The 68,933-nt window shown below is 43.8% G+C and overlaps 1 protein-coding gene across 1 annotated transcript; it reads left to right on the top strand.

Moving 5' to 3' along the window:
- The first annotated feature begins 10,942 nt into the window (after positions 1–10,942).
- Positions 10,943–58,267, top strand: LOC134949329 (cytochrome P450 2H2-like). Its single transcript, XM_063937825.1, has 9 exons — positions 10,943–11,241; positions 24,678–24,840; positions 32,942–33,091; positions 47,893–48,053; positions 49,263–49,436; positions 49,545–49,686; positions 50,744–50,931; positions 51,062–51,203; positions 57,095–58,267. Exons 1-9 carry the CDS (start codon positions 11,062–11,064, stop codon positions 57,274–57,276), a joined length of 1,482 nt encoding a protein of 493 aa, XP_063793895.1. The 5' UTR covers positions 10,943–11,061; the 3' UTR covers positions 57,277–58,267.
- The last annotated feature ends 10,666 nt before the right edge of the window (positions 58,268–68,933 follow it).

Here is a 68,933-nt window from a genome sequence, read left to right as displayed (position 1 = left end):
CAAACGGTGTACAAAGTACGTAGGTTGCGTACAGAGTATAGCGGCTCAGCGGCTTTCTCTTACGCTTCCTGGACGCTCCCCAGGGCTCTGAAAGGTTACATCATCTTTTCAGAGCCCAAGAAAGCTCCAATTCGAGGCCTTTTAACAGTCCCGGGATAGTGAATCCTGGGACGGGCCTTTCACACTACACAGGTTCCCGGGACGGTCCCGGGACCAACCCTGGACGAGACCTGGGTTGAAATCCCGGGATGCTCGTCCCAGGAAATTGACCCTGTACCCTTTCACACTGAGAAAAATCCTGGGATGATGCGCGTTCACGTGCAAAATCCCGGGATTTTAATGCGAGTGTAAAATGGGTTGCTGATGGCTGCAGCGATGCAGTCTGAATTACCCCCTAAATTCCCCCAACTGACCATTATTTCTAGATTTTCTTGCTCATGCAAAAGTAAATAAATCTATTTAATTGAACCAGTTATACTTTCAAATATTCCTAGAGGGGGGCTCCAAACTTGAAATATTTAGCATACATTAGGACAGTGATTCCCAAACACGGCCCTCAAGGCACTCCAACAGTCCAGGTTTTAGGGATATCCTTGCTTGTGCACAGATGATATAATCAAACTGACTGAGGTACTGTACTAATTAAGTCACCTGTGACTAAGCATGTATATCCTTAAAACCTAGACTATTGGGGTGCTTGAGGACTGCATTTGGGAATGACTGCTTTAGATCCAAAGCCTGTTCTAGAGTAACTGACCATCAGAACAAGTGCCTACCTTGCAAAAAAACAAAAAAGGGGAGTAGATTTACTAGCCTGTGGTCTGTCATAGCCACAAATGATTGGTGGCTGTGTCCAAAAGATTTTAAAATGGCAATAGAAATAAATGCTAAACCAGCATGGGTTATAAATAAGTAACAGTCCTAATAACTTCTGTTGCAGAGTGAGCACAAAGCCAGCTGGTGTAGAGTCAGTGGCGGAACTTGTGAGTGGTGGGCCGAGGTGCAGAAATATAATTTTTGCCCCATTCCTCAACCCCAATCCAAGTGCCACACAGCAGTTGGTGACAGCGTTAGGCAAGGGGAAGCAGAGAGTGACAGGGGAGCCTGTGGGTGACAGGGAAAGGCAGTGGATGACAAGGGTACAAGCACAATTTCCATGCAGAGGGGGATGTACCTTGGTGAGGTAGAAACAGCAGCCTCTGCTCTGTCCCTGACAGAGGCCTCCACCCCTTGTGCTTCCCTAATTTTGGCACTCGATTAGACTCGTTCAGACTCCGGTTGTGGCTGCTTTTAATTCACAGCAGTGACTCAGAAAAAAAATGTACAGTTTTCTGTTAATTAAAGGCAGTAAGTGGCTGTGACCATCATCACTGATAGGTGGCAGGACTCTATCAATCCAGCACACACAGGGTTAGATAACTCAGGATAATTGCTGGCCTGGGCAGCAGTGGGCCCCTTAGTCTTCATTGTTGGTCTAGGCAGCAGTGGGCCCCTTTGTCCTGAGGGGCCCCGGTGCAATGCACCTGCTGCACCAATGGTAGTTCTGCCTCTGTGTAGAGTATCTTGCATGTACTTTTCCACTTACACCTTTTTGCACCTGGATAGGCAGGATGGAGGTATTTATATTCCAGGCTAAGTACAGTAGGGATGAGTTTATACATTTGAACTTATATAGACCTGAGCAAAGAAAGCTTTATTATTTGCAGACTATTTGCAGTAATAGTAATGTGATTGTTTTTACAAATGCAGTAGTATCATTTATAGGAGATTTATTCATTGTTGATTCATAAATTATATTTTTATGTTTATTAAATAAGCAATAGGAGAACGAATTGACAGAATAGGAGAGGAGTGGGTTAAACCTCAGCTAGTCTGGGGGCAGGACGGTAAGGCATTATGGGAGTTTCTTGAAGCCTATGGGAATGAACGTTGGGTGTAGGTGGAAAAGGTTTTTAAGCCTGGTAAAGGGGCTGTGTCAGCCTCTTTTGCTGTAATCGTTGTAAGGGTGAGTGCTCTCTCTCCCTTTTTCTCCTTGCTGTGCTGATTGCCCCTTCTTTTGGATTACCAGGTGTGCTGCTTCTGTTAGTGGTGCATCTTATATTGTGCCCCCTGGGTGTACCCTTCTCTTTCCCCGTTTACCTGGGATCGCTGTTTGGCCGCCATGCCCCGTCCCCGCCGCTCCTCTGGTGCCCCTGCACGTTATAATGATGCTGCCCCCTCTCCGTCCGGTGCCACGGGCCTGAGCGCTGTGCTAACGGCCGAGGATGAGTCTCCTGGCGCTGCTGCGGGTGCCCGTCCCCGGGCGCGTGCAGTGGCGCGTGCGTCCGCTCCTTTGCTGGCTATGCCGCGGGCGCCGGGGGATTCCTCTGGCGCAGCGGTGGCTGGTGAGGGGCTGGGTGACGGCCGGCGGCGGACCAGATCGGGCGGTCGGCGGGGGGAGCCAGTGGGGGTGCCCGCTGGCAGGAATCCTCCTCCGGCTGCTGAGGCGCCCTCCCCGCGCCCTCCACCGCTGAGAGTCACTGGCGGCTCCCCGGATGATGAGGGGATTTTGTGGAGGGATGGTGCCAGTGGCTCTTCCACTGGCCTCCCCTTCCAGGCTGCTACTGTTTCGCGTGCGCACCCGCGTGCTCGTTTGGATGCTGTACTCCCTGGGCGCTCTTCCCGCTCCAGCGGGAGGGGCTCCCAGGATTCTACGGTTATTCCGGTGCGGGACCAGAGGGGGTGGGTATGGTCTGGAAGCGGGGGTCATTCGGTGCTCCCGGTGGGCGGGGCCAAGAGAGGGTCCGGGCGGTGCTGGGGCTAGTGGTTCACCGTGGGAGAGAGTGGGTGTGCTGAGGGCGGCTAGCGCCGGTCCCTATCGGGGCCGGCCGGGGCGGCGTGGCGACACTGTTGGGGCCGTCCCTGCTTCAGACCCGGGGAACGGGGGGACCATTGGGGCTGCAGCTCCCGATCCCTCCACCGTTGCGGCGGCAATGTCGGCCATGACGGCGGCGTTTGCGCCGTTTTTGTCGGCTTTGTCCCCGGGTGGCGTATCCATGGTTCCTGCTTCGGTAGACGCGGCCGTTCTACCAGGTGCTTCTTGCCCTGCCGTGGCGCAGTTTCTCCAGGCGTGTCGCAGTCTGGGCTCCGCTGCTGCGTTGCTGGGTGGCGCTGCCCTGTGGCACCCGTGGCGGCTTTCCCTTCTTTTTCAGATTCTGATGCGGGTGGCGATCGGGAGGAGGAGCCGGTTGTGGAGGACGTTTCGCCTTCTGGAAGCGGGCCCACAGGTGAGTGGGGTGACGATACAGTTGATGTGTCTCGTGGGTCTTCTTCTTCCTCTTCCGGCAGTAGGTCCCGTAGGTCTTCTTCCTCTTCTTCTTCGTTGCAGTCGGCAGCTAGTAGCGCCACGAAGGCTAAAAAAAGGGCTTGCAAATACGCGTGGCGTGAGGCGTGGCATCGGGATAAGCGGTATAAGATAAGTAGTGGTAGTTCCCGTAGGAACAGGAGTCGGCGTAATTTGCCGGGCGTGGTTCGCTTCGATTACACGGCAGTGTTGTGGGGTCTGCGAGAGAGTTGCAGGAAAAAGATTCGGCGGGGGGAATACGTCGACCTTTTCACTTTGACGGAGGATACCAAAAGGGAAGGTAAGGAAGCACTTGCGAAGGGCGGTGTTGAGGCGGAGGCTTTTCGCTTGTATGACAATTGGTTGGCGGGTTTCTGCGTGTTCGCGGCGTGCTACTTGGAGGATCGCCCTGATGAGCACATCAACATCATCAGGTACATTCACCTCGTGCATGATATGCAGCGCCAGTCTAAGGACGATACGTGGCTGCATTATGATAAGCAGTTCCGTCAGAAGCACGATTGCCTGCACATCATTGACTTGGTGCAAGGATGTGGAGGTATGGCTTCAGGTCACACGGGTGCAGGATATGAAACAGGCTGCTAAAGGTGGGTACGTTGCTCAGACGACGGTGGTGAATCAGTCGCGGCCCGCGTTTGAGTCTGCGCCGTGCCGCGCCGCCCTTGGGGCGTGGCCCATTCTGCGCAGCAGGCGCCGGCGAAGGGGAAGTGCTTCGCATTCAACAATTCTGCGTACCCCCTTGGTCAACGTTGTCGTTTTCGACACCTTTGCTTGTTATGTAATGGATCCCACCCCGCTTCCAATTGCTTTCGGGCTGGGCGACGGGGAGCTAAGGCGGCTGGGGGCGTGGCCGGCAAGACAGCAGGGGGGGTTGCCGCTAGTTAGGGCGCCGACCCCGGTTCGTTTGGAGGCCATGCTCAAATGGTTGGGGTTGTATCCGAACAGAGACGACGCAAAATTTTGCTTGATGGTTTTGCGTCGGGTTTTCGATTGCCGGTGGAGGGGGAGGTTTTAGTTCGGGCCGCCAGGAACCTGCAGTCTGCTTGGGATTTCACAGAGGTACTTCGGGAAAGGAGGTTCTCCTGGGTAGGATGGCGGGCCTATGCGGTGTTCCATTTCGTGTGCCTTTTTTGAGAAGTTCAGCACCTTTTTACATTGGTGTTTGGAGTTTTCTTGCGGAGGTGGCGGGATCGCGCATTACCTTGACAACTTTTTGTGTATGGGGCTCACGCTTTCCCCTCGCTGTGGTTTCCTGTTGTTTTCGCTGCGTGCCTTGTTGAGGCATTTTGGCGTACCTGTGGCCAAGGACAAGACGGAGGGGCCTCTCTCCTGTTTGTCCTTTTTGGGTATCAAGAGCGATACTGTCGCGGGTGCTTGCCGGCTGCCGCAGGACAAGGTTGCTAAGCTTCGGGAGTCCATAGCGCGGTGCTTGGAGCGGTGAAAGGTGACGTTGTGGGAGGCTCAATCCCTCCTGGGACTGTTGAACTTTGCCTGTAGGGTGATTCCCATGGGCAGGGTTTTTTGTCGGAAGTTGGAACAGTCCACGTCTGGGGTTTCCAGGCCGCAACATTTTGTCCATTTATCGGTTGAGATTAGGAGAGACCTCTCTGTGTGGGTTTCGTTCCTGGCGGACTTCAATGGTGTGCTGATCTGGATGGCCTCGCTCGTTGACAATTTTGACCTGCAGTTGTTCACGGACGCGGCGGGCTCGTCGGGGTTCGGTTGTTATTTTGACGGGGCTTGGTGTGCAACTTTGTGGCCCGAGGCTTGGTCGCGGGAGGGGCTGACCAGCGACCTGTTGTTGCTGGAGCTCTTCCCCATCATGGTTGCCTTGGAAGTTTCGGGGTGCGTCTTCGCGATCGCAGTATTCTTTTTCGCTGCGATAACTTAGGGGTCGTGCACGCTGTTAACAACCAAAGGGCTAAAGCCCTGCGGGTATTGTCGCAGTTCGTGCTGACTTGCATGCGCAGCAATATTCTGTTTCGTGCTCAGCACGTCCCCGGGGTTGATAATGGGATCGCCGATGCATTGTCCAGGGAGCAGTGGGATAGGTTCCGTTTATTGGCCCCGGAGGCTGATTCAGCGGGTTTGCCCTGCCCTTCTTATGTTTGGCAGGTCATCAAGGCGGATTGGAAGGGCTAGCCGAGCTATCTTTGGCTCCATCCACTCTCAAGGGATTCCGGAACCTTCCATTTTTACTCTTTTCATTGCTCCATGCTGGGAGCTCGACACGGTACGGTTCCAATTTTATTATAGAGTGAAGTTGTCACTTTTAATTGGATAAGAACACTTTTATGTATTTTATAATTGAATAAATTCGCCTTTGTTTAAAATACTACACTATATGCGCTATTTTTCTTTTTATGAACAACATCTCCATATAAGGAAACCTTTAAATATTTTGAAATTGGAGAAGAATCAACATCTAGAAGGAGGAATACTGCAAGGGAGACATAAGATTCACTTTGGGACTATTGATCAAGAATACAATGTGACTTTTGTTTAGAAGGTGGTAGCGCCTACAGTGTATTCAACACCAGTTGTTTCTCAAGGGATAACGTCAGGCCTGGAAGGAATGGGAAGACTTTTCCCTTGACCAAGGGCCTAGAGGTAAGAGGGGTCAGAGGTTGTTTCTGGACTTCGTTTGGCAACTTTTTGTAATGGGTAGATCGAGAGCCGTGGTGTCTCGGTGCCTCGCTGGTATATCCTTTTTTCTAAGTTGAATGGTGTTCCGGATTTTACGAAGAGTTTCCTGCTGACGAAGGCACTTAAAGGTTGGGCGCGCTCGGTGCCGGTGCCTCCTGATCGTCGGCGCCCTATTGATGCGTCCCTGCTTCCTTCCCTCATGGGGGCAGTGGCAGCGGTGGCGGACACCCATTTTGAAGCACTTTTATTTCAGTTGGCTTTTCCATGGCTTTCCATGGTGCGTTTAGGGTCTCTGAGTTGGTTGCGGCTTCTAAAAAGTCGGATGCCATTACGCGGCGCGCAGATGTTGTCGTGGGTGTGGGGTCCGTGCTGTGCAGGCTGCGCCACTCCAAAACTGATCAGATGGGTAAAGGTCATTGGATCACTTTGGCACCATCATGTAATGGGGACTGTTGTCCGGTGGCATTGGCTAATTGGTATGCGGCGGTCAGGCCCATTCATTTAGAATTGGGGCCGCCACTTCTGCAGCATCTGCAGGGCATGCCGTTGACAAAATGAAGGCTTTGGGCCGCTGGAAGTTACATTCGGCCCGTTGCTGCCTAACCGAGTTGTTGTTTCTACTAACATATTGTTTGTTTGCTGTTTATACGTTTCAGTTCAGTTTGTTCATTCTGTCTTGTTTGTCTCCCCTGTCCTCCCTACTCGGATGGCTAGCTACTCGCCACTGCTGGCAGTGGGGGTCTGGAGTGCTTTGCGATTTTTTGCCTGAACTGACGAACTGATTTGTCTTATTTAATTCAATTCGGCTAATTGACATCTAATTACAAGTTCCTCAGCAGGTTTTTACGTTTCACCTTCAGCCGAATTATTCTGTGTGACCCCCCCCCCCCTCCATTCCCTAACACCACCCCCCATTCCCCTTTTCTTGTTTTGATTTTTCCTTCTGTTTCTTTCTGTTGCTTCGATTGGCCTGAAGCTTGTTCGAGAGGAAATTCATAGTCCTCTATTCAATTTTTCTTTTTGGCAGATCCTCGTTCTAGTAGTTGGTTCCTGTTCTGGTCTGGGTTTTTTGTTTTACTTTGCATATTCACATTTGTTTGTTTGTCTTTTCCTTTATAGGTTGGTGAGAGGATGAGTTTGATGTTTGGGTGATTGGTCACTCCAATGTTTTTTGGGCAGCCGAGTTGGTGGCTTCGGAGAGGGCTCCTTGCTTTGCAGGGGCCGATTACGTGCAGTGGATAGGAGTTAGGGGGATGCTGTGGCAAGATCTGAAAGCTAACCTTTTGGAGCAGGTTAGGCGCTTTGGGCTGCCCAAATTGTTGGTGATTCACTTAGGTGGGAACGACCTTGGTAAGAGGAAGGCAGTGAATCTAAGATTGGCCATTGTTCATGACTTACAGGTGATTGCGGGTGCTTGGCCGGGCTGTAGACTTATCTGGTCCTGTATAGTGCCGCAGTTATGTTGGCGTGGAGTGGCGGATTGTAAGGCGATCGATGCCTCTCGGCGGAAGGTCAATTCCGTGGTTGCTAAGTTTGTGGTGGCTCTTGGCGGTGCTGTGGTGTGGCACCAGCGGATCAAGTTCCGGTGCTTCTACTTGTTTAGACCGGATGGGGTTCATTTGACTAGGCAGGGACTATATATTTTCCTTAAGGATCTGTTTTCGGTGGTTGGTTCTTTGGGTTAGGGGTATGGTGGCGGAGCGTAGTTGCTGTTGAGACGAACTTCGCTGTTGGCGGGAAAGAACAGCAAGTTAACTTTTGTTGTATTAAAGAAGTTGATTGAAGGTCGTTTGGTGATTGGTTTTTAGGTGCGCTCACCTTCGTTGACTGGTATACATTTGCTGGACCACCTTCATGGGGGCAGCCTCATCACCTTCACGGGTGGGTAGTCAAGATGGAGGTTGAGCGGATACCTATTGTTTGTACTTACTTTACAGACTTTAGTTTAATTATTCATCAGTTAATAGTTCATTTAAATAAATAGCTAACATTTTCTGCCAAATTCAAGTCTCTGTGTCTTTATTTATTGTAGTTAAGTGTTAAAATGTTATGGTTTAAGGTTATGGACAATCCTCAGACTATATGAGGTTTAGGAGAACGAATTGACAGAATAGGAGAGGAGTGGGTTAAACATCAGCTAGTCTGGGGGCAGGACGGTGAGGCATTATGGGAGTTTCTTGTAGCCTATGGGAATGAACGTTGGGGATAGGTGGAAAGGGTTTATAAGCCTGGTAAAGGGGCTGGGTCAGCCTCTTTTGCTGTAATCGTCCCACCCTCCCTCCCTGCTGGTGGTGTTTGTTTTCTTGAGCTGTTTGCGTTGGCTATTTCCGTGGTGTGGGTTGTCACGGTTTTTGTTGTGGCGGGAAAGAACGGCAAGTTAACTTTTGTTGTATTAAAGAAGTTGATTGGAGGTTGTTTGGTGGTTGGTTTTTAGGTGCGCTCACCTTCGTTGACTGGTATGCAGCTGCTGGACCACCTTCACGGTGGCAGCCTCATCACCTTCACGGGTGGGTAGTCAAGATGGAAGTTGAGCGGATACCTATTGTTTGTTGGAAGGTTTACTTCATTTTTTATAAGATAGGTTTTTTGTTCATGGGATAGGGTTGTTTTTAGCCGTTCTTTCTGGCCACCATACTTTAGTTTCATTATTCATCAGTTAATGGTTCATTTAAATAAATAGCTAACATTTTCTGCCAAATTCAAGTCTCTGTGTCTTTATTTATTATAGTTAAGTGTTAAGATGTTATGGTTTTAGCTTACGGACAATCCTCAGACTATATGAGGTTTATGTATTTTTAGATATGAGATGTGGAGTTGTTTCTACTGTAATTACTGAGGCTTTACCAACTTTATTGATGCCAAATAGAGAATGTCTTTGCCATGGGACAGCAATGCTTCTCCCATGGCTCTGCGCCCTGTGCGATGGCATCGCTCACACACCCTTATACCCCTTTTCCACTAGCTTTAAAAACAAGGGTAAATGCGCGGGGGTGCGCATTTATCCGTGTTTTTTCCTTGTGGAAACGGTCCCCCCCTGCAAATTACCAAATCAAGTGATCCGGGAATCCTACCTGGGTATCTTGCCGGGTTGAACACGTGTTCAACCCAGTAAGCTGTGTAGTGTGAATGGAAGCTGTGTCCATGCGACATGGCTCCCTTTCACAGTAATGGAAGGGCGGCGCTGAGAAATCATGTGATCTCCCAGCGCCGCCCCTGCCACGTCACCATGTCAGGCTCCCGGCTGCGACCCGTGCTACAGGTGGAAAAGGGGTGTAAGTTACGGCCCTGGTATCAGCAATAGCTGCTTCCCCCTACACTTTGATGTTGTGTAGTTGGCTTCATTCCTTAAATCCATAAAATCAGCCTCTGCTAATCTCAGATTTCTCCTCATCAGGTCCCTCATCGATCTCTGTCTTTATAGCATTGAAAAGACTTACAAGCATATTTATTAACCATTTTTTTTAACAAAAATAATGTGAAAAGGGTCTTTTCTCACAATTTTCACATTATTTTCGTATCACCATTAAAGGGTTTTTGTAGCAGTTATTTGTGGAAAAAATTGCTCCAAACCCTTTAATGCTATTTTCTTTTTAGTTTCTAGATCGCATTTCCCATAGTTATAATGGGAAATGCGATCTGGACGAATTTAATAAAAAATAAAAATTGTAAAAAAATACCGCAGTGAGCCCTTTGATAATTACACCAGCTTCAGCTGGCATAATCACAGGCCTCACTGCGAATTCTGTACCCCTACACAGCTTTCTCTGACCATAGGCTGACAAAGCTGTGCCGTGACCGGGCCAGTGTGATCAGCTAAGCTAATCACAGTTAAGAAAAAAAAAAAGATTAATACCCACCCAGGGACCGGTGATCAGTGGTCCGGTGCGAGCTGCCGGTCATCGAGCTCCCTGCTGATCTTGTGACCCCTGGTGCAGTAAAGTGATGCTGCAAAGCAGCAGCTCACTTTACAGCACCGGAGGTCACAGCAGCAGGGAGCCCCGCACCATGGCAGCCCTTCAGGATCTCCGATCACCTAATTACCTATACCCGGGTGTTGGTGAGTATGATCATGGCCGGGTTGGGGGTGTAAAGAAATTTGTGGTTAGGACCGCGCATTGTGGTACATGGTGTGGCGGGGAGTGCTGCTTGTGTATATTTTCATGAAAAATAGCCCGATTTGGCTGTAGAGTGGCATCGCAGGGACAGAGCTTTAAAAGCTTTAGCTTACGCAGGCTGGCCAGTGCCTAAAACCATAGTCAATCGCGAACGATGGTCATGTCTCGATGGTGATTCCGATACGTTGTCTTCAGATGCCGCACTTTCATCCTCGCTAATGCAAACAGGAAGCATCTATCTTCTACAGACGCCTTCTGCTGCATTAGAATTTCAATGACATGCAATTGCACAGCTGCTTCCTTGCGGCTGAGCTATTCCTTACAAACATGAATCAGGCCCAATGTTAATATTCGTAATTCGAATATTACTAAATATTAATTACTCAAATTACAAACATCAATAGGAACCTTTGGGAGCCTTAATTAACGTTATTGCAACCTACGAGAAAATATTAATTACTCAATATTAATTACTCAAATTACAAACATCAATAGGAACCTTTGGGAGCCTTAATTAACGTTATTGCAACCTATGAGAAAAAAATCTGACAATTGCTTTTAATTCCTAAACTGTGCTAGAACAATATAAGAATGATAGTTGCTTATAGCACCTGTTTCTGTTTAGAATATATTTAAAAACTCTCATCAAATATAATAGTAGCTCCTGAAAAGAAACCACAATATCTAAACCAACCAAACGTCCAAGAAAGAACTGTATTATTTTGTTTTTTCTTGCATCAAATTGTAGAACTATTTTCCCTCTTGGTAAAAAAGGCCCCTCTGTATTACGTAACACGGCTGTCTTCAGTGCTGTGTACTTTTATTGCAATAGAGAAACTCTATACTGAGTCAGCACAATGGGGAAACTGTCCTCTCACACTGCTTCCTCTGGGCATAATTACACAAGCTGGGACACAGAGCAGACATAGGTGCCTCCGTGAACTTGCTATTCTCACGATGGCGCTGGGTATAGGGCTGACACTTCTTATAGCTACTGCTGTAACGCTACTGATTTATATCATTACATGGTGGAAAAAGATCAGACAGAAGAACCTTCCCCCCGGGCCCACACCTCTGCCCCTACTGGGGAATATGCTGCAGGTCAACCCAACAGAACTGCATAGAGATCTGGTTAAGGTAAGGCGGAAACTGATTTGTAATAAGATTTGTTTTAAATGGGGATAAGACACAGTAAGCCTCTGTTCCTGTGAAAGACATTAGAGAGATGGCTGTTTTCTGTACATACAAAATAGTGTTCATTTGGTTTGAAAGTTCAAAAAGATTCAGTTTTAAAACAACAATTACCTTTTCTGTGGACATTATGCTGAACTGGTAACTTTGCAGTAACAGACAGAAATAGTTATCAGAGCATTATAAATCAGACTGGGAATTATGGGGGTCATTCTGAGTTGATCGCTCGCTAGCAGTTTTTAGCAGCTGTGCAAACGCATAGTCGCCGCCCACGGGGGAATGTATTTTTGCTTTGCAGGAGTGCGAACGCCTGTGCAGCAGAGTGCCTGCAAACACATTTTGTGCAAAACAAGACCAGCTCTGTAGTTACTTATCCTGTACGATGATTACTGCGACGAGTGATACGGTAATGATGTGTACCCGCCCAGCAAACGTCCAGCAACGCCTGCGTTTTTCCAAACACTCCCAGAAAATGGTCAGTTGACACCCACAAATGCCCTCTTTCTGTCAATCTCCTTGCGTTCGGCTGTGCGATTGGAATCGTCGCTAGAACCAGTGCAAAACCACAATGGACTTCGTGCCCGCACGACGCACGTGCGCATTGCAGTGCATGCGCATGCGCAGATTAGCCGTTTTTTTCACTGACCGCTACGCAGTGAACAACGGCAGCTAGCGATCAACTCGGAATGACCCCCTATGTTCTTCAATTGGTGTAGCTGTCTCCACAAATATATGCAATCATTCTAGTTCTTAGGGCCTAATTCAGACTTGATCATAGATGTGCGAGAAAATGCACGTCTACGATCAATTTATTTGACATGCGGTGGGACGCCCAGCAGAGGGCAAGTCCGCCTCGCATGCCGGATCCTCCCCCCACACACACACGCGAAAGCATTGCACGTCGGCAATGCTTTTGCATGTTTCGAGTAGCCCTCTGTCTGCGCAGCCTAGCTGCGAAGGCAGACGGCTACCCACCATGTTAAGAGTCGCAGTGACCAGAGGCAGAACTCTGGGAGGCAACGGAGTCATCTGCCGCCGGGCTCCTGCTCTGAAGGGGGGCACCTCTCCTCCCATTCAATTAAGTTAACTGATAGCTACCGCTGTCTTTTCAGTGGCCGACTTCCTCACTGGTCCCTGCACCCTACAAATCACACCCTCTTTAGTATACTGAATATACTCATTTTACAAGTGTCATAGCCAGGAATAGAACCCACAACCTATTACACTGGAAGCAGACACCTTACTGATGAAGCTATTTGCTCCTGTATCGAAAATATGGGAATTCTAACTATATGAAGATACTTCTCTGACAATTACACATAACTTCATATAGTTAGAATTCTCATGCTTCCTCTACAGGAGCAAATAACTCCATCAATAAAGTGTCTGCTGTCAGTGTAACAGGTCATGGGTCCTAATCCTGGATTATAACTGCTAAGAAATGTGTGATTTAAAATAAAAGACAATTAAATGTATAAATACAGTATATACATTTTTTTCAGAACACTCCACACACACACACACACACACACACACACACACACACACACACACACACACACACACACGCACACATGCATACATACATATATTTATCTTAATATAGGAAATAGGGAGGCAGGCACCAATATTTATCTTGCCTCCGGGCAACTGGGACGAACTTACACCACTGGCAGCGACTGCATGTGATATCACGCATCCGACGCGGCACGCCCCGCAAACGGTCCGGACACGACTGCATTGTCCGGACCATGCCCCTAAAACGGTGCATTGATGCCCATAAAATGCGGTTTAGGACCTTGCACATGCGCGTACTGGCGTAGCACACTAGCAGATATGCAGAAATTGCTTCATAGCGATTTTAGCACATCTGCGACAGGGTCTGAATCGGCTCCTTAGTTCTTGCAGAAGTTTTGTGCTCTGGAGTAATGTTCCAGATTTTGACGTTCTGTAATACTTAATAAATAGCATACCATTCATTACTTACAAAGTGGATAAAGAAAAAGAGTTTGTACTAGATCCTGAGCTTGTACAAACAGCTGACTATAATCTAATGTTACTGTATGTAACTTTGTTTCTGCAATGATTTCAGGGGGTAGGGAGGGGAGGATTGAGCTTGAATGGAAATTGTGTCAGAGTGACATGGTCTCATAAGTATAAACAATGTAGACTTGACTGCAAACTCACGCAGGCGGGTCCATCACCACATTATTCCCACCATGCACAATCCTTATTGAGCTCCTTTCCAGGTCCCTGGGTCCCTGAGCGCAGCTACACACTGCTGTCAGTTACTTACTGGTTTTTCCCCCACTTGCATTGTCTGTTTAATTATACTGAACTAGTTAAAAGCCTGTCAAAATGACGGACACCAGGGCTGGATTGTAGGGGGACGGTCGCTACTGTATGTGTGCGTGCTGTTAGCCTTCTATGTACAGTATATAGACAGGGACGGATCTTGGCCTTGTGGCGCCCAGGGTGAAAAAATAGGGGCGTGGCTTTGGAAAAGGAGCGTGGTCAGTTATGCCCCCTGTAGCTGTGCCCTCAGCAGTTGTGCCCCCAGTAATGTGCCCCCTGTACTGTGCCCCCAGTACTGTGATCCCCTGTACTGTGCCCCCTGTACTGTGCTCCCAGTAGTGCCGATCACCCCAAAAATATATAAATAAATAAATAAATAAATACTCACCATCCTCGCTCCTATTTCCCGACCACTGCTATCCTCCGTCTCTGGCCGCCGGCGCCGCTCCTCCGATCTATGGGAGAGACATCATGACATCTCTCCCATAGCACAGCATAGACATTAGAGGTCAATTATGACCCCTAGCATCTATGTGCTGGTCCCACAATGCCATGCGGTGCGCGATGCCGTCATCGCGCACCACACAGCACAGCACCGCATAGCTCCGAGGGGCACCACCAGTAGCGGATCTTGCCATGGCGGCGGCACCCTCTGGAAGGCGGCGCCCTGGGCAAAAATCCTGCGTGCCTGTAACAAGATCCGCTACTGTATATAGATGCTGTATATCTGTAATGTGCAGGCTATAATGATGCTGCAGTACTGTATATAAACCAGACAGTACTCGCACATGTATGCTCACCACTCCACACACAGCTCCCACCAGTCTGGGGGTAGAGGACACCAGTAGCTGCTAGCAGGTGGCCCGAGGGGTCTGGACATGGCTTGTGCGGGGTGTGGGAGCAGGGCCAGTTCTAGACCTTGTGGTGCCCTGGACCCGCTATATATATATATATATATATATATATATATACAAAGTATATATACTGTATATATTTGCTATAGAAACCGGCACTCAGCAACTGTCCAAACATATGTTTGCCCAGGTGCCCTCCACTCCGGCAACGTATATTAATAGTAAACCCAATGTTGCAGCACTCACAGGATTACATCAACAAAGATTCACGGGAAAACTCTGTTCTTGAAAAAAGTCAATAAGACTGAAACCTTGGACTTGATGTGACACAGTTGTCCCGTGAATCTTTATCTCTTGATAGAGTCCTGTGAGTGCCGCCGACATTGGGTTTACTATGTCATTAGCACATGCAGGGGTGGTTTCCGTGTACCTAGAAACCCCCCCCCCCCACCACCGAACGATTGTTTTTTTTTAATGTAGTTACCTGTTGCTGTATATAGCGCTCCCAGTCCCGTGGCTCCGCCCCCAGCATGTCCCGATCACTGCATCCCCAACACATGCACACACGGCGACTAGACTGCAACCACGGGCTGGCGTGGAGAGTCGCCATCCTGGCACTGCTGCAACAGCCATCGTGTGCACCACAGACACAGAGTCTAGTTCTGCACTGCATCTCCAGGCAGCGGGATGAGCAGCGCCTGTGGAAAAGCCTCAAGGCTGTTTCTAGCCAATTTGGCTCCCAGTGTGAGATTTAAAAATGCGCCCCCCATGACATAAAAATGTGCCCCCCACACCTAGATAAAAAAAAAACTTGCGCGCGTACCCGGTAAGGGGGCGTGGCCTCATCTAAATGGGTGTGGCCTCATCTGAAAAGACTACCTCACAATCCAGTTTTTGACCCTGCTCCAACAGATCACGACCACCACAGGAAAAAAAAATTCTACCATATTAAGCCCCACACAGTAATGCCCCCTGCACCATATTATGCAACACACCGCAATGCCCTTGATACATTAAATCCCCACACTACGGCAGGCAAGAGTTCCCATTTCACACATTACGGCAGGTGTCCCCATTTTACACATTGAGAGAGAGAGAGAATACTTACAGAGGCGATTACCGCTCTTCGGCCCGCCTCACCAGTCGCTCCTCGCGCCGGCCTTTCCCTCTTCCTAACTTGGATCCCCCTCTGTACTCCGCTCGGGGGGGGGGGGAGTTTCGCGGAGTGACGGGCTTGCGTCGTGATGTAACGACACAACCGCGTCATTCCGTGAAACACTGCCCCCCGAGCGGGTTACTCGGGGAGAAATAGGAGGGGGAAGCAGGGAGCCACAGTTAGTGCCGCGGTGGGCGCCCAGTGCGGTTGCACTGCTCGCCTGCCCCAAGAAACGGCCCTGAAAAGCCTGCTTCCTGCAGTTGACCTGTGCTCCTCCGAAACCAGCTCAGGCAGCATAACACACGCTGCTGCAGACTAAAGAGGGCTGCTGATCCCTGTACAATATGTCAGTGGCAGGTGAGTTGAAGGTTATGGAGGGGATTATCCCCCCTCCTCCTGACCGCCTTCTGATTGCCCCTGTACTTCCTGATTGCCCCCTACAGATATAGCCATGCTCATCAATCCTGAGATGCATGAATGGCACGACTAGTGTGTCCACGTCTGTGGCGTCCGTACACACTATAAGACTTACGCTGCACTTTATTGTGGTGCGATTGCAGCATGTTGCGATGTGTATGCATATTAGAGATGTGCACCGGACATTTTTCGGGTTTTGTGTTTTGGTTTTGGATTCGGTTCCGCGGCCGTGTTTTGGATTCGGACGCGTTTTGGTAAAAACCTCCCTGAAATTTTTTTTGTCGGATTCGGGTGTGTTTTGGATTCGGGTGTTTTTTTTTCAAAAACCCCTCAAAAACAGCTTAAATCATAGAATTTAGGGGTAATTATGATCCTATAGTATTATTAACCTCAATAACCATAATTTACACTCATTTCCAGTCTATTCTGAACATCTCACACCTCACAATATTATTTTTAGTCCTAAAATTTGCATCAAGGTCGCTGGATGACTAAGCTAAGCGACCCAAGAGGCCGGCACAAACACCTGGCCCATCTAGGAGTGGCACTGCAGTGTCAGACAGGATGACACTTAAAAAAATTGGCCCCAAACATCACATGATGCAAAGATAAAAAAAAAAAAAAAAAAAAAAGGTGCAAAATGGAATTGTCCTTGGGCCCTCCCACCCACCCTTATGTTGTATAAACAGGACATGCACAGTTTAACAAACCCATAATTTCAGCGACAGGGTCTGCCACACGATTGTGACGGAAATGACTGGTTGGTTTGGGCCCCCACCAAAAAAAGAAGCAACAAATCTCTCCTTGCACAAACTGGCTCTACAGAGGCAAGATGTCCACCTCATCATTATCCTCCGATTCCTCACCCCTTTTACTGTGTACATCCCCCTCCTCACAGAGTATTAATTCGTCCCCACTGGAATCCACCATTTCAGGTCCCTGTGTACTTTCTGGAGGCAATTGCTGGTGAATGTCTCCCCGGAGGAATTGATTATAATTCATTTTGATGAACATCATCTTCTCCACATTTTGTGGAAGTAACCTCGTACGCCGATCGCTGACAAGGTGACCGGCTGCACTAAACACTCTTTCGGAGTACACACTGGAAGGGGGGAAACTTAGGTAAAATAAAGCCAGTTTGTGTAAGGGCCTCCAAATCGCCTCTTTTTCCTGCCAGTATATGTACGGACTGTCTGACGTGCCTACTTGGATGTGGTCACTCATATAATCCTCCACCATTCTTTCAATGGTGACAGAATCATATGCAGTGACAGTAGACGACATGTCAGTAATCGTTGGCAGGTCCTTCAGGCCGGACCAGATGTTGCATCACTGCCAGCGGGTGGGATTGGAATTCTTAGCCTTTTCCTCGCAGCCCCAGTTGCGGGAGAATGTGAAGGAGTAGCTGTTGATGAGTCACGTTCCGCTTGACTTGACAATTTTCTCACCAGCAGCTCTTTGAACCTCTGCAGACTTGTGTCTGCCGGAAAGAGAGATACAATGTAGGCTTTAAATCTAGGATCGAGCATGGTGGCCAAAATGTAGTGCTCTGATTTCAACAGATTGACCACCCGTGAATCCTGTTTAAGCAAATTAAGGGCTCCATCCACAAGTCCCACATGCCTAGCGGAATCACTTCGTTTTAGCTCCTCCTTCAATCTCTCCAGCTGCTTCTGCAAAAGCCTGATGAGGGGAATGACCTGACTCAGGCTGGCAGTGTCTGAACTGACTTCACGTGTGGCAAGTTCAAAGGGTTGTAGAACCTTGCACAACGTTGAAATCATTCTCCACTGTGCTTTATTCAGGTGCATTCCCCCTCCTTTGCCTATATCATAGGCAGATGTATAGGCTTGAATGGCCTTTTGCTGCTCCTCCATCCTCTAAAGCATATAGAGGGTTGAATTCCACCTCGTTACCACCTCTTCCTTCAGCTGATGGAGGGGCAGGTTCAGAAGTGTTTGCTGGTGCTCCAGTCTTCGGCACGCGGTGGATGAATGCCGAAAGTGGCCCGCAATTCTTCGGGCCACCAACAGCATCTCTTGCACGCCCCTGACATTTTTTTTATAATTCTGCACCACCAAATTCAATGTATGTGCAAAACATGGGAAGTGCTGGAATTTGCCCACATGTAACGCACGCACAATATTGGTGGCATTGTCTGATGTCACAAATCCCCATTAGAGTCCAATTGGGGTAAGCCATTCTGCGATAATGTTCCTCAGTTTCCGTAAGAGGTTGTCAGCTGTGTGCCTCTTATGGAAAGCGGTGATACAAAGCGTAGCCTGCCTAGGAACGAGTTGGCATTTGCGAGATGCTGTTACTGGTGCCGCCGCTGCTGTTCTTGCTGCGGGAGGCAATACATCTACCCAGTGGGCTCTCACAGTCATATAGTCCTGAGTCTGCCCTGCTCCACTTGTCCACATGTCCGTGGTTAAATGGACAATGGGTACAACTGCATTTTTTAGGACACTGGTGCGTCTTTTTCTGACGTTTGTGTACATTCTTGGTATCGCCTGCCTAGAGAAGTGGAACCTAGATGGTATTTGGTACCGGGGACACACTACCTCAAGAAATTCTCTAAGTCCCTGTGAATTAACGGTGGATACCGGACACACGTTTAGCACCAACACAGCTGCCAAGGCCTGAGTTATCCGCTTTGCAACAGGATGACTGCTGGGATATTTCATCTTCCTCACAAAGGACTGTTGGACAGTCATTTGCTTACTGGAAGTAGTACAAGTGGTCTTCCGACTTCCCCTCTGGGATGACGATCAACTCCCAGCAGCAACAACAGCAGTGCCAGCAGCAGTAGGTGTTACACTCAAGGATCCATCGGAGGAATCCCAGGTAGGAGAGGACTCGTCAGACTTGCCAGTGACATGGCCTGCAGGACTATTGGCGTTCCTGTCTAAGAAGGAAATTAACACTGAGGGAGTTCGTGGTGTGGTTTGCAGGAGCAGGAGCTTGGGTACAAGAGGAAGGGATTTAGTTGTCAGTGGACTGCTTCCGCTGTCACCCAAAGTTTTTGAACTTGTCAATGACTTCTGATGAATGCGCTCCAGGTGACGGCTAAGGGAGGATGTTCCTAGGTGCTTAACGTCCTTACCCCTACTTATTACAGCTTGACAAAGGCAACACACGGCTTGACACCTGTTGTTCGCATTTCTGTTAAAATAATTCCACACCGAAGAGGTGATTTTTTTTGTAATTTGACCAGGCATGTCAATGGCCATATTCATCCCACGGACAACAGGTGTCTCCCCGGGTGCCTGACTTAAACAAACCACCTCACCATCAGAATCCTCCTTGTCAATTTCCTCCTCAGCGCCAGCAACACCCATATCCTCATCCTGGTGTACTTCAACAGTAACATCTTCAATTTGACTATCAGGAACTGACTGTGGGTGCTCCTTCCAGCACTTGCAGGGGGCGTGCAAATGGTGGAAGGCGCCACCTCTTCCCGTCCAGTGTTGGGAAGGTCAGGCATCGCAACCGACACAATTGGACTCTCATTGGGGATTTGTGATTTAGAAGAATGCAGAGTTCTTTGCTGTGCTTTTGCCAGCTTAAGTCTTTTAATTTTTCTAGCGGGAGGATGAGTGCTTCCATCCTCATGTGAAGCTGAACCACTAGCCATGAACATAGGCCAGGGCCTCAGCCGTTCCTTGCCACTCCATGTCGTAAATGGCATATTGGCAAGGGAACGCTTCTCCTCAGTTGCTTTTAATTTTGATTTTTGTGTCATTTTACTGAACGTTAGTTTTTTTGATTTTACATGCTCTCTACTATGACATTGGGCATCGGCCTTGGCATACGACGTTGATGGCATTTCATTGTCTCGGCCATGACTAGTGGCAGCAGCTTCAGCACGAGGTGGAAGTGGATGTTGTTCTTTCCCTATTTTACCCTTCACATTTTTGTTCTCCATTTTTTAAAGTGTGGAATTATATGCCAGTAATATATCAATAGCAATGGCCTACTGTACTGTCTGTACTACTACTGCTGGTCACCAAAATGCTGCACTGTCCTACTATATACTGCTCACAACAACACAGCACAGATATGGATACTTGAAGTGATACGGAGCTGCAAGATACAGCAATGGCCTACTGTACTGTACTACTGTATATGTATACTCGTGGTCACCACAATGCTTCACTGTCTTACTATATACTGCTCACAACAACAATGCAGCACAGATATGGATAGTATATTTGACACAGAGCTGTAAGATACAGCAATGGACTACTGTACTGTACAACTGTATACTGTTGGTCACCAAAATGCTGCACTGTCCTACTTTATACTGCTCACAACAACAATGCAGCACAGATATGGATAGTATACTTGACACAGAGCTGCAAGATACAGCAATGGCCTACTGTACTACTGTATATGTATACTGATGGTTACCACAATGCTGCACTGTCTTACTATATACTGCTCACAACAACAATGCAGCACAGATATGGATAGTATACTTGACACAGAGCTGCAAGATACAGCAATGGACTTCTGTACTGTACAACTGTATACTGTTGGTCACCAAAATGCTGCACTGTCCTACTATATACTGCTCACAACAACAATGCAGCACAGATATGGATAGTATACTTGACACAGAGCTGCAAGATACAGCAATGGACTACTGTACTGTTCTACTGTATATGTATATTGGTGGTCACCACCATGCTGCACTGTCTTACTATATACTGCTCACAACAACAATGCAGCACAGATATGAATATTATACTTGACACAGAGCTGCAAGATACAACAATGGACTACTGTACTGTACAACTATATACTGTTGGTCACCAAAATGCTGCACTGTCCTACTATATACTGCTCACAACAACAATGCAGCACAGATATGGATAGTATACTTGACACAGAGCTGCAAGATACAGCAATGCCCTACTGTACTGTACAACTATATACTGTTGGTCACCAAAATGCTGCACTGTACTACTATATATACTGCTCACAAAAATGCAGCACAGATATGGAATGGATACTTGCAGTGACACAGAGCTGCAAGATACAGCAATGGCCTACTGTACAACTATATACTGTTGGTCACCAAAATACTGCACTGTACTACTATATATACTGCTCACAAAAATGCAGCACAGATATGGAATGGATACTTGCAGTGACACAGAGCTGCAAGATACAGCAATGGCCTACTGTACTGTACAACTATACTGTTGGTCACCAAAATGCAGCACACTGAGCACAGATATTTGCAGCACACTGAGCACAGATATGGAGCTTTTCAGGCAGAGAACGTAGATATTTGCAGCACACTGAGCACAGATATTTGCAGCACACTGAGCACAGATATTTGCAGCACACTGAGCACAGATATGGAGCTTTTCAGGGAGAGAACGTAGCCACGTCCTATCCGTTCAATCTCAAATGCGCGGCTCTTTATATAGAATACGAATCTCGCGAGAATCCGACAACGGGATGATGACGTTCTGCCACGTTCGGGTTAACCGAGCAAGGCAGTAAGATCCGAGGCTGCCTCGGAACCTTGTAAATTAGGTGAAGTTCGGGGGGTTTCTGATCTCGGAGAACCGAACCCGCTCATCTCTAATGCATATGCATCGTGGCAACAACAAGCATGGCTGCATCTGTACCTCCTGATAGCTCCCTCTGTGCAGTGTGTGTCACCACCTATGTATGTAACCCTATGCAGTGTAACCTATGCCCCCCTACACAATGCAGTATAACCCTATGTGTGTGCTGGAGCAGTGCATTGTAACCGTGTGTGTGTGTGTGTGTGTGTATGTATGTATGTGCTGGAGCATTGCAGTGTAACCCAGTGTGTGTGTGTGTGTGTGTGTGTGTGTGTGTGTGTGTGTGTGTGTGTGTGTGTGTACGCTAGAGCAGTGCAGTGTAATCCAGTGTGTATGTGCTGGAGCAGTGCAGTATAACCCACAGTATGTGTGTTAGGGGCACTACTATGGTGGGCATTGTGTATAAGTGACACTGGGGTAGATTTAATATCATTCTTTATGGGGAAAAGCACTATCTGCACACATTATGTGCCGCAGATAGCGCTTCCCCTGATGTATGATGCAGGCGATGCGCTGTTGTTAGCAGGGGCGGTATGCGCCCGCTGCCTTATCGACGCCTCTATTGTTAGATAGAGCACTGATGAGCTTGCTTACTTATGAACTTTCAGTGTGACCGAACGTTCGTCTCTTCCACCTTCTCCCTCTTCGTTGGCCGGACCCGGCGCTGCGCTGTCTTTGCAGTTGCTCCCTTTTTGTTTTTTTTGTTCCTTAAGTCTAAAAAACTTTATTGTCTACTGCGGCCACAACAACAATCTGCGCATGCACCAGCCAAACTCCCGAAGTGCACGCTGGCAGTTACTAGACGGTGCAGGAGAAGTGACTGCAGCCGTAGCGGACTCCCGTTATGGGAGGACGTTTATCACCAGAGGGGTGTGATAGCAAGCTCCAATAATGTACATGGCAGGGTTAGCAAATTCACTGGAAAAGAGGTCCCACTTCACCACGATAATGTGGTGAAGCGGGACCATGCTTATAACGAACCTAATGGCCATTTTAATAAGTCTACCAACTGCTATAGTGGGCATAATGTGTATAAGGGGCACTGCTACAATTGGCATTATATGTATAAGGGGCACTGCTACAGTGGGCATTATTTGTATAAGGGACACTACCCAATTCTCAGCAACTGTCCCTCTTCTACTGTAGGTCTGTCCGATGTCCATCACAATGGAAGCAGCTAGATCGTGCGCCTAGGCTTCATCTGTGTACGAATTGAGGAAATGGGACTCTCTGTCACCCACTGTCTCTCTGTCTCCCAGTATTTCTCCCTGTCACCCACTGCCTCTCCCCTGCATCACTATCTCCCCATAACCCTCAATCTCTCATGTCACCCGCTGCCTCTTCAAGGCATCACCCTCTGCTTTTCTCTATTACCCACTTCCTTACCCTGTCACCCACTGCCTTTCCCTGTAACCCTTTCCTGTCACCCACTGCCTCTCCATCTCCATTGTCTGTCCTCATCACTTCTCTCTTCAGTCACCTTTTCCCTGTAACCGACTGCCTCTTCCCATCATCCTCTATTTCATCCACTGCCTCCCCATGTCACCTATTCTCTGGTGTCACCCACTGCCTTTCCCTGTCACCCATTCCCTGGTGTCACCCACTGCCTCACCCTATCACACATTCCCTGGCGTCACCCATTGCCTCCCCCTGTCACCCATTCCCTGGTGTCACCCACTGACCCCCCCTGTCACCAGTCCCTGGCATCACCCACTGCCTCTCACTGTCATACTCTGCCTCTCACTGTCACCCACTGCCTCTCCATCTCCCACTATCTCTCCTCATCACCCACTGCTTCAACCTCTGTCCCTCCTCTGCATCACTATGTCCCCATCACCCTCTCTTTCCGGTCACTCTTGCCTCTCCAAGGCATCACCCTCTTCACATCATATGGATATGGCATTCCCTTTGAAGCCACATACCTTGTTGAAAGGCAACACTTTACCAGGACCGTGCGCACCTTAGGCACACAAAAATAGCTCCCCCTCTCCCATGTCATGGCCCGCCCCCCTGTCATTTTGTTCGGGATCCGCCTCTGGGCTTAAGGATCTCACTGTGACTATAAATTGAATATATATAGATTTACACATAACATGTCAAAGTTGCAGCACTCAGCATAATAAAGACAAAACACAGGTAGATTCTGTGTTGTCAGGGCGATAGTGGCAACACTGAAACATTGACAGAAACTACCTGTGTTGGGCACCAGTTATAGCTGTTCTAATTATTGGAGTTCCGGACTGGTGTGAGAGTGTGTGTGTGTGTGTGTGTGTGTGTGTGTGTGTATATATATATATATATATATATATATATATATATATATATATACATATATATACATATATATATGTATACAGTATAGAAATGGTGGCACTCACGGACTCTTTGTCAACTAGAAATGAAGGCACACAGACAACCGCAGGCTACTCTGACATTTCCTACATACTAACATTTGTCGGGGATACCCTGACAAAGGTTATTATAAAGTAAAATGTTGGAGTAGCCTGCGGGTGTCTGTGAGCCCTCATTACTGGTTGACAAGGAATCCGTGAGTGCCACCATTTCTATACTGCATATTACATTACTGTCGGAAGGCACCACAGCAGGTTACAGAGTGCATACTACCTCCGTCTCCGCCCCCTTATGCTTGGCTCCAATCCCTCTTTAGAAACTACCTTTCACAAATCTTGCGTTTGCCCCTGTATGTGTATATATATATATATATATATAAAAGGAATCCAAGTCCCGCGAGAAGCCGACACCAGAAGATGATGTTCGGCCTTGACGTGGGATCGGAGTCTTGTGGGAACACACTTAGCGAGGCTTTGATGGACTCGGATCCCCAGTGTTCCTAGAAATCCGGACCACTCGTCTCTAGTGTTCATCTCTAGCACTATTGCAGTTTTTGTGGACAGATAATCATTGAGGTGTCTTCTACCTTTACACCTTCTGGTATACTAGCATTTTCTGCGATCAGGTAGCACTAATAATTATTTATTGGCATTACACTATTTTGTTTTGCATTTTCCTATGGCAAACATCACCTTTCATTTCCAAGTGTTGTGTCCTCTGCAGCTTAGTGAAAAGTATGGTCCTGTATACATGTTTCATGTGGCTAATATCCAAGGAGTCATGATCGTTGGATACGAGACTGTTAAGGAGGCCCTGATTGACTTCGGAGATATATTCGCTGACAGAGGGAATCTTGAAATTATTAGACTACTGTTCAAAGGATATGGTAAGTTTGAGAATTTGGATTACGTACCTTCAGTTAATCATTGTAATGCAATGCAAAGTAATATTTAAGTAAGGGGTAGATGTACAGTATGAAGGTTTGCTATGGGGGAGAAGCGGTATCAGCTCCGTTATGTCTGCTGATACTGCTTCTACCCAAGTACAGTATGAATGCAGGGAAATGTGCTCTGCGACAAGGGTGCTCCTGTCTATATTGGTGCTGCTATCTACAAGATAGCACACCGATATGTGGGCAATGTATGACGGTCAGTGACACTGACTGTTCCAACATCTGCAGCTATCTATTTAGACAGCTGCAGATGTTGTTGCCCATTCACCACAGCAGGGACAGCGCTGGCTGCTGCAGATGCCGGTTCCAAGTTGCATAGGTGATCTTGTGATAATAGCGAGATCTCGCGCATGCCCAGTGAGCCGGCCAGTGGTGAGACACAGCGCATCAGCACTAGGCGATGCTGGGGGGTGGGGGTGGGTGGGAGATGGCAGCGATCGCCGGAGGGGGCAGCTTTTACTCCCCCACTTCGGAATCCGAGAAGGTAACACATCTCGGCGCTGCTGCTTCCTGTTTGTCTTGGTAAGTAGGAAGCGTTATGCCCACACGATACGTGCAGGTTTAACACATTGAGTTTTCAATAGGAAGTCAAATTCCTACACAATTAATTCTAGTTCAATAGTAATGTGATGTTAACCACTTATGAGACTTAAACGCTACCAATCCATTTTTTTTAAGTTCATGTTGGCAAAATTACAGTAATATATGTTTCAAGTTATTCTTACTTTATCTTTCATCATATATGGGCAATACTGCTACCTTTGGAGATGTAGAGGGTGCATTCCTGGATCAGAGACACATCTTCAAACTCAAATTGCTTGTAGTGTTGGCTCCTCCCTCTACATCCCTACAGCCTGTTCTCTCCCTTCAACTCTCAGTTTAAACTTAATTAAGCCCAGAGAAATAAAGAACCAGCAGTCAACCAAGAATAATCAATCAAACAAACAAAATTAACTCTAAGTTGCTACGATGGCAACTTATGTTTTTAATTTTTTTATTCCTATTTTTATTTTTTGTTCATTCTTATTTTTTGCTACATTTAACATGTCTACATTTTCAGTTCTACTGAAAACTCTGCGTTGGTGGCATCAAGGGGCGCATTGAACGTCCTTTAGCCATGGTTTCCTCTAGGGTCTGCTTGCATAGAGGTCCAGTTTTGACTTTTAAATATACAAGTAACCGGGGCTCATTCCATGTTCCACCAAAGGTCATAACCCACAGCTGGGCCTGCAGGACTACCTGCCTGTGGTTACTGTAATTCATGTCCTCATCTCTCTCACTGAGACTGAGATGGGGTTAGCCCCCAGCTACAGTACCATAAGGGCTTTCAAACTATCTCATTTGACGCCATTGTATAACAAATGCAGCACCATGTTAGGGAAGGGGGGGGGGCGTATCAGTCTTTTCCTAACTTAGTATTTAGTTTAGAATTATATGGCTGGAGCTGAGTGTTTGTAGCGTCCTTTTTTACACCCCAAAAAAAAAAAAAAAAAGCTCAGGGTCATACCATTTATATATCAAGTTATGACCATTCAACCAAAGCAGACTGTGTCCGTGTGGTTATTTCTAGTGATCAGATAGTTAAATTAGTTGTACATATGGGTTGATTGCAAATAAGTTATGGACACCTAAATAAAGTTTACTTTAAAAAAAAAATAGACACTGCTAATATTTTCTTAATACCTGTTTTCTCCAGTTAATGATGACAGAAATGGGGAGTTCTTCCAAAGCTAAAGCTAGTTTAGCTACTTTATACCTGCTCCAATTGTCAATAAAATTAGCTCAGGGGTGTTCAGAGACGGGTGTCAGCTGTGATGCCGGGATCCAGGAGAGGTGATTAATCTGAGATGGCATAACCAGTTTGGTTTGAGGCACTGATGCATTCTCTCACAGAAATAAGTGTAGGGATGACCTGACTGTCAAAGGGAGGTGTGTGAGCCTTTATGTGTTCACACTTGTTCACATACGTCACAGTCAATAATGTGGATGCAGCACAACCCTTATCCTCTGACACCAGTGTTCCACCTATGGTTCAACATTCATCTGATCCTCAGAGGGTTTCTTCTATGCAAAAAATTTTGCTTTAAAGACATCATCTGTTGATTGTTTAGGTCATAGGTTCTCAAACTCGGTCCTCAGGACCCCACACAGTGCATGTTTTGCAGGTAACCCAGCAAGTGCACAGGTGTATTAATTACTCACTGACACAGTTTAAAAGGTCCACAGGTGGAGCTAATTATCTCACTTGTGATTCTGTGAGGAGACCTGCAAAACATGTACCGTGTGGGGTCCTGAGGACTGAGTTTGAGAACCTGTGGTTTAGGTGAAGCTTCCACATTGTCAATATCATGTAAGCATTCAAGTATTTCTAGAGTACACTTTCCAGATAAATCAGATTGGGAATTGTCTCCAGAGGAAGATGAATATACTGTTCTCAGAATGATACTGAGGCTGAGGATATTTCAGCCTGGGGGAATGTATGCTCTTCTAGACAGAGCATTGAGGAATTAGTAATGACTATTCCCCCAGTACATTATTTTGAAGACTTATTTAAACCAGAAGTTCAGATGAAGTTTGTTCTTGAGGAGAAAAAAACCCAGATTGCTCAATTTCTTTCAATTTCACATGTAACTGAATTTTTGAAGGAAGCTTTGCAAAATCCGGATAGGCGTTTCTGATTCCTTGATGTTTTCTTTTTCTTTATCCATTTTCTATGGAAGTGTTACAAAAACTGGAGATATCACCTCATGTTTATGCTTTCATTGCATTATTATTTAATTCTATTATAATAATTTTACCTAATGCTCCTGATAGGAGATGGACAGCTTTTCTAAAGTAAATGTCTTTGCTGGCACTGTATTACATCCAATTTTGGGATATCTGCCCAAATGTTTCTTTACCATACCAATTCTTGAAGATCATTTGAAACACATAGGTATCTTTGTTACATTCAGGCTTTTTGGACAGGTGACCAAGCCAAATCTAAATAAAATGTGTGACCTTTAAGGGCCCGGATCTGTGCCCCTCTCATCACTCTTGGTATTTATATTTTATGTATTACCTAGGTTTTTTTACTCCACCGATGCATATTTTAATATTTCTTCATATATACTTTTGATGGTGGATAACTAATGTTTATCTTCTATATCTATGATCAAGCCTCATAATTTAAGACAATGTATGGGTTATTAGACTCTAAAATATTACACCACAATATGATTAAAAAAATGTTTTTACTGTAACAAAATGGTTTTCCTTAAACCATTTGTTACAGTTCCTTAGACTAATCCATGACAAATAGTAATTTTGTAGTGTTTTTTCTAAATGTGACTTACAGTACCATTTCGGTACTTACTGTGATTCACACCATGTGGCCTATGAGTGACCAAATCCTCAAACTTTATACGACTTCATCTCTGACTTGACCAGCAGTACATTATATGTCAAAAAGGTCCTTTCTGGAATATGACAGCACAGGTTGCTGAGTTATGACTCATACAGTATAAATGTATTTTGTTCATTTCTGAATTCATTGGTGGAACACTATCTGTTTTGTTTAACAATTCTGTAACATGTTTGATTATAGAATATTATATGAACAGTCTGATTATAAGAAAACTGTGCTGCTGACTCATTCTACTGATATCTAATATTGGTCTCATGTTATGGAGCAGGTCTGACTATACCCTTGCGTTGGTAACTGCTATCAAGGAGATCACAGACACAGTTTCATAATAGCAGACTGAAACTCTTTTCTGACTTAATCAGAAGGGACCATTATCTGGCACACTCTCACCTGACTATCTACTGCTTAACACAGCTAACCGAAAGGATGCTGAAGCGTGGGCATGTATCTGATTTTATACTTCTGTCTGTGGACCTCCACACAAAATATAATTGGATTCTCATTGTGAGACCACTCCTTTGCTCATCTGCTTTGGTCATTACTATCAGGGGAGGCATTAGTGACTGATAACAAAAGCAGATCCAATCTGTATCCTTCATCAGAGTTTTGGGGATATGCTCCCTCACCCATCTGTTCACTGCTTAATTAGCACACTGGTGGGAAGCAGAAGCATGAGACCTCACAAACTTTGATCTTTTATTCTCCACTTCTTATCTGATACAGATGTGTACAGTTCTGTACCAAAACCTACTATATACTGTGGACTACTAATTAGATATTCATCCGCTTTGACCAATAGACACCTTCATTCTGATATTCCAAGGGTGTCAAAGGGAGGAAATGAGGGATGAACTCAATAAGGAGGTGCTTATTTATATACAATAGGTCCTTGAGTTCCCTCTAAGATTCCTACCATATTATTTGCCGATTCATTGAATCTCCAATAACAGGTATATACCTAAAAGGAGACCACTTTGTGAATTTTATATTTTATGTTTATGTTTGTATAGATTTACGAGGTTGTTGTATATATATTTAATAAAAGTTACATTTTAATAAGACACATACAGTTAGTAAGAGTGCCCAAACAAAAAGATTCTTCCTTTTTTCTCTTGTTGCATTCAGTTGACCTGTTGATTCAGTTGATTCAGGGAGCACCACCAACCAAGTAACACCACCCTTATACCAGGACCTAATTAAGCTACAGTATGTTGGATATACCTATCATATTCTTCTTTTTGTTTCAGTTTCTGTGTGGAATGTACCCTATAATTTCTGGATTCAGACTTTGCAAGACTCAGGAGCAGTAGTTGCTATTTCAAGAGTATAGGAAGGCTTAGACTTCTATTACAATCTCTTTTTAGTTCTGAAACTGGATCTTTCAGTCTGTCCCATCTTCAACTTGAAAGCTCTAAATCTTAACTTAAATATAAAAAGATTCAAAATTGAGTCTCTTCATTCTGTAATAAATGGAATGGGAAAAAGAGGATTTATTGCATTTCTGGACATAAAAGATGCATCCCCATGTGGAAGGGGTGTCAGTGCCTTCTTAGATTTGCTGTCTAAAATGCTCATTTCCAGTTACAAACTCTTCCTTTTGGACTGGCTACTGCTCCCAGCATTTTTACAAAAATAATGATAGCAATGACAAAGATTCTGAGGCAAAGAGCAATTAAAATCTTTCCTTACCTTCTTATAAAAGCCAAAACAGAAATCTTCTAAAGTGTCAATTACAAGAGGTAATAGAGAGTCTTTAATATCATGGTTGGTTAATAGACTTTCATATCCAAGATGGTTCCATCACAAAGACTCATACTTTTCGGTCTGTTGTTTTTATATAGTCTTTTACGGAATTTTTCTTATGAAAGGGAAGACAAAGGCTACAAGAAAGCAAATGACAGTTGGAGAGACATTCCAGGTTGTATGGCTGTAAAGGGGAGGAACCAACACCTCTAACGCTCTGAGCTTGAAGATGTGTGTCTGCTCTAGAAATCCAACCTCTACACCCTAAGGTATCAGTGTCCCCAAGGTGGATTCAGAGAAGGAGATTTAATGGTAATTAACAAAAACACCTATTTTTCCATTGTCTAGTGGAAGTTTAATGAGATGCATTTGCAAAGGATACTAGGCAGTTCATTCATACCCACCTGCCCTCTTGTATTCATTATTGTAGACCTTGGCTGTTACTACAGCCTCAGAATTTTTGATCATTGAAGCAGTTTAATAACTTCCAGTCTATTTCTATTTAATTATTTTATGTCAGGCGAGACTTATGTCTAACCTAAGCAAAACAGGGAAATATAATTTAAGGTTTAATCCTTCAAATTATAGGTAAGAATTCTATTGTGGTACAATATTATTTAATTTTCATTGTGAAATAGAATAGCAATCTGCATTTCTGTAATTTCCAGAATCTAATGGAGAATGGAAAATGACAGTGTAATATGATTTTTAGTATGTATTAATATAATTCCATTGGCAGACCCCCACCAACATACAGCACTTGAAAATTGTAAAATATATTTTGTTGATTGTCAAGACTGGCCAGCCGATTCTCCAGCTATATCAACCTGAAAGTCACCACCAGTGACTTATGGTTACTTCTGCACGTGTGGTTAATCAGACATGGTAACTGCCACCAGCAAGGGGAAAGATTTAAGTGATATGGTACTAGGTAATAGGTAGCCTTTCATTTCTACCTACATACACAATTATTAATTTCAACAAAACAAGTAGCATGAGTCACATAGGCACATGAGTTCAATAAGAATCACAGAGAATATGCTAGAGTAAGGTGTATTTAATCCAGAAAATGATTCTGAAGTTTATAGTTATTGAAACACTTAATAAGAATGACATACAGGTTATGGATTGCAGTAGTTTCAGAAACAAGAATAGGAATAAGTTTAGAAATCAAGGTTGCTTACGTATGAGGCCCAGTCTTCTGTCATCTGCCCTCATTCCGAGTTGTTCGCTCGCTAGCTGCTTTTAGCAGCATTGCACACGCTAAGCCGCTGCCCTCTGAGAGTGTATCTTAGCATAGCTGAATTGCGAACGAAAAATTAGCAGAATTGCGAATAGACATTTCTTAGCAGTTTCTGAGTAGCTCGAGACTTACTCCTACACTGCAATTAGTTCAGTCAGTTTCGTTCCTGGTTTGACGTCACAAACACACCCAGCGTTCGCCCAGATACTCCCCCGTTTCATCAGACACTCCCGCGTTTTTCCCAGAAACGCCAGTGTTTTTTCGCATACACCCATAAACGGCCAGTTTCCGCCCAGAAACACCCACTTCCTGTCAATCACACTCCGATCACCAGAACGATGAAAAATCTTCGTTATGCCGTGAGTAAAATACCAAACTTTTGTGCTAATTTACTTGGCGCAGGCGCACTGCGAACATTGCGCATGCGCAGTTTGCGACTAATCGCTCCGTAGCTAAAAAAACTAACGAGCGAACAACTCGGAATCACCCCCATAGTGGAGATCACAGAAAATAGACTGGTGCATCATACTGTAGCTGACTTCTCCTCAGGTAATCAATACATTGTCCTGTTTGCATCCCGTTCTTATCACCCCCGGAAACTACTTAAAAAGTCCCCCACACTTGTGGATTGTAACTTTTTCAATACCAAAATTGATTGATTGTAGCCTGTGTGTGTAAAGGGGTCCTTTGTTCCTATAACACAGGGTTTCTCTGCCAAACTAACAGGGTCCCTTATTTATGTATTATTACCAGTTATTTATATAGAACACACATATTACACAGCGCTTTACAGAAAATATTTGCCCATTCACATCAGTCTTGTTTCATTCTGTTTGAAGGATAAGGTCTGTGACTTGTCCATATTACTTGCAGTTTTATAGACTTTGTCCGGAAAGAGTTTCACCTGATCAAGTGCCCTTACACAGAAAATTCTGTAACCTTCCTTCAAAATAATTTGACACCTCTGTGGAAGTCATGTCTCCTGAATGGGGAGGATCAGCAAGACAGGGGCAGCCACACGTGACCTCCTGCTGTGTATAGTAAACATACACTTTTTACAACCAAATCACTTGGCCTGTTAGTTACATAATGGCAATTTGACATACATGCCCTTATTTATCAATGAGTGATAAATTTCACTGTGAGTGATAAATTGCACCAGCCAACCAGCTCCTAACTGTCATTTTTCAAACACAGCCTATGACATGGAAGTTAGGAGCTGATTGGCTGGTGCAATGTATCACTTACAGTGAATTTTTTCACTCATTGATAAATAAGGGCATATGTCTGAAAGTAACATTTTCCATACAGAATGTACATTGATACAATTTGAACAATGCCATATTTTGGGATCAGATAACATGATGGATCACAAAAATGTAAAATATATTTGTTGGTACAGAAAACAGAGTATACAGTATATGGCTGTTTATTGGATATATTAAAATGGAACCCTGCCATGAGATTCCCTCACATATTTCTCTATGTTAACAAAATCAATTTGATTTGTAAAAAAAAAAGTAATTGAACAACATATGGGAAAAAACACGAATTATTTGGCATGCACGTAACAAAGATGTCTGGTTTTCTCGCTCTGTGGCATGAAATGAGATGGACATAACTACTCCTCTGCAATGTTACAGGGGTTATTATGACCAATGGAGAGAGGTGGAAAACATTACGTCGATTCTCTCTCATGACCTTGAGAAATTTTGGAATGGGGAAAAGGAGTATTGAGGAAAGAATCCAAGAAGAGGCCAGGTGTCTTGGTGAAAAAATAATGCAAATCCAAGGTAAGTGGAAAGTTACCTCTTGTTAGTTGTAATATACTGTAAGTTTTTCTGAAGCTGTATGACTAGATTGGAATAGGTTATAAAATCAATAAGACTATTTGATTTCTTCATAACATTTATGAGTCACAGTGAAGCAAATACATTTTATATGTTTAAATGGCAAACAGTTTGTCTGGCAGCAGGGAGGAGAGTGTGGCAGATGTTATGAGAGGCAGCAGGGAAAAGAAATATATGAGATGTATCTGGCAAAAGGTATGGTGAGTGTGGCAGATGTGGTATCTGGCAAAAGGTTAGATGATTGTGGCAGATGTGGTATCTGGCAGAATGTAAGGTGAGTGTGGCCATGGCTGGTGCTAGGGTGTTCAGTGCCCCCCTGCAAACGATAAATCTGTGTCCTTCCACTCATATGTAATAAAGGGACAGTGGCACTGTAAAAAAGGTCTGTGGTCTCACAAGGAAGGGGCCTGGCCACAAAAATAGTACCCCCAATTCAAATTATGCCACAGAGTAATGCAATCTTATTCACATTACACCATTGCCCCTGATTCATATTACACCACACAGTAGTGCCCCTTAGTCATATCACACTACACAGTAGTATCCATTATACACATTATACCACACAGTAGTAGTTCCCCTTATACACAATGCTCACAGTAGTGACCCTTACACTATATAGTCCACAGTAGTAGTCCCCCTTCAACATAACACCCACAGTAGTAGTACCCCCTACACTATGCCCACAGTAGAAGTGCCCCTTTCACATACAGTAGCCCACAGTAGTAGTGCCACACGTAATGCCCACAGTAGTAGTGCCCTTTACACTTAATGCCCACAGTAATATTGCACACATAATGTCCACAGTAGTAGTGTCATACATAACACCCACAGTAGTAGTGGCCCTTACATATAATACCACATAGTCACTGTACTGCATTTACCTGAAACCCTGCTCTTGCTCCAACAGCGGTCAGACAGCTCCTCTCACTCAGCATCACACACAGCAGCAGCAGCCCAGCACATAGAAGACTTTCCCCACAGTAGCCTCTCTCTCCACTGCCCCCCATCATAGCTGTGGTCATCTCTCCCCAATCACAGCCGCAGCTATTTCTCTCCATCCCTCCTAGGCTTCACGTAAGTCATTCCTTCTGCCACACATAAAAGTGGTCATACTCATGATCTTGTCTCTCAGATTGGATTATTAGACTCTGTCCTCAAAAAAAAAACAGTTATGTGGTCAGACCACTACTCACTTTGGTTCTCAGTTGCAACCCCTCAGATTAGGTCTTTGCCCATAAAGTTGACCAGGAATCATCCAAGAAGGGTTATGACTCCCCAGGCTCTTGCAGAAAATCTTGGTGCCTGTGAAGATCCCTGTTCCCTAGTCCATTACTATAGTAGGGATGTGATGGCTGCAATTGATATTATCACCCCTGTGCATATACAACCTTCGTAAACCACACTGTCAAGCTCCCTGGTTTGACAACAGTGTTAATGAGCTCAATAAATAGACTGGAAAGATGAGCGAGGCAGACTAACCTGGTAAAGGATAAGATAAACTAATAAAGCATATTGAAAAATTGTAATCCACAATAACCAATAAGAAATCAAAGTTCCTCTCAAACGACAGCACTCTGATGAAACCTTCTCCCAAGCATGATGCAATGAGTTCACAAACTTCATTGCAGATAAAGTAGCCACCATTTGGACTGGAATTTCCACAGTACCATCCATGGAGTTCCAAACTGCCAAGCCTGCCAATTTAAGACACCTGTCTTCATGGACCAGCTTTGACCCAACAGATACAAAAGCCATTGCTGAAATTGCCCGAATATTGTATCCCACTTTCTGTGATCTTGACCTTGCTTTAACCAAGCTTCTAATAGGGTGTATGGACATAACTGGCCCTGTATTTGCAAAAATAGTTCAATGCTCTTTGCAGATGGGCATTTTTCCTGGACCAGTAAAGGAATCTCTCTTCTTAAAATAAACTAATTTAGATCCTGACTGCATGACCAACTATAGACCGGTAACAAACCCACCTTTTCGAGGAAAAAGGTTATTGAGAAAGTGGTTGCAACTCAACTGGAAACCTGCCTGACAACCCATGATGTTTATCATCCTTTCCAGTCAGGATTCAAGAGAAGACAAAGCAGTAAAACAGCCCTTGTGTGTGTATTAAATGATCTTCTGATGGCAAGAGACAGAGGTGACTGTTCAATCTTAATCCTTCTGGATCTCTCTGCAGCATTTGATACTGTGGACCATGGGATTCTGTTAGAGCACTTGAAAAATTTCTGTGGACTGGATGGCACAGTCCTTTGCTGGTTCAAATTATTTCTCACCGACAGGTCACAGAGAGTTTTATCTGGAGTATACTCATCATCAGCAGAGCCAGTGATTTGGTTTTTCATAGGGTTCACCGCACATCATTTTTTTTTTTACATTTCAAACTATCTGTTAACTTTTCTCATTGGTCTGAGCATGGTTCTGTCAAAACTCGCACCTTGTAATGAAAGTCGCATTACAAGGTGCACTAAAAATCACCCTACATCGTACATTGTAATAACCTCAAGTTTACAGGCTCACAGGCTATTACATCATGCGAGTTGTGGGACAATCATAAAAAGGTGATCATTCCGCACATGGTGTCTGGTAGCAGTGAGGTTGAGTGCCTAGAGAGGGGATGTCTGACAGCAGGGAAGGGGAATGTGTCAAACTGGATGTCCGGCAGTACGGAATGTTGCAGATACATTGCCTGGCAGCAGGGAGGGAGCGTGTTTATAGTTGGGATGTCTGGCAGCAGTCAAGGAGAAAGGGGCAGATGGGATGCATGTTAACAGAACTTGTGGTTCGGGCAGATAAATTGTCTAGAAGCATGGTGTTAGAGCGTGGCAGATGAGGGGTCTAGTAACATGAAACGTGAAAGGTGCAGATGGAATGCCTGTCAGCAGGAATGTTGCGTGTGGCAGATGGGTGTCTTGCAGCAGGAAATGGGTGTCTGGAGATGAGGTATCTGGGACAAGGGAGTGTGAGTGTAGCAGACAGTGTATCTGGCAAAAGGGAGTGCGACAGATGGTATGTCTGGAAGCAGGGAAAGCAAATGTGTTAAACTGTGTGTCTGACACTAAGGAGTGTTGCAGGTTTGCATACCCTTCAACATTTTACACAGAAAAATCGGTACAAATTAGGAAAGTGGGAGTGGCCACAGGTAAAGGGGGCATGGTCATGCCTCTTTTCCTATACTTTCAATGGAAGTTTGGAGAGTTAAAAATTAGTACAGACCATAAAAAAAGATACTGTACCTGGCAAAAAGGTACTGTTGGAGGGTATGGGTTTGGTGCCTGGCAGCAGGGAGGTTTAGTATCTGGCGGTTGGCAGTGAGAGATAGGCACAGGGGTATCTAGCAGCAGGGGGGGTGGATTTTGGCAGATCGGGTGTCTCGCAGCAGTGAAAGGGATTGTAGCAGATGTAGTGAGTGGTAATGTGGTAGAAGGGGTAACTGGCTGTATGGAATGTAGTGTCGAAAATGGAAAAGCTGATTGCTGCATGTGGCGGCAGGCAGTGAGAGTGTGACACTGGCATATCTATAATGAGTGCAGTGTGCGCGGTGCACATGGGCCCCTTGGTCCAGGGGGGCCCACACCCCACCCATTTAATATACTTACCATTCCAGAGTCCGCGGCGACGGCCCTCTAGTGCGGTCATAAATCACTCGGAAAATGGCCGCCGTGGCCATTTCCGAGTGATTTGCGCATGCGCACTGGAGATGTCCCCGGGAACAAAGCGCGGAGCACCATGTTCCTGGAGATCTGCACATTTGCAGTAGACTCTGGCAGTATGTGTTTTGTTCATACGTTTGTAAATCCAGTCATCAGGACACAGAGACATGTGAGTTCACTGCTGTGCTGTTTATTCCATCACCAACTCCAGGCACACTGCACACTGGACCACCCACTTCCCAGCATCCCCCTGGTCCTAGGGACCATCACTGAAGATTCAGGCTGACACATATTTGCAAGGGAGTTTCTACAAATATTAAGCATTCTAATACACTAACATCACATCCTCTTTTCTTTAAAGATAAGCCCTGTACGCTTCAATGCAACAATTAACAACGTCATATTAAGAACATCATCTAACACGTTTCAATGAGTCTCTCAGGTCTGCGTATTTCCCTTTTGGGTCTTTCATACACAGTCTTTGTTTCATCGACCATGTTGGACCTTTCTAGAATCGTGGTTTGTTCACCATTATTAGGATCATCATAAATGTCAGATGAAGGGTATTCTTCAGTCATGTTGTCTTCATTATGGTTAGGTTGAGATCTTAAATCCACCCAATTTCTTCTTACCTCCGTTCCACGCTCTGTACGTATAGTATAAGATCTTGGTGCTACTTGTGCTTGCACAATACCTTTCTGCACCCAAATACCTTTCTCATGATCTCTGAGATGGACTTGGTCACCCGATTTTAGATCAGATAAGTTTTGTGCTCGCCTGTCATGGAATAGTTTCTGTTTCGCCTGTTGACGTTCCTTATTCAGTCTGACCAATGCTGAGTTATGTGTATTAAGCAGTTCATCGTGTATCGGGATATTTGCTCTAATCCTCCTTCCCATCAGCATTTGTGCAGGAGAAAGTCCATTCTGTAAAGGTGTACTGCGGTAGATTAAAAGACTTTTGTAGAAATCTTCTTTACCTTCTTGAGCTTTTTTCATGAGACTCTACAGTTTTTACTGAACTTTCTACCAACCCATTTGAGCGTGGATAGTGGGGACTTGACGTAGCATGGACAAATTCCCACTCATCAGCAAATTGTCTAAATTCAGCACTGGAAAACTGAGGACCACTGTCAGTGAACACTTCCATAGGAACACCATGCCTTGCAAAGATTGACTTCATGCAATTGATTACGGCTTTACTAGTAGTTGTATGTAGTGTCTTCACCTCAGGGTAGTTAGAGTAATAATCAGTCACGACAATGTACGTTTTCCCATTACAATCAAACAAATCTGCGCCAACTTTCTGGTACGGTCTCTCTAGCACTGCGTGAGGACTCAGTGGCTCGACTTGTTGTTTCGGTCTATAATTAAGACATAATTCACATGTAGCTGTAGTCAGTGCTATGTCTTGGTTCATTCTTGGCCAATACATAACTTCACGTGCTCTCCGCTTACATTTTTCTTCTCCTAAGTGGCCTTCATGTATCTTGCACAGCATAGTTTTTCTTAGTCGTGCAGGTATCACAAACCTATTGCCTTTGTAAATAATACCATCAACTACTGTAAGGTCACTGCGGTACATTCAATAATCATGGATAGACAGCGGGCACGCATGTTTTTCTGCTGGGCAACCTTTCAGAATGATATCTTTCAACACTTTCATTGTGTCATCTGTCTCAGTTTCTTTCCTAATCTGTTCTTGTCTTGCAAGAGACACTGGTAGAGAAGCTATGATCAAATTAACATAGGCTTCTATCTCTTCATCCATCAGACTTTTGGAACCTTCACTTTTGTCCACAGCACGAGAAAGTGTATCAGCAATGTACATGTATTTGCCGGGACAGTACAGCAAGTGTACATCATATTTCTGTAGTCTGATAAGCAGTCGTTGAATTCTCATGGGACAGTCATGTAATGATTTAGTCATGATAGCTACCAATAGCTTGTGGTCAGTTTCCACTGTAAATGTTTGACCATACACAAACTGATGAAATCGCTCACATGCATATGTGATCGCTAGAAGTTCTTTTTCTATCTGAGCATACCTTGTTTCAGCACTTGTCAGTGCTCTTGATGCATAGATTACTGGTTGCCATGTATCCTCATGTTCTTGTAACAGCACTGAGCCTAGGTCAAATTGCGAAGCATCTGCAGAAATTCTTATTCTTTTCGCAGGATCAAAAATTTTTAGCACTGGTTGCTCTGTAATGATCTGTTTCAAGTTTTGCCAACTTTCTTCTTGTTCATGTGACCACATCCACTCGTTATCTTTGTCCAACAACCATCTAAGAGAGGCTGTTCGTTCAGAGAGTTGAGAAATAAACTTTCCTAAGTAAGTAATCATTCCTAGGAATCTTCTGACGTCGTCTTTGTTGTTAGGACGTTCCATGTTCACTATGGCTGATATTTTCCTTGGGTCTGGTTTACACATTGATCCGAGATCACGTCGCCCATAAAGGTTAGTGTATTCACGCCAAATTCACATTTGTCCTTGTTTAGCTTTAGATTCACTTTCTTGACAAGTTCCATTACTTGTCTCAATCTAGAATCATGTTCTTCCTTTGTAGATCCCCAGACAATAATGTCATCCATCATTGTTTTAACACCTGGAATATGTTCAAAAATCATGTGTATCTTTTTGTGATATACTTCTGGAGCAGACAATGGGGCAGATGTATTAACCTGGAGAAGGCATAAGGAAGTGAGAAACCAGAGATATGTGCAAGGTGATAAAGGCACCAGCCAATCAGATCCAATATGTAAATTAACAGTTAGGATCTGATTGGCTGGTGCCTTTATCACCTTGCACATATCACTGGTTTCTCACTTCCTTATGCCTTCTACAGGTTAATACATCTGCCCCAATATTCCATATGGTAGTCGAAAAAATCTGTATCTACTTTCTGGTGTATTAAATGTACAAAGCTTTGAGCTGGCCTCATCTAGCTTCATTTGCCAGAATCCTGAAGATGCGTCCAATTTACTGAGCCATTTTGCTACCGCAAATTGCGACATGATTTCATTTCTGGTTGGTAGTTTGAAATGTTCTCGTTTAATAGCTTTGTTTAAATCTCTGGGGTCTAGACATATTCTAAGTCAGGCATTCCCAACCACGGTCCTCAAGGCACACCAACAGTGCAGGTTTTAGTGATATCCAGGCTGCAGCACAGATGGTTAAATCAAAATAACTGAGCTACTAATTAAGTCACCTGTGCTGCAGCCTGGATATCACTAAAACCTGCACTGTTGGTGTGCCTTGAGGACCGTGGTTGGGAATGCCTGTTCTAAGTTGTCCATTTTTCTTTTCAACAATTACTAAGGAGCTCACCCATTCAGTAGGCTCATCAACTTTCTGTATCACACCAAGGCTTCCATGCGATTTAACTATTGTTTCAGTTTTTCTCTCAGCGCAAACGGCACTTTTCTACAGGGGTGTATCACTGAAGAAACTTGCGTGTCTATATTTAATTTATGCTCTCCAGGCAAACAACCTAGACCTTCAAACAAGTCTCTGTATTCTGTAAACATCGATTTGCAGTCATCTTGGGATGTCACCATAAAAACTTTCTTTAGCAAGCTTAGTTTCTCACAGGAACTTAATCCTAGAATCGGTTGCACATTTTTATCCACAATCAGTAGAGATGTTTTAAACTGTTGTCCCTTATATTTCAGTGTCACTAAGCATGTACCTTTCACAGGAATTTCCTCCCCATTGTACCCTGTAACTTTCACTTTGGCTGGATGAATTTTAGGTTTTACTCTAAAAGTCTTATAGTCTTGAAATGATATTAAATTCACCTGCGTGCCAGTATCAATCTTAAAGGGAATGTCAATCTCGTTCACAGTTAAAGGGACAATCCATTCTTTCTTATCTGCACTGCAAAGTTCAATGCAATCCACAAAGAATTCATCTGTTTGTTTAACAGCATGCACTTTGGTTGTTTTACTTTTACAAGAAAAAAAGGAGAGAAAGGCTCGAAATGCCCGAAGGTGGTGCACACAAATATATATTAAAATATAACTTTTATTGTAATGTACTAAAACCAGCGAATATTAAAAGAAAATAGAATAGTGTATATAAGAAAGAAATAGTGATTAAAATAAGAATGCTGCGCACTAGATGTCACTGGATTGACTCGTATAATATTAGTTATCTGTGGTCAAGAGTGTGCTAGAGGTGTGTGTTTCATTAAGTACATCCAAAATTTTGTACTCTCATTCCCACTTTTTTATTATTTTTTTCTATGTTTGGATGGAATTCCTAAGTTATTATTTTTGATCCCTCTCAGGATTCAAAGTATGACACCACTATAAGAAGCAGGATTCCAGACACCGTTCCATACAATATGTCGTTACCCCAAAGATATCACTTAATGTGTGTAATACTCACAGCAATAAATGGATCAAATAAATGATGTGTGTATTATTGTTCTATTCCACTAAGGCTCACAATTTGTTTCCAGATTATATTATAAGGTCTTATTATTACATGTATTCACTCATAAGCTTCATGAGTAGTGTTGTAACCACTGAGAAAGAGACATTAGAACACTTAAATGTAACTGTATCTTTTGCAAGAGAGACAGCACCTGTCAGTTCAAGGATCAAATTCCTAACAGTATCAATTCTGTCCAATGTAGCAAGTGGTAGAGACACTTATTCCCAGTCTCACTATCACATTAAATAAGCTCTTCCAGAGCTGCAATGGTTACTGACGGTGAGTAATCTCTTATCAAGATAGTATTATGTGTCACATATGTAAACTTATCTATGGATCACACACTATTCCTTTCTGTCTTCTGATATGCCCTGAGAGTATGTATAGAGCAAAGGTAACACCTTCCACCACTATTATTATGATTCCTTAGTATATTAGGCACTTAATGACTTTTTATTTTTTCACAATCTCTGTGGCCATATATCATGTGCTATAAGTAGGTCCGTGATTGCTATGAGATCATTATATTGGTGGATCGCATCATTCATATCCTGACACACACTTAATTCAATAATGTCTGATATCCTATAGATTGTAAGCTTGCGAGCAGGGCCTTCCTACCTCTATGTCTGTCTGTTTTTACCCAGTTTTGTTCTATTACTGTTGTTCTAATTGTAAAGCGCAACGGAATATGCTGCGCTATATAAGAAACTGTTAATAAATAAATAAAATAAATAAATATATGCACGTGCATACATTAAACAACTGGTGATATTTGTAATGATACTTTATTGAGGGAGCCAGGGCCGGCGCTATCACTTGGCAGCTTTAGGCAGCTGCCTATGAGCGCCGGCCACTGGAGGGCGGCAGAACACACTGATGAGAAAATGCTGTCTCTACAAATCTGTCGCCCCCCACCTCCGTGATAGCGCCTCACATATTCACTTGAGGGCTCAGGCATGTTGCCTGCACCCTTACCACCCCCCCACCCCCAGGGCACTTTTATTTTCCCTTTGCAGCCACATGCTGCAGTGTGCTCATACAGAAGCCGACGCTCTGCTGAGTTTGCTTCCTGCATGGACAGGAACAGGAAGTCACGTGGTGCACATGTGACTGTGAGAGAGGAGAGGAGAGGAGCCTTCAGACGTGAGGAGCAGCAGCCCAGCAGGTCTATCAGAAAGCCATACCATACGGGGGAGCACAGACTCAGGTACATTCTGCTGCTAATGAGGGAAACTGGTAATTTTAGTGTGTGCAGGGGAGGGGGGGTATATTAGTGTGTGCAGGGGAGGGGGGTGGTATATTAGTGTGTGCAGGGGAGGTGGGGTGGTATATTAGTGTGTGCAGGGGGGGGTATATTAGTGTGTGCAGGGGAGGTGGGGTGGTATATTAGTGTGTGCAGGGGGGGTATATTAGTGTGTGCAGGGGAGGGGGTGGTATATTAGTGTGTGCAGGGGAGGTGGGGTGGTATATTAGTGTGTGCAGGGGGGGTATATTAGTGTGTGCAGGGGAGGTGGGGTGGTATATTAGTGTGTGCAGGGGGGGTATATTAGTGTGTGCAGGGGAGGGGGTGGTATATTAGTGTGTGCAGGGGAGGTGGGGTGGTATATTAGTGTATGCAGGGGAGGTGGGGTGGTATATTAGTGTATGCAGGGGGGTATATTAATGTGTGCAGGGGAAGGGTGGTATATTAGTGTGTGCAGGGGGGTATATTAATGTGTGCAGGGGAGGGGGGGTATATTAATGTGTGCAGGGGAGGGGGGTGGTATGGTGGTATATTAGTGTAAGCAGGGGAGGGGGTGGTGGTATATTAATGTGTGCAGGGGAGGGGGGGACGGTATATTAAAAATTTGTATGGGGGAGTGGCATATTAATGTGTTTTTGTTTTTTAATTAATGCAGTTTCCCACTGCCTATCACCCACTGCCTCTCCCCGCCCGTCACCTCTCTCCTGAGACCCTCTCCCTATCACTCACTGACTCTTATACCGCTTTTAGACCAACAGCGCGGGTCGCAGCCGCGAGCCTGACACGGGTGCTACCCGGCTGCGCCCTGCATCAGCTCCCTTTCCCACTTCACTCGCCAACCCGGCATATTGCCAGTGACGCGGCGGGGGTGGCACTTGGAGATCACATGATCTCCAAGCGCCGCCCGCACATTCACTGTACACTGCAAAGTTTGCCGAGTTGAACACGTGTTCAACCCTGCAAACCACCCGAGTTGGAATACCGGGTCACTCGACCCGGATTATTCCAACTCGAACCTTTTACACCAGCCAGCAACACGGGTTATGTACCTTCAAGTGCAATAATCCGTGTTATATGCTGGCGGTGTAAAAGGGTATTACCCTCACTCCGTCACCTCTCTTCTATTACACTCTTCCTGTTGTTCACCATTTCCCCATCACCTCTCTCGCTTGTTACCCAGTGACTCTCACCCTCTCAATGTCACCCTCTGTTTTCACCCTCTGCTTGTCACCTTCCTCCACTCACTGGTCACTTAAGACACACTTAACTAGAACATATACAGAATCCTCCCTAATTGCTGCCTCTGATGAAGCAAACAGCGAAGCGTGCGTCAGGCTAGCTGCGCACCTTAGATAGTCACTGGATGATGCAAATATGAAGATAGATTAGGGAGGATTCTGTATATGTTCTAGTTAAGTGTGTCTTACTCCCTGCACACTGCAGGGATCATAGACGATCTGTAGGAAGCAGCTAAATTACATGATTATGACATACCCCAATGCTCACTATGTAAAAACACACTGTGTACTGTGAATCAATCTGAGCTATTGCCCACGAGATTGTATAGAAGTGTGCAACCATACTCACACCCACATGTGTGTGCTCATTTAACTTAATATTTATGGAACCCTAACAAAGGGAAGGAGATAGTTTATTATGAAGGAATTACACCATGCTTGATTTTTTCCTGTACACCTGAGAAGATATTTATAGGGCTCCCTCAATAAAGTATCATTACAAATATCACCAGTTGTTTAATGTATGCACGTGCATATATCAGACATTATTGAATTAAGTGTGTGTCAGGATATGAATGATGCGATCCACCAATATAATGATCTCATAGCAATCACAGACCTACTTATAGCATATGATATATGGCCACAGAGATTGTGAAAAAATAAAAAGTCATTAGGTGCCTAATATACAGTGGCAGACCTTGCCACGGGCAAGCGGTACTTTTGCCCGGGGCGCCGCCTTCCGGAGGGCGCCGGCACCATCCGGAGGGTGCCGCACCAGGGCAGGATCAGCTACTGTGTCCCTCGTAGTGCCCCGCTGTGCCCCCCCCCCCGCTTTGAAGGGAACCAGACGCGTAGCATCTAGTTTCCCTTCATTGAGAGGACCTTAGTTGTGCGGTGCGCGATGACGTCATTGCGCACCGCACAGCAAAGGTCCTCTCCATGAAGGGGAACTAGACGCTACGGTCTAGTTTCCCTTCATGTAGAGGACCTTTGCTGTGCGGTGCGCGATGACGTCATCGCGCACCGCACAGCATAGTGGCACAGACACTAGGGGTCATAAGCGACCTCTAGTGTCTATGCTGTTCTATGGGAGAGACGTAATAACATCTCTCCCATAGATCGAGGAGAGGAGAAGAGCGGCGCCGCCGGCGGAGGAGGTCTGCAGCGGTTTGGGTCAGGAACGGGGATGGTAAGTATACTTTTTTTAATTTATTTTTTTCTTTCAGCGTTGCTACAGGGAGCATAAATGGGGGCGTAACTGACCATGCCCCCATTTGAAGCAACGCCCCTATACTTTGCCCGGGGCGCCACAAGGCCAAGAACTATACTAAGGAATCATAATAATAGTGGTGGAAGGTGTTACCTTTGCTCTATACATACTCTCAGGGCATATCAGAAAACAGAAAGGAATAGTGTGTGATCCATAGATAAGTTTACATATGTGACACATAATACTATCTTGATAAGAGATTACTCACCGTCAGTAACCATTGCATCTCTGGAAGAGCTTATTTAATGTGATAGTGAGACTGGGGATAAGTGTCTCTACCACTTGCTACATTGGACAGAATTGATACTGTTAGGAATTTGATCCTTGAACTGACAGGTGCTGTCTCTCTTGCAAAAGATAGTTACATTTAAGTGTTCTAATGTCTCTTTCTCAGTGGTTACAACACTACTCATGAAGCTTATGAGTGCATACATGTGATAATAAGACCTTATAATATAATCTGGAAAGAAATTGTGAGCCTTAGCGGAATAGAACAGTAACACACACATCATTTATTTGATCCATTTATTGCTGTGAGTATTACACACATTAAGTCAGTGGTTCCCAAACTTTTTTGAATCACGGCACACTAGAATAACAGATTTTTTTTCACGGCACCCCTAGGCCAAACGTTTCTTATTGAGAAATTTAGAAAGAAATATTAAATTAAGTAAATTATGTTTAGATGTCATCCTTAGGTTCAGTTCTGTGGCAAGGGACAGGATTCACTTCTGTTTGTTCACATATTTTATGATTGGCAGCCACAAGCACTAGTTTTGCCTATTACATTGACAATAAATAGTTTGAATTGGTCCTGGAGCACCAACCTGAGGCACCCCTGCAACTGTCCCGCGGCACCCCAGGGTGCCACGGCACACAGTTTGGGAACCACTGCATTAAGTGATATCTTTGGGGTAACGACATATTGTATGGAACGGTGTCTGGAATCCTGCTTCTTATAGTGGTGTCATACTTTGAATCCTGAGAGGGATCAAAAATAATAACTAAGGAATTCCATCCAAATATAGAAAAAATAATAAAAAAGTGGGAATGAGAGTTCAAAATTTTGGATGTACTTAATGAACACACACCACTAGCACACTCTTGACCACAGATAACTAATATTATACGAGTCAATCCAGTGACATCTAGTGCGCAGCATTCTTATTTTAATCATTATTTCTTTCTTATATACACTATTCTATTTTCTTTTAATATTCGCTGGTTTTAGTACATTACAATAAAAGTTATATTTTAATATATATTTGTGTGCACCACCTTAGGGCATTTCGAGCCTTTCTCTCCTTTTTTACTTGTTGACATATTTTGCCTGTGGTAGCACCCCCCGAATATTCTTACGTATCATAAATATGTTATAATAACAATATATGGGGGTTTATCTATTTGATGTGACTTAACCTGTGCGACTAGTATCTATATAGCAACTTGTTTTACTTTTAATTTTACAGCATTTGGCAAAGTGATTAAGTCTAACACATTTCATGCAGGTTTTACCATAAGCAGGGCACATTTTAGGATTGTGAGCATTTCCACATCTACTACACATTTCCTTATTAGACTGTGGCTTAGACTGCTTCATTCTTGAGAATGGAGGTTTGCTTTGCTCTGTTTTCTGCACTACATATACTGCAGCATCAGCGTCCTTGTGTAGTGTTTTGACTTGAAATCTAGTTATTTCTGCAGATCTACACATAGTCACTGCCTTTTCTAGTGTTAGGTCGTGCTCTCTCAGCAATTTGTCTCTGAGTCCATTATCAGGTATTCCACAGACAATACGATCTCTTATCAGTGAATCTTTTAAATCACCAAACTCACAGTTTTTACTGAGTGATTGCAGCTCTGTAACATACTGATCGAATCCATCTACAGACTTCTGATCACATGTGAAAAACTTCTAACTTTCATATGTCACATTTTTCCTTGCCACAAAGTAATCTTCAAACTTTTGCATTATAGAAGATAGCACCATATTCTGCCCCTCATCAAACTGAAAACTATTATAGATGTCCAGCACATCCTCTCCCATCACATGGAGGAAAATGGATGCCTTTGTTTTGTCAGCCTCTGAATCAGCTCCACATGCAGCAAGATATATATTAAACCTTTGCTTAAATCTTTTCCAGTTTTCAGACAAGTTACCAGACATCAGCATGCCGGTTGGAGGAGCTAATTTATCCATGGTTACTCACTGTTTGAAAATAGGAGCACACGGCAGGCTTTGCAGTCACAGAGTATCACAGCCACAGACTGCTGCAGGATTCTTTTACACTCTGAGAGCACTAGCAGTCCAAGTTAAACTTCTTCTGACACCATGTTTTGTTCATACGTTTGTAAATCCAGTCATCAGGACACAGAGACATGTGAGTTCACTGCTGTGCTGTTTATTCCATCACCAACTCCAGGCACACTGCACACTGGACCACCCACTTCCTAGCATCCCCCTGGTCCTAAGGACCATTACTGAAGATTCAGGCTTACACATATTTGCAAGGGAGTGTCTACAAATATTAAGCATTCTAATACGCTAACATCACAGTATGCCAGAGTCTACTTGCTGCTGGAGAGGAGGGGGCTCAGGACGGGGGCTGCACACAGGTCGCCTCCTCTCTTAAAACGCCCCTGGGCACAGGGATGTCATGCAACAGAGAAGTGGAAATTGACAAGTGGGAGTCTGTTAATACTTTGTGTTTTTCTCCAAAAATCTGTATACAGTAAATGCATCACACAGGTAAATCTGTGCCACTTACTGTACATACAGTATTTCAGCCTGATGCATTATATATACAATTAGTTGAATGATTTTAGGTAAACGTCACTAGACTGATCAAATCTATATTTGTTCTTTATATCATCAATTACAGATACCCCATTTGACCCAACACACCTGCTGGGATTGGCTGTTTCTAATGTTATTTGTTCTGTTGTGTTTGGTGAGAGGTTTGACTATGAAGACAATAAGTTCATGACCCTCTTATCTTATCTCAGAGAAATGTTCAAGCAACTGAATTCTCTCTCTGGTCAGGTAATTTTTTTTTTTAAACGAATGTAGTATTTTCAGTGTGGAATCCTGACGTTTATAGTACAAAACAAACACACAATGCTGTCCTATTAATCACTATGAGGTTACAGTACTAGCACTGGTAACATTTTACAGCTCCACCAAGTTGGATCTTCAGCAAGCATGAGTGCTCAAGATATATATTGGTCCTGGCTGCTCTTGTGCATTTTGGCCCCATTTGCTGTAGCTGAGGGGACAATCATCTAGCTGTAGATGATTTTTAAATCATAGTGCCAAAATATTTATTTGCAAGGGCATTGAAATGTGTTAGAAACAAGATAATTTTGCACTAAAGTTGAGGCTAAAATACAACAGAGTAGCATTATTGAGGAGGGATGCAGTCATAATGTAAGCATTCACAGTGTCGACACCACAATGTCTGTATCATGTCGTCATCTACACAAGGATTCAAATTGTTTAAATACAGTATAACAACAGCATTAAGAAATGAATAACTGACAGCTGGGCGGGGTAAATATTGAAATAGATATTTAGAAGTGGCTAGACAGTGCTAGTGGTACCATCATCTCTAGCTCCTCTTCTCCAGCCTCTAAATATACACTAAAACCCCCAAATATATGACCCCTAAGCTGTGACATAACAAGGGTGAGGCAACCAGGACATATGCCCTAGGTGCCAGTCTCAGGGGGGTGCCACTAGTTAGGCACAGAACTCTTGTTCAGAATTGGACCAGACTTGGCACTGCAGCATGAGGACCCACACCATAATCCTGCCTAACAGCACCAATCACCTTTCTACAGTTCTCTACAGTTGCTCCTGGCTCCTTGGAGCGTCATACTCATGATGTGAAGGTGATGTGACATAGTGTACTGGAGCCGGGACCAGAAGTTCAGGGTCTCCCAGAGGAGGACACTTAGAAACTGGCAGAGAGGAGAGGAAACAGCAAACATGTCAGAAGGATGTCCAGCTACCCAGGAACTTTCATTTGCTGAAGCAGTATAGGCAGTATAGAGGACAGCAGTGACAGCGCAGCTTCATGTTCACCAGGCCCACACTGAGCAACCGTAACCCTGCCAGCGACCAAACAGTAGGACCGCTGGCAGCTGAATGGGAAAGAGCCCCAGTGCTGTCATACAATTCTGAATGGTGCTTTTAGAGATTTTTTTCCCCTGTATTAACAGACAATGATAATTCATGTAATTTATACTTCAGCTTCTTAATATGTTCCCAAGCTTGCATCGCATTCCGGGCCCACACCAGAAAATCTTTACAAATAATAATAAGCTGAGAGAGTTTGTGAGGGACATGATAAAATCCCACCAGGACACACTGGATGAGAACTGCCCACGGGACTTCATTGACTGTTTTCTTGTGAAGATGGAGGAGGTAGGTTTGTCCAGTGGACTTTTGGAACTATCCTGCTAGATTGCGGGAGCTGGGGGTCAGAAGAATAATTACAAATAATGTTTCTAAATACTATACAAAATCTTCCAGGAAAAAAATAATCCAGACACTGAATTCCATGAGGAGAATTTAGAAGGGACAGTGATTGACCTGTTCTTTGCTGGGACAGAGACATCAAGCTTGACATTGAGATATGGCTTTCTTATACTGCTCAAATACCCAGAGGTACAAGGTAAACCTAATGCTCAGACTAGGCGGTGGGATTTACAGCTAAAACTGTACACTTGTAACAATTCACCCACATTAAACTTCATACTTTCTATGTTTTCATATCTCAATAAAATTAGTTAGGACTCTAATAAGAAACAATTTCTGCCAATCCTTGAACAACTCATATACTGTATTAATTATCCTATGTCCTCCTTGGATAGGAAATCTCTCTGTGTTGACTAGTTATTGCTTTCTTTTGTCCAAATAGGCCTCAAAAATTTTTACTCTAAAGTGAAGGAGAAGATTTGGGGGTTTAGTTATCAGTTACTATTGATGTGTAATTCCATATCATCTAAATCCTCACTGTGACCGCCATCGCTAAACGAACTTGTGGCATGGGCAGTGAAACTCTAAAGCATACTCAGTACAAAAACTTTTCACTCAAATCCGCAAACATCAGCATTGAGTCCACCTCTGAATCAAGCCCATTGAGTGTATTTAATTCAGTGGTGCAAGTAGATTTTTTTTCTTAGTGGTACTGATAGTAAAAATGGGCGTGGTCATGTGTCATGAGGGGGCGTGGTCACACAAATTAGGGGACTGTCTACATGACAATAGGGGCATGGCCACATTATGCCAAACACTGCAATTCCCATTACACATTATACCACACACCGTAATGCTTATTACACATTATGCCACACACCGCAATGCCCATTACACATTATGCCAGACACCATAACACCTATTACACATTATGCCACACCATAATGCCCATAACACATTATGCCACTCACCGTAATGCCTATTACATAGTATACCACACACTGTAATGCATATTACATATTATGCCACACACAATTATGCCACTGACACCATTTTACAAAAATGCCCCTTATAAATTATGCCCCAGCGGTGGGCTGGTGGTACTGTGTACCACCACCATATTTTTTTATGGTACTCCGTACCACCCTACTTTCAGCACTGATTTAAGTTTTGAAAATTATTGCAAGCACAGGTAATTACAGTGCATAAAAGTGTTTGTTATATAATGTCCTAATTTTTTTTTAATATAACAGAGAAGATACATGAAGAGATTGACCATGTAGTTGGCCAGGATCGATATCCATCAGTGGAGGATCGGAGTAAAATGCCATACACAGATGCCGTGATCCATGAAATTCAGAGAATTGCAGATATTTTTCCTATAGGACTGGCACGTTCAGCAAGAGAAGACACAGTCTTCAAGGGATATCACATTCCAAAGGTACAGTAAAATGGTTAATGACAAAATGTCCTCAGACTTTTTTCCACCTGGTAGCAAGTCAACTTAGCTTTCAATATATCTATAGAACATGATTATAAATTGCTGAAAATATATTCATGATTCTCTTCAGGGCATGTTGGTGGTTCCAATCCTAACCTCAGTCTTGAAGGACCCAAAGCACTTTAAGAACCCAGAACACTTTGATCCTGGGCACTTTCTTGATGAGAATGGTGACTTTAAGAAGAATGAAGCCTTTATGCCTTTTTCTACAGGTACTAACATTACAAAATTAGTATCTTAATTCTAAACAGTACTTACTATGTTCAAGCAGCCAGGTATGCCCCTGTCCCCTACCCTCTTGTATACCGTAATGATAACCTACTGTAGATTAAGGCTGGAATGGATGCCGTTGGGCAGACATTATACTATATATATATATATATATAAATATATATATACTCTTATACAATGGCGGCACTCCAGGATCTCGATCTAAAATCAACAGGTGATTTTAGCCACCGTCAAACATTTCAGTTTTAATTCAAAATTTCCGCAGGGTAAAGTTTGAGGAAACTTTGAATTAAAATGGGAACATTCAGTTTGGAGCTTCTTATTGTGGAAGGCAAGTACCCACATATATGTATAGTGGAGTGAATATTTAATGTTTGTGAATATATACAGATGTAGGCATGCTCATTGTGGCTGTAACTAGACACACGGAGGTGACTCGTTTGCCGTGATGCATGTACACGCTGGTGTTCACATGCATCTTAGTTGCGCCCAGACCAATTGACATTGTATTGAGCTGCAAAAGCCGCAGTCTAGTGTGGGTGCAACTAGGTGCACCAGAAGTGCCATGCGGCCACTTCATAGCCACATTGAGCATTGCTACATCTGTGTACACACACAGATGTGTCCAGGTCAGTATGTGTCGCAGCATGGATGAGCGTGGCTACATCTGTATATAGATCCTTTGTGCATGGGCGTTTCTACAGAGGAGGGGGCCCGTGTGCACCTCTGGGTGGGCCACCTCCTGTGAACGGCGCTGTAGACTCCGGCATTATGCCAGAGTCTACTGAGCATGCGCAGGTCTCCAGAAACATGGCGCCAACCATGATCCGGAGACCAATTTGGATGCCGCGCATGCGCGGCGGCCATTTTGGTGGCGATTTCTGCTGCAAATGCTGCGCCCGCTGCTGGACTCCGGTAAGGTAAGTATTTAAATGGGTGCAATGTGTGCGGTGTGGTCCCCCCTGGACCAATTATAGAAACGCCAATGCCTTTTTGCCAATCTTCATTTTAACTTTTCTCCCCAGTAAGGACCCTTATATCTCCTCTGGTAATACACTTACTTGAGATCTTGGGAAATAGAGATCTTATGTTCTGTGTGTCCAATAGCACTTGTATGGTCTGGACAAATCCTCCGTTATCTGCCCTTCTTTCAAGCAGCTTCAGGTGCTCACAGATATGTATGGGGGGAAAAAATTTGCACCGCACCTTGTACATTAAACTTTTAGATCTTAAGAAACATACCTGCTCAACATACATCGGCACATTAAGCCTTTTAAAATAATAGTCAAAAAATCTCTCCCCCAACATACATAAAAACAATCCTCTTTTGCAAATCCGCCTACATTAACTTATGGCATAATAACAGTTTTGAGTATGAGCGCCAATTAGATATTAAAATCCCAGTTCAGGCTTCTCAATGCCTGTGCTGTGCAGCTAGTCTGCTGGGTGGTATCTTTGCGTAAAGCTCGGTTCACTCTCACCGGCCAGCTAACACTTTTCTACCTGTACATTTTATTTGTTGAATAATACATTGTTCCATTAATGAAAATCTTTTTCTTACTTGACAAACTGAGCTGCTTTTCATATATTAGTTGTGTATATATATATATATATATATATATATATATATATAAACAATAAATACAGAGTGCGCTAAGGCAGTGCAACTGGTCGATAATTAGTCACTTCCAGATTCAAGGAAAAGACTTCTCTTGAGTTCTTTATTCTCTTAGACAGCTCCTGATTGAAGCCTAAAGAGAAACCCTCTCACCAGAGAAAATCACCCGACAAAAATATACAGTTTAGTAAAAGAAGATGCTTTGTGTAAAATAATCTTTAATCCATACTCAAAAAGGATTTTTTGACAATATAAAACATATTAAAATACAATGTTTGGTACACACACCGAAAATGCTTATGATGTTATAATGACAGTCCTCCTCACCTTACGGTGTGAGCTCTTGGAGGAATAGTCACAGCAAAGGGATAGTGTACAACAATTGATAAACCCTACGCGTTTCGTCCAATCGGACTTCTTCAGGGGTATAATTTGTCTGGGTGAAAAATGAAAATGACTCTGGAAATGATGAGGATATAAAAGTACCGAATGAGGGAAATATAGCTTATAGTGGGTACCTACCTAAAACTATATGATGTATTCCATTCCACTAGAGATATCTCTATCTTGGAAACTTTCTTTTTCAGGATGACTTAGAGTCCAATATATCACCAGCAGAATGGGAACTAATTAAGAAATAGTGCATTTAGATACTTAGTTTGTGAAGGACCGTAGCTGGAAATCTATATTAACTGATACTGACCCGAAAACCCGCCTAGAGGCAATATGTAGGTTGATTAAATGGAAGCCTTAAAGAATAATCGAAACCATAAGGACGGTGAAAACGATTTGCCACCTGTAATAGGTTAAAAAAGGGGGGGAAAATGCTCCTTAGTTATGGAACATCTATGTAAGGGAAGAAAGAAGAAATTTGAAATGTAATCATACCGTTTATGGAAATCTTTAATGGTTGGCGACAACCGCTATTAATATCTCTATTTTGATCTTCCTCTGTTACAAGATGGTTTGATTGAAATTCAATATATCACAGGTAGAGTGGGATCTAATCAGGAAATCATGCATTAGATACTTAATTTCTAAAGAAAATGGTGCAATAGGCACTTGGTTCATAAAGGACCATATCTAAGAACTTTTTATTAATACTGACCTAAAAAGCAGCATTAGAGTAATATGAAGGTTGGCAAACAGGAAGCCATAAATAAGATGGAAACCATAAAGAGCAATAAACACAGGTTGCCACCTATAGTGGGTTACAAGAAGGAAAATGATCCTTACATTATAGGACACGTATGTATAAAAAAGGAGGAACGGGGGGAAATTGGAATTAACCATAGCGTTTATGGGAATGGATCTCTACTGGTTAGTGACGACCAAACAATAAAAATCTGGGGCCTCTTCCTGACTGTAACAAAGGAATGATTGTGTGAGGTTTATCAATATATTATAGACTGATGTAAATACAACACAAAAATGTGTACATACCACGGTTTAATAAGCCAATTTGCACACAGGATCAGTGGTATACGGTACAATGCAAACAGGACCAATGGTGTATAGTAACACTCCAATGGTTAGCACCTTAAATAAAGAAATTGTTCATATATCTATCAAATACATCATATTGACAAGAAGTACCAAAACATAATATCCATATGGCTTAAGGAAATTACTGCTTGTTGTCAGCTCATGAAACGGCACATTAATAAATGTATATAACATAAAATTGTATACAAGCCACGGTCTGATAAATTGATTTGCATACAAAGTTATTAGTATACAGTGTAGTGCATCCAAGACCAATGGTGTATAATAGCAATCCAGTAGTAGACACCTTAATTGTGTCTATCAGAAACATCATAATGACAAAAAGTTACCAAAAAATTACCAAATGTAATGTACATATGCATAGTATTAAGATACAATCGTATAATGAAATATATATAATAACCAATTTAGTTAAACCATATAATTACATAGAGTCAGCCCATTTGGACAATAACTAATGTGTTGTTTTATAAACTGCCAATGTGCAGTGAGCATATATATTTCATTATACGATTGTATCTTAATACTATGCATATGTACATTACATTTGGTAACTTTTTGTCATTATGATGTATCTGATAGACACAATTAAGGTGTCTACTACTGGATTGCTATTATACACCATTGGTCTTGGATGCACTACACTGTATACTAATAACTTTGTATGCAAATCAATTTATCAGACCGTGGCTTGTATACAATTTTATGTTATATACATTTATTAATGTGCTGTTTCATGAGCTGACAACAAGCAGTAATATCCTTAAGCCATATGGATATTTTGTTTTGGTACTTCTTGTCAATATGATGTATTTGATAGATATATGAACAATTTCTTTATTTAAGGTGCTAACCATTGGAGTGTTACCATACACCATTGGTCCTCTTTGCATTGTATCGTATACCACTGATCCTGTGTGCAAATTGGCTTATTACACCGTGGTATGTACACATTTTTGTGTTGTATTTACATCAGTCTATAATATATTGATAAACCTCACACAATCATTCCTTTGTTACAGTCAGGAAGAGGCCCCAGATTTTTATTGTTTGGTCGTGACTAACCATTAGAGATCCATTCCCATAAACGGTATGGTTAATTCCAATTTCCCCCCGTTCCTCCTTTTTTATACATACATGTCCTATAATGTAAGGATCATTTTCCTTCTTGTAACCCACTATAGGTGGCAACCTGTGTTTATTGCTCTTTATGGTTTCCATCTTATTTATGGCTTCCTGTTTGCCAACCTTCATATTACTCTAATTCTGCTTTTTAGGTCAGTATTAATAAAAAGTTCTTAGATATGGTCCTTTATGAATCAAGTGCCTATTGCACCATTTTCTTTAGAAATTAAGTATCTAATGCATGATTTTCTGATTAGATCCCACTCTACCTGTGATATATTGAATTTCAATCAAACCATCTTGTAACAGAGGAAGATCAAAATAGAGATATTTCTAGCGGTTGTCGCCAACCATTAAAGATTTCCATAAACGGTAGGATTAAATTTCAAATTTATTTTTTCTTCCCTTACATAGATGTTCCATAACTAACGAGCATTTCCCCCCCCCCTTTTTAACCTATTACAGGTGGCAAATCGTTTTCACCGTCCTTATGGTTTCGATTATTCTTTAAGGCTTCCATTTAATCAACCTACATATTGCCACTAGGCGGGTTTTCGGGTCAGTATCAGTTAATATAGATTTCCAGCTACGGTCCTTCACAAACTAAGTATCTAAATGCACTATTTCTTAATTAGTTCCCATTCTGCTGGTGATATATTGGACTCTAAGTCATCCTGAAAAAGAAAGTTTCCAAGATAGAAATATCTCTAGTGGAATGGAATACATCATATAGTTTTAGGTAGGTACCGACTATAAGCTATATTTCCCTCATTCTGTACTTTTATATCCTCATCATTACCTGAGTCATTTTCATTTTTCACCCAGACAAATTATACCCCTGAAGAAGTCCGATTGGACGAAACGCGTAGGGTTTATCAATTATTGTACACTATCCCTTTGCTGTGACTATTCCTCCAAGAGCTCACCCCGTAAGGTGAGGAGGACTGTCATTAAAACATCATAAGCATTTTCGGTGTGTGTGCCAAACATTGTATTTTAATATGTTTTATATTGTCAAAAAATCCTTTTTGAGTATGGATTAAAGATTATTTTACACAAAGTATCTTCTTTTACTAAACTGTATATTTTTGTCGGGTGATTTTCTCTGGTGAGAGGGTTTCTCTTTAGGCTTCAATCAGGAGCTGTCTAAGAGAATAAAGAACTCAAGAGAAGTCTATTCTTGAATCTGGAAGTGACTAATTATCGGCCAGTTGCACTGCCTTAGCGCACTCTGTATTTATTGTTTGTATCTATTTCCAAGATCCCACTAACAGGGGACCTTTCAGGGGTGCTGCTCAGCCTCAGCGCAGGAAGGGTATTTTTGTTTCTGTCATATATATATATATATATATATATATATACACATACACACACACACACACACACACACAGTATATATATATATATATTTATAAAAAAAAAAAAAATATATATATATATATACCATATTGTGTCCGCGTGCAATAACTTTAGAAGACAGACTTGCATAGATCACCAGCTTATGGGTCAAAACTCTAAATAACAATATGCAATGTTAAGAGACAATTTTGTAGAGACAATCAGAAGTGATTTCAGCCATGAGAAAATATGGGATTGTTTATTCTTCTCTTCCATCCTTTCCAGGAAAACGCATTTGTTTGGGGGAGGGTCTGGCTCGCATGGAGATCTTCCTTTTCTTCACTACTATACTGCAAAAATTTTATTTGAAGCCTACAGTGGACAAGAATGACCTAGACATTACACCAGAACCCAAGACCAATGGATCTCGACCTCGAACGTATGAAATGTTTGCTGTTCCTCGTTGAAGAATTATTCATTATATTCCATTGTGACTAATAACAAATATAAATGTGAGACACACAGACACTGTGTACATAACTTTTCTTTTTACACATAGAGAAATCTATCATAACTTCTGGAATGATAAATATTCCAAGTTTCTCTTCAGCCCATAAACAGCTGTGTACCCAACCCAATACATTGCTGTTGAGAGGTCTAGATCTAGGATCTATGAGACAGGCATTTAGAGATTAATCTAATTTTGTTTGGAACAAAAAGAATGACAGAGCTGATTAGCATGAAACTTGTGCCTGGTCAATTACACCCCTTCCTACCACTATGGTGTGTATGTGAATGTGTTGTGTCTGGGTGGGCTTTAGTTGCTGTGTACAGTACACTATGTAACAAGGGCTATGTCATCCCGTTTGCCTCATATATGCATGTTCTAGCTGTAAGTGATTTTGTTTTCCATGTTGTACACCTTACCAAGGCCCATTCAATAACCTCTAAAAATCAGGAATGTCTTGCAGAAATCAAAGTAATTGTAAGCAGCTTTGCAATAGCAATCCTTTCTGAAATAGGCCTTTTGTGAGGAGTATATTCAATAGCCACACAGTAAATTGAATCGGATATGCAGTATGATCTGATAATGATTGATTCTAACCTTTTCCATTATGAATTAGGCAATGACCCCTGACAGAACTATTGAGTAAACAGCCATTGGGCAGCCACCTATGATGGTGTGTACACACTCATCTCCTGAAATACTGTAGGAAGTTCATTTTAAAAAGGATGTTCAAAACTTAAAGGTAACTAACACCTCAAACTGGTCCCAGGTGTTCTTTACCAGTCCCTATAATACTCGTGCAATTTATATACAGTACATAGTGTTGTCTTTATATTGTCTATATATGCTTGTGTCTAACAACAAGAATTGTCTTTTCTATTCACTTTGTAAACAGATATAAATATTTTATTTCACCTTATATAGTTTATGTGCAATTGTTTACACAATAAATGTATTTTATATTGTTGTACGGAGCGATCCATATTGTGATTTAAATTTTTATTTTAGGACTCATCACACAGGGCTGGTTCATTTTTCCCCTATTCTCACCTAAACAGGGAATTTAGGGATTATTTTTGTTGGGTGCATTAAGGAAAGGTAAAAGTAAAAAGGTACATTTCAGTTAGACACAAATTAAAATTCAACAAACAAGTCAATAATAAAGTATGTGGTTTTTTTTTCAATCATCTTAGCTAGCACTAGCATTCTTACATAGGGGGTGATTCCGAGTTGTTCGCTCGCTAGCTGCTTTTAGCAGCATTGCACACGCTAAGCCGCCGCCCTCTGGAAGTGTATCTTAGCATAGCAGAATTGCCAACGAAAGATTAGCAGAATTGCGAATAGAAATTTCTTAGCAGTTTCTGAGTAGCTCCAGACCTACTCACAAATAGCGATCAGTTCAGTCAGTTTCGTTCCTGGTTTGACATCTCACACACGCCCAGCGTTCGCCCAGCCACTCCCCCGTTTCTCCAGAAACTCCCGCATTTTTCCCTGAAACGCCTGCGTTTTTCCGCACACTCCCAGAAAACGGGCAGTTTCCGCCCAGAAACACCCACTTCCTGTCAATCACACTCCGATCAGCAGAACGATGAAAAAACTTTGTTACGCCGTGAGTAAAATACCAAATTTTTGTGCTCATTTACTTGGCGCAGGCGCGCTGCGTACATTGCACATGCGCAGTTTGCGACTAATCGCTTTGTAGCGAAAATAATAATAATGAGCAAACAACTCGGAATGACCCCCATAATCTTTTTACTTTAAATAATATATCAATTCTCATTTAGGCATAACAGGTATCTAGCAACTTTAAATATTTATGTAATTTATTTTATCTAAATTAAAATGAGTGAAATATAAAGTATGGTGGAGAAGAAAGACTTACTCACAGTATTGTTTTGGCAGGTCTACGCATCTGGCATAGATGGGAGGTCAACTGCCAAACCATCACACAACACTCAAGGTATACAACTCCCTTCCCAACGACACAAATAGAAGGCCCATCTGGGGTTGTGGTGCCACTGACTTCAGTAGGGTAGAAATCAGCATAACCCATGCACTAGCATAGGGAGAACCTCAAGTATAGCAAGATAGACACTGTTACCATTAGTGATGTGCACCGGACATTTTTCGGGTTTTGTGTTTTGGTTTTGGATTCGGTACCGCGGCCGTGTTTTGGATTCGGATGCATTTTGGCAAAACCTCCCTGAAATTTTTTTGTTGGATTCGGGTGTGTTTTGGATTCGGGTGCTTTTTACAAAAAACCCTCAAAAACAGCTTAAATCAACCTCAATAACCATACTTTCCACTCATTTTCAGTCTATTCTGAACACCTCACAATATAATTTTTAGTCCTAAAATTTGCACCGAGGTCGCTGGATGACTAAGCTAAGCGACCCAAGTGGCCGACACAAACACCTGGCCCTTCTAGGAGTGGCACTGCAGTGTCAGACAGGATGGCACTTCAAAAAAATAGTCCCCAAACAGCACATGATGCAAAGAAAAAAAGAGGCGCAATGAGGTAGCTGTGTGACTAAGCTAAGCGACCCAAGTGGCCGACACAAACACCTGGCCCATCTAGGAGTGGCACTGCAGTGTCAGACAGGATGGCACTTCAAAAAAATAGTCCCCAAACAGCACATGATGCAAAGAAAAAAAGAGGCACAATGAGGTAGCTGCGTGACTAAGCTAAGCGACCCAAGTGGCCGACACAAACACCTGGCCCATCTATGAGTGGCACTGCAGTTTTCTAGCGAGAGGATGAGTACTTCCATCCTCATGTGAAGCTGAACCACTAGCCATGAACATAGGCCAGGGCCTGAGCCGTTCCTTGCCACTCCGTGTCGTAAATGGCATATTGGCAAGTTTACGCTTCTCCTCAGACGCTTTTAATTTTGATTTTTGGGTCATTTTACTGAACTTTTGTTTATTGGATTTTACATGCTCTCTACTATGACATTGGGCATCGGCCTTGGCAGACGACGTTGATGGCATTTCATCGTCTCGGCCATGACTAGTGGCAGCAGCTTCAGCACGAGGTGGAAGTGGATCTTGATCTTTCCCTATTTGACCCTCCACATTTTTGTTCTACATTTTTTAATGTGTGGAATTATATGCCAGTATCAATAGCAATGGCCTACTACTATATATACTGCGCACAACTGAAATGCACCACAGGTATGGATGGATAGTATACTTGACGACACAGAGGTAGGTAGAGCAGTGGCCTTCTGTACCGTACTGCTATATATTATATACTGGTGGTCAGCAAACTGTGCAAAACTGAAATGCACCACAGGTATGGATGGATAGTATACTTGACAACACAGAGGTAGGTAGAGCAGTGGCCTTCTGTACCGTACTGCTATATATTATATACTGGTGGTCAGCAAAATTATGCACTGTACTCCTACTATATACTACAATGCAGCACAGATATAGAGCGTTTTTCAGGCAGAGAACGTATAATACTGGTGGTCACTGGTCACTGGTCAGCAAAACTCTGCACTGTACTCCTCCTATATAATACTGGTGGTCCCCAGTCCCCACTATAAAGCAGTGTGAGCACAGATTTATGCAGCACACTGAGCACAGATATGGAGCGTTTTTCAGGCAGAGAACGTATAATACTGGTGGTCACTGGTCACTGGTCAGCAAAACTCTGCACTGTACTCCTCCTATATAATACTGGTGGTCCCCAGTCCCCACAATAAAGCAGTGTGAGCACAGATTTATGCAGCACACTGAGCACAGATATGGAGCGTTTTTCAGGCAGAGAACGTATAATACAGGTGGTCACTGGTCACTGGTCAGCAAAACTCTGCACTGTACTCCTCCTATATAATACTGGTGGTCTCCAGTCCCCACAATAAAGCAGTGTGAGCACAGATATATGCAGCACACTGAGCACAGATATGGAGCATTTTTCAGGCAGAGAACGTATAATACTGGTGGTCACTGGTCAGCAAAACTCTGCACTGTACTCCTATATAATACTGGTGGTCCCCAGTCCCCACAATAAAGCAGTGTGAGCACAGATATATGCAGCACACTGAGCACAGATATGGAGCGTTTTTCAGGCAGAGAACGTATAATACTGGTTGTCACTGGTCAGCAAAACTCTGCACTGTACTCTTCCTATATAATACTGGTGGTCCCCAGTCCCCACAATAAAGCAGTGAGCACAGATATTTGCAGCCACCTGAATAAAACTGAGAGGACGCCAGCCACGTCCTCTCGCTATCATTTCCAATGCACCAGTGAAAAATGGCGGCGACGCGCGGCTTTATATAGAATCCGAATCTCGCGAGAATCCGACCGTGGGATAATGACGTTCGGGCGAGCTCGGGTTAACCGAGCAAGGCGGGAGTATCCGAGTCTGCCTCAGAACCGTGTAAAATGGATGAAGTTCGGGGGGGTTCGGATTCCGAGGAACCGAACCCGCTCATCACTAGTTACCATTATTTTCAGCAAATGCAGTTCAAAGACCCAAAGCTACCACCATATTGCTAAATCAACACCCCCGCAGTCCCTTAACTAAATCTTCTATAAACAAAACAATCTCTTAATTTTAAGGTGGACACCAACAGATCAATATAGATGAGAATCCTGGAAACGGGTCAAATGATGACATGCCAGGCTAAACACAATGAACCACTATGGAATTAAGATGCCGACAGGAATTATCTAAAGCCACAACACTCCACTGACACACCCTTCCAGAATTAATTTGTGACCAAATAAGATGACAAAAGGGCCACAAAGCTGACAGGTTCTCTAAATCATTTGTAATGGTCAGAGAGGTACGATCTGCTTAGTAACTTCCACCCTAATGAATCACTGTACAAGAAAACATGGATTACTATGAATGTCAAAAAAGTTAAACAAATAACCTAACAACAAATGCCAACGCATGCCCCAAACAACTAGCCAACAAACCAGGTATAACTCAGTAAAAACTAGAGGCAAAGGAAGACTTAGCCCGAAAGGTAAACAGATATGTTCTATGAACTATATGCATTTGCCAGCCATTCTACTCTCTGCAACAAACAATGAGACATATGTATTAAGCCTGGAGAAGGGATAAAGAAGTGATAAAGCAGTGATAAGTGCAAGGTGATAACACACCAGCCACTTCACACACTATCACTTCTTCATCCCTTCTCCAGGTTAATACATCTGCCCCACTGTAGATAATTTCAACAATAAATTATTCCAACCTAACCAAAGTAAGAGGCAGAAAAGAGAGAATTGGAGGGTGCCCTTACCTGACCTGAGGTGAAACACAAATAACCTGCTGGCATAGCATAAAGATGAAAGATAATTAAATCCAGCAGGGAAGAATAAAACTTTTCAAGCTCCCCCACTAAAGGTGACAATTGGCTCCTCAAGTAAGGACACAAATGAAACTAACAAAATTGAATCTAGCACTTATAAACATTAGATTTACAAAGCTCAGTTGGTATCATTTTGGAAATGGATAAACCCATACATGGCCAAAGATAAGGATACAACATTTTGAAACAGACTGAAATTGGAAAACCATCAGTGGGGAGCCATAGGAATGTTTAAGGCATATACCATTAGCAGAAAGCTGGTAGTCAAAATAAGCATTCGCCTATATCACAGGACATATAGAAGGATCATTACATCTGAGCAAAGATACCCACTTACCCTTTCCCAACTGGTCCATCTTGGTACAAGGAATCCTGCAAACAACCCATCGCCCATCATCCTTAGTGAGAATGAAAGACTTAGTAAAGTCAGGGGAACTTCACAAGCACAAAAAATATGACATTCCCTCCAAGAACTTAACAATAACTGCTTGATATGTCCACGCAAAACGAGTCCTCGCACAAACAATAAAATAATCTGATGGCATCTCTTACTTCTGTTAGCAGAGCAGTTCTGAAACTTCTTCCACTCTGACCAAGCTGATTGGTAAGCCCAGATTGTGCCAGTGGTCAATGCCTGATGAGCTAAGTCCTCTATGCTGAATCGACAACCTTCAAAACATAACAAGGGCATAACTCACCATCCAAGCTTGCAAGAGGCACTAGCATATGTAAATTTGACCAATCAAAATGAGAAAGTGAATTGGTAATACTTTGCTCTACGCCCGACGTGTTTTTGGATTTCAGTGCATTTGGGAGATTTAACATGAAGCACAAAACCCGTGCTTTCCCAGTGTAAAATTTCTACAATTGGAGATTAATTCCCCACCAGGCAAATAAAATACCTTCCGCCACTCATACAAAATGTAATTTTGGTACTACTAATCTCATACATAAGTAGTTATTAATTAACATGTGCTGTGTGAGTTTATGGTTCATAATAATATTGACAGAATTCAAGGATATATAACGATTGGGTTTCAGTATGATTTCCCGATCCATCAGATTCCCGACAGCCCCCTCTAAAGTACCCTAACCCTCCCTTGTGGGTGCCTAAACCTTACCATTCCTAGTGGTGGCTAACCCTAACTCTCCCTTCCCCGCTGCTTAAACCTAACCCTTCCCGCTTGGTGCCTAACCCTAACCCCCCTACTAAGTGCCTAACCCTAACCCTCCCTTCCCCACTGGGAAGGTGCCTAAACCTAACCATTCCAGCTTGGTGCCTAATCCTAACCTCCTCTTGTAAGTGCCTAAATATAACCCTCCCTCCCTGGTACCTAACCCTATCCTTTCCGTCCATGCACCCTAACCCTAACCCCCCTACTATTGCCTAAACCTACCCCCCCCCCCATCCGCACGCAGCAGGACGTGAGTGTGTCCCGCTGAGACAACGATCGGGATTCTGGCAGTTAGTATGATGCCGGTATCCCATGCTGTGTCAATATCTAGACGCCGGGATTGCGGCATTCTTCGGTATAATGGCGTCGGCATATCGTCCGCTGGGATCCCATCCGTCGGGAAGCTAACTGCTTCTCAACGATTGACATATTTCTTAATTTCTTGTTTTTATGTGTGTCCGTGACTTTCAGTTTAGACTTTAGGTTTAGTTGAGTTCATTTCAGAGTTCACAAAAGTTTAATACACTACTGTTCTTTGGACTGAACTCTGAGGGCTGTATTTACTTACTTCCTCTCTTCTTGGTATCTCAGGTGTTTATGAATCAAATGTCTTGTTACAGTATGTATTTCACCTGTATATGAGGAAGATAGAATGCATCGAAATCTACTATTTCATTTGTGACATAATTGAAATCATAAACCCTTATCCCATGCTGATAATGTGGTAAATGATCTAATGAAACAGAATTTGCCTTTAGAGTAATGTAATTCTGGCGTAATGCATGCATGTAATACACCAGGAGTTCTCCCATTTTTTGTGGCAGTTTCTTTAGTTTAAGAAAGGGTAAGTCTTGTTATACTCCCATGTTATTCCAACACATACTGTAGTAAGCATTTAAAATGAACTGGCAACATTTAGAAAGACAAATTCTACTTTTCAAAACCAGATTTTTTGGTAAAAACCTACAGTATGACTTCAGGTTCCAGGTTGATGGCGTGAGGCAGCAGATCCCGGAGCTCCGCCACAGCCCGTAAGCATTTGCCTTTAAAAGGCCACTGAAGGCCTCCATTTGCCCTGCATGGCATCCCCCCGCACCCGCGACCCTGATGGATCGCTTTGTTACACCCATGGCCACGGCCGGCGCGCAGCCGCAATGTCAAGAAAAACGCTGTGCGGCAGGGACTATGACCCCAGAGGTTGGCCCTGATCCTGTCTCCCCAGCACCAAAGAAGGTAGCAGCAGTGACGGTGCCTCCGTCGGAACGCACTGCCAACACTCCGGTATCATATGCGGACGTGGTGGACACCATCTGGTCCACCATGACCCCCTTCCTCACTCAGGCTGTGTCTGACATTACACTGCAGCAACTGCAAAACCATGTGTCCCGCACTGAAAATCAATTGGGAGCTGCCATGCATAATGTGGATGAATTGCAGCAGGCTGTGAAATCACTGACTTCAGACAATTACCACATATGGAACAAGCTCGATGATGTCGAAACAGATCGAGGAGAAATAATATCAGGCTTGTGGGCCTCCCTGAATCAGTCAAAGGACCAGCACTTGCCCATTTTGTCCGTACTACGCTTCCCACCCTTCTAGGAATTGAGCATGACTGTCGAGACCTAGTGATTGAGAGGGTGCACCGCATGGGCATTGCCCCCACCCCGAATAAGCCTCGCCCGAGGGTCACGTTGTTTCGCTGCCTGAACTTTCTACATAAGACTGCTTTCTGGTCTGCATCACGACGTATCAAGGACCTGCAATGGGAGGGTCATAGGCTTTTTATTTTCCAGGACTACTCCGTGGAATTGACGAGGGCCCAGAAAGCATTCTCACCAATTTGCTCCCAACTCGTTGCAGAGGGCCGCAAGTTTGGCTTGCTCTATCCAGCCCGTTTACGTATCTATGATAGCTCCTCCTATAAGGACTTCCTCTCCCCAGCAGACGCCCATGATTTCTGAGCGAGCTCCCTTGACCCCCGGATACTGACATCAGCGATCCACCACCTACCTCTTCCACCTGAAGGTTTTTCCTACCATAACTGTGCGACACTGTTTCCCAACGTTATGTTGTCTCACAAGCCTTTGTCATGCTATGTTATGATACATTACTCCTCCTCCGCAGGTTCATGCTGTATCTCCATATTTTATGTTAATGTTCCTTATCTTTATTAACATGTTTTGTTTTCTCATGCTGCTCCCTAGTTTCTACTACTGATGAACCCAGCATATTTTAGAGATGAGACTATCTAGGTTATTAGGGATGCTTGTTCTCTTATTATTGCAGAGCATATGTTTAATTATTTATAATTCTTTGTTTCTACATACCATAGGGCCACCATCACTCGTTATTTACCATGCATGTTTTATATATGTGCAGGGCAAAGCCACTTTTTCTTCTCTCCCAGTGGATGTGGTTGGGCTGGCGGAACTCCTCCCTCACACTCCACTACTGGTTGTTATGTTAATATGGTTTATATTTCTTTCTATGCTAATTTGCCTTATGGGAAGTCCTGAGTTCTCCTGGCGTGTGGAACCCTCACTGATCACATCACTGATTCTTTGGACTCGTTTTATAGGACTGTCATGTTATGTTTTTCGTCTGTCTCCCCCCCTCCTTTCCTCCCACTCTTTCCCCACAACCCTTCCCCTTCCCGCTGCATTAGCCTATGTACTATTGCATTATTTAGGTGTTGAAAGTTATGGTATCACTTTGGCCTCCTACCCCGTGCCATGCCTACCCTGATGCTTGGCTCGTGGAATGTGGGCGGGTTCAACTCACCAGCGAAATGTAGGAAGATCCTCATTTATCTCAACAAACAAAACGTTGACATAGCATTCCTACAAGAGTCCCATCTAGTTCCTGCTGAAGTAGCAAAATTAAACACGCTAGGCTGGTCTGTCCTAGGTCCTAGTTCCTATAACTCAAAGGCCAGAGGTGTAATCATCCTAATCAAAAAGCATATTCCTGTTAGGGTCTCCTGCCCTGTGCTGCCACGTCGTCATGGCAACCGGGAGACAAGTGCTAGCGGAGTAACCTGAGCGCAGCTGATACTCCGGTTCGGGTCTTTTGCTGTGCAGTGGTTACAGGCTCTGTGCACGGCAGGGGATCCGGTGCTGGTTTTTGTGCTCACAGTCTGTGAGGTCTGAGTGGGGCGTGGACAGCACCTGCTATATAAGGCCTCTTCTCAGGTTAAGCAGATGCTGCTGAATCTTTGTTGGTTAGTCAGTTCCTGAAAGTTAGCCAGTACTGTGTAGCTTTGTATTTGTTGTTGCTTACTGCAAATAGGCCTGGGGATTTGGTACTACACTCTGCCAATCCAGACCTAGCAGTAAGACTGGAGTCAGTCGTTTAACTTGCTGGGGTTCTTTTGCTACTCTGTGAACTTAGCAAGTTTGCGGCTGTATTCTCAGATTTGCCTGCCTAAATCCTGTCTTACTGTGCAAGGAGTTCAGGTGTCAGTTTAGTGGCAGTAAGCTGAACCTGTGCACTGCAAGTGAGGATTAGGATTGTGGAGACTCTCCTTGTGTCTATCATTCCATCTCTGACCAAGGAGTTTACTGCCACACCCGTTGGTAACCCTTTAGGGTTTTGCTGTTGCCCTTAGCAACAGCATTTCGGGTTCTCTACATATTAAAACACAACATCTTGCTTTTTCCATCTGAGCATTACTAATACTAGGGAGACACCCAGTTTCTTAGCCTCTGGGCTTCTCTGTTCACTTTATGTTTATTTTGTTACCCTATCACCTTCTGTGTACGTAATGTCATATTCCCCAGTCTGTCTGTAAGTTCATTTGTTTTGCATCCCTATCCGTTCAGACACCAGTACATTCCTGCAGGCACTGGTGTGCATACCAGTTCAAACACCAGTACATTCCTGCAGGCACTGGTGTGCATAACAGTTCAGACACCAGTACATTCCTGCAGGCACTGGTGTGCATAACATATTCAGCAGCCCAATACTCCTGTTGAAATTTTGTGGGAATATGGAGCATACCCCTCAAAATACGTTGCAACAGGTGGTCGATCAGGTGCAGGTCCTGACTCGACAATTTAATGATTTGTCCATTAAAATGCACACCTCCCAGGCCGCTGGCGGAGCTCCCGCAGCAGCAGCAGCACCTTCAGGGGTTAAGGAGCCGAAAGTAAATCTCCCGGATCGTTTTTCTGGAGATCGCTCGCAGTTCTTTTGTTTCAAGGAGAGCTGCAAGCTATTCTTCCGGCTTAGGCCTCAGTCTTCTAGGTCGGAGATTCAGCGGGTGGGCATAGTGATTTCCTTGCTACAAGGAGACCCACAGGTCTGGGCATATGGGTTGCAGCCTGACTGTCCGTCGCTTAAAAGTGTTGATTCTTTTTTTACAGCACTGGGCATGTTGTATGATGACCCTGACAAGACGGCCTCAGCCGAGTCTCAGATTTCGATCCTTAAGCAAGGGCGAAGGCCAGTTGAGGTTTACTGTACGGAGTTTCGGAGGTTGGCCCATGATACCCAGTGGAATGACCCAGCCCTGAGACACCAGTACCGAAGAGGTCTTTCTAACCAGATAAAAGACCAACTGGTACAATATCCCTTGCCTGATAGCTTGGATCAGCTCATGCAGTTATCCATCCGGGTGGATAGACGACTGAGAGAGCGTAGGCTTGAAAGGGAGACCGAGGTTTCCTTCTTTCCCAAGGGAACCTCAGACTCTGAGGAATTTTCCGAGGAGCCTATGCAGATTGGGGCTACCCGCCTCTCCTCGCGTGAGAAGACGCGGAGGAGACAGCAGGGGTTGTGTTTGTACTGTGGGAATAAAGGTCATGTGGTAGTATCATGCCCAGAAAAGCCGGAAAACTTCAGGGCCTGAGGGTGATGGGAAATATCCTGTCAGGCCAGAAGTCAGAATTTCCCAAGAAGACTTTTATCATTCCGGTGACCTTGAAGATCCTCGGTCAAACTGTCAAGACTGAGGCCTTTGTGGACAGTGGGGCCGACGGGGTTTTTATGGACCGCCAATTCGCCCTGAAACACTCTGTTCCCTTAGTACCCTTGGCATCGGAAATTGAGATTTGTGGGTTAAACGGGGAACCATTATCCCAAGGTAAAATTACCTCTTGCACTAG

The sequence above is a fragment of the Pseudophryne corroboree genome, chromosome 8 (genome assembly GCF_028390025.1).
Source record: "Pseudophryne corroboree isolate aPseCor3 chromosome 8, aPseCor3.hap2, whole genome shotgun sequence".
NCBI classification, from domain to species: Eukaryota; Metazoa; Chordata; class Amphibia; order Anura; family Myobatrachidae; genus Pseudophryne; species Pseudophryne corroboree.
The sequence above is the reverse complement of the archived record's forward strand: the minus strand, read 5'-3'. Positions and strand labels throughout refer to the sequence as shown.

Excerpts from the sequence above, each read along its gene's own strand:
- LOC134949329 (XM_063937825.1), top strand. The coding sequence starts at position 11,062 with ATGGCGCTGGGTATAGGGCTGACACTTCTTATAGCTACTGCTGTAACG. Across the intron at positions 33,092-47,892 it reads AAAAATAATGCAAATCCAAG|ATACCCCATTTGACCCAACA; the intron begins GTAAGTGGAAAG and ends CATCAATTACAG. Across the intron at positions 51,204-57,094 it reads CTTTATGCCTTTTTCTACAG|GAAAACGCATTTGTTTGGGG; the intron begins GTACTAACATTA and ends CATCCTTTCCAG.